Source organism: Megalops cyprinoides, chromosome 7 (genome assembly GCF_013368585.1).
Source record: "Megalops cyprinoides isolate fMegCyp1 chromosome 7, fMegCyp1.pri, whole genome shotgun sequence".
Taxonomy (NCBI): Eukaryota; Metazoa; Chordata; class Actinopteri; order Elopiformes; family Megalopidae; genus Megalops; species Megalops cyprinoides.
The window spans coordinates 23,395,245-23,450,794 of record NC_050589.1 but is presented as its reverse complement, the minus strand read 5'-3'; the positions used below and the strand labels follow the sequence as shown (position 1 = coordinate 23,450,794).

The 55,550-nt window shown below is 43.2% G+C and overlaps 1 protein-coding gene across 1 annotated transcript; it reads left to right on the top strand.

Annotated features, from left to right (window-relative positions):
- The first annotated feature begins 7,507 nt into the window (after window positions 1-7,507).
- plxnd1 (plexin D1) lies at window positions 7,508-54,925 on the top strand. The gene is made up of 36 exons (XM_036533231.1): window positions 7,508-8,843; window positions 14,930-15,106; window positions 17,628-17,759; window positions 18,172-18,272; window positions 21,274-21,403; window positions 22,101-22,278; window positions 22,828-22,936; window positions 24,276-24,375; window positions 25,484-25,582; window positions 26,572-26,661; window positions 27,476-27,569; window positions 28,834-28,991; window positions 31,909-32,054; window positions 33,864-33,969; window positions 35,169-35,308; window positions 35,573-35,752; window positions 36,488-36,584; window positions 37,072-37,338; window positions 38,707-38,856; window positions 40,859-40,973; window positions 41,584-41,691; window positions 42,781-42,893; window positions 43,582-43,686; window positions 44,635-44,765; window positions 45,806-46,004; window positions 46,103-46,249; window positions 46,656-46,812; window positions 47,182-47,285; window positions 47,693-47,756; window positions 48,901-48,935; window positions 49,861-49,965; window positions 50,215-50,378; window positions 50,697-50,844; window positions 52,615-52,755; window positions 53,154-53,228; window positions 53,787-54,925. Exons 1-36 carry the CDS (start codon window positions 7,620-7,622, stop codon window positions 53,901-53,903), a joined length of 5,706 nt encoding a protein of 1,901 aa, XP_036389124.1. The 5' UTR covers window positions 7,508-7,619; the 3' UTR covers window positions 53,904-54,925.
- The last annotated feature ends 625 nt before the right edge of the window (window positions 54,926-55,550 follow it).

Sequence of the window (55,550 nt, the reverse complement as noted above, 5' to 3'; positions counted from 1 at the left end):
CTTGACATCAGTGTATGTGCTACATGTGCCCTGTCGCGCAGGCTGAAATTACGGCTGCCCTTTGTGTGCCGGACTACTTCAAAGCCTGAAATTGACTGCCATATTGTCTGGCCCGAGCGCGGAAAATAAGGATAATTTGGTAGGGAAAGGTGCTAACCGCACAATCTTTCCCCATCTGATCCTCTTTGGTAATCAAAGATCGCGATCTCCCCCATTAGTTTTAACCTCTTTGAGACAAGCTCCAAAATGGACGCCAGACACTGTTTGGTTTCTTTTGTTTTGACCTCCTCACCACAGTGTCGTGCGAGCGGTAGCCGTTGCCCTTTCTGGTGGTTCTGGTGACAGGCTTATTTAGTGACGAGCGGTGACCCTGCTGTGATCTCACTGTGTGGGACAGGTGAGGGCAGGGGATGTGCAGCTCAACAACTCCAGTGCCTTTTGTGTTTTTTATAACTGTGTGAATAATAAAGTGGAGCATTCCTGGTTTACCTGTTGAGACAGTATCTTTTTTTTTGTTTTTTGTTTTTTTTAAGAAACCATTACATCATGTGTAAAAATGGTAGATATTTCATTATTGTTGCACAAGGTCACCTGCCTGCATGTGAGTTCATCACTGTATATACAGCGTTTGCCAAAAAAAATATGTAAGCAGCATCCACGTACATAAAACTTGTTTTTACCTGTTTTTAGTCTGTCAGCAACACATGCACTCGTTTTAAAGGATTGCCTGCGTGGCAGTATGTGTGAAGGGTGTGCATCCAGTTTCAAGTGAAGAGTGGGGGGGGATATCAAACTGCTCTGTGGCTCCCCAATCAACCTTCAAATGTGTAAGAATTTGTATTGGTCTTTAGGGGGAAAAGCAAGTACTCATGAATCCAGGCTTCCGCATTGTTGGTCTCTTACCCCTGTAAAGAGGCCGATATGAGTCCAGTGGAACCACATTTCCTGCATTGTAACAGGGCACCAGGTTCTTCTCCTTTGAAACAGCTGGAATCCAGTTAGGATTGTTCAGAGTTTCCTGGAGATTGGGGATCCATGAGGGGTGTTCATGTGTGTATGTGTGTGAGAGAGAAGAAATTGTGACATCCAGCCATTTGTGCCAAATCAAAAATCACATTCTCGTCAAAAAGGGGAGGGAACGGGTATTTCCATTCAAACAGTGCATAAAATCCATTACACCTGCACACCTATATGTCTTACCCGACACAGTTTTCTTTTTGTTGTGCTTTAGAAGGCGGGAAAACGACTGTCTCATTGCACAGTAATTTTGCTAGAGTGGCCTACCTGCCTGTAATAATGAACCGTAATCAGCTTCTGTTCCTCTTTGGGATGAAACCTTAGAGGAGGAAATTGTGTGAGGCAGCTTGACTATTATGAGCTCCTTGCATAATTAGGGAGTGAATTCTTATTTAAGAGGTGGTTGCATTTTTTGTTCCCGTCTCTGTGACCTGTAGAGGTGCAAACATGAAGTAAATATTACCCATAACTAGTTATTTGGTATTTTTATCATTTTAAAAATGGGATTAAGTATTACCAAATATAGCTCAGAAGGCAAAAAAGATACTGTCTCAAAAACTGCATTTTCTGTTGTATTTTACGCGACAGGTTGTATAACCAAGGAAAGTCAAAACTTGGAGAGCCTCCTAGTGGTGGCGTGTTGATTTCAGTAAGTATTACTTGAGGAAATCAAACTAGTCCTGTACATGTGTGTGTTGTGTGCAAGGTGGTACAGTACCATTAGTAGGTGTCTCTTTTAGCCCTGAGAGTGATCTCGCCTGTTATTTGACTCACAAACACGGGTTGAAAGTATGGTAATAAAATAAAACGCTTGTGGAAGTAACATTAGTTTTAGAGTCAAAGCTGCTAATTGTAAAGGAAGCTTATGAAGATTTATATTGATGTCCTGTTCCAGTCTGTCACAAGATGCGTGGCTGTTTTCATGTACAATAAACCGAAATAAAGACCTCAGCTGTTACTTCACATGGTCTTTTTCATTGTGCCAGTTTTAGATTACACTTGTGAGACACATGTCCTCCTCTGGGGTTTAGTTTTCCTCACTGTGCCATTTAAAAGAGACAGGGTTTAGCCCTCCTGTGCCAGTTAAAAGTGACAGGGGTTTAGTCTTTCCTAATGTCTCAGTTAAATGTGACTGAGATTAGTACTGCACAGGTCTTGTGACTGTTTCAGTTAAAGCTGACAGATTTCGGTCCTCTTCACTGTCTGTATTAAATTTTACAGGGTTTAGTCCTTTCTACTATCTCTGTTAAATTATCAGGGTTTAATATGTTCCTCCCCACTGTTTCAGAGTACATGATATCCCTATATGTATGTGGGTTCGTTGCATTTGAAGGGACATCATAAATGTGAATAATAGTTATATTTTATATGCAATTTCATACATTTTTTCACACCACAATATAAATGATAGCCTTTACTATTTTTCCAAGTCTCAAAATAATATCCTTATTGCTATCACCCTGACAAAATATCTTTTGTTTTTGAAAGCCTAAGTCAAAGAGCTGGCATGAGGTGAAGTTGCCATTTCAGGTATCTATTTGAAAGAGCAGTTTGTCATGCCAGATGGCACTTGTGTATGATGAGCAAACCGTTTTGTGAATGAGTGAATATATTTTATTGTCCACTAGGTGGCATCCTTTCTCTTCTTTTTGCACCACTGTACCCTACCCTCCACTTCAAAATCTTTATATTGAAGCATTTTGGGTCTCACTCGGAAAAATATCACTTTTGTAAACAGTTGTAAACATTGTTTAATTGATTACTTTTAATAATAGCAGCATTTAGTCAGCCTTAGGCTGTTCACTTGACCGGATGCCATACTGCCCACCATGGTATAGCACACAGAAGAGCCATTTTAACTCAAGGCAAAGTCTGTTGCATTCAGTCAGACCCCAACTCCCACAGAGCTCTACGGGGTAGTGCAGTCCACTCATTGAACTCATGCAAATCAAGCGCTGCCTGACCTTAGGTTGTCCTCATGTATATTTATCATTTTCCCTTTTTTCCATTGTACACTACAAAAAAAAACACTCAGCACTTATTACATATTGCTGCATCTCATGTCCTGTATCAATTTTGAGAACCAAGATTTTGTGTTCAAAATTTATGTCGGTCAAGTAAGTTTAACAGTGCCGGGTGAGTGCTTACACTTTAATGTATGCTGAGGTTCCCTGGCGCTGTGAGACTTTCACACTAAATTCACATTTTGCACAGCTTTACGGTGCCTTTAAGCCAGATTCACATCACTACAGGAGCACCACCAAAAACCTAGCCAGCTCCACACCACTTTTAAGAGTCAGCCTACAAGATAGTGGGTTTAAAGATGTCTGCCAGAAATGACGTAAGGTAATTACACGATAATTGACCTCTTTAATATAACTAACCGTAACGCACAATAGTGAAATAATAAAACTACATTCCATAATTGGAGTGTAATGTGCTGCATCAGCTGGTAGCACTTAAAATATTGTGGTTGGAGCAAACTTTTATTTTGGCTGACAGACTACACATGCAGAGACTCTTCCTCTTTTCATGTCTGGTATACTTTTTTTTTTTTTAACTTCCACAAGACACTTTTTTTAGATACATTCACCTTTTTCAATTCATGGATCTTTTTTGGATGCATTTACTTTTTTTGTTAAAACTCTGTTTCCAGTTCACCCCTCAGCTCTTGTAAACAAAGTAAATCGTTTTAGCTGGCGTGCACTAATTTTGGAAATGTTGCAAACGTTTTTAATATCGGTCTACCCTTCGGGGTCAATGTAGTTAAATGGCTTAAGTGGTGCAGATTACAGTGTTCATCGCTAAACTGAAATAACACTGCAGAGCAACAGTGTTTCTCCACTCTGCCTACTGTTTCCTGTGGGTGTCGTTCTGTTGACCTCGAGAGAGATGCCTGCATGCTGTACACAAAGAAAAGGAAGACGTTGTGTTCAGCATCTGCACTCATTTTTAGCCAGCTTAGGCTCAGGAGAAACCGGTGGGAAAGGCAAACAAAAGGCATTGATGTGACGAGGGTCCCTGGGTTTCAGAACTGTACTGAACTGAGCGCCTGTCTGAGGAAAAACACCACCCTGCCCGCGGGTCTGCCTAGACTTTCGCTCAAATAATATTCTTATGACGTAATGTTGAGAATATGTCACCAGAATGTTTTCTCAACATGCTGTCAGTCAGTTTCTCACTCCCACAGCCAAGAGCAAGGCTGAGAGGAGCCTAGCGAACAATCAGATGCCGCTGCACTGGAAAATACCCAGCTTATGAATGCTCAGCTGTCATGCAACAATATGGCCTTAAACTCAGTGAGTGCCTGTTCTGCCTGGGCTGCCATTTGTTTCCGAGTGCTTTTTACCTTGAGCAGAGACACCACAAGTGGAAATAATACAATGCAACTGATGTCAGTTCTCTTTGATTACACACGTTGTGGAAAGGTTGTGGTGTTTGTATGTTCATTTGGGTTCCAATATTGTGTTGAATGCCAATAAAACAATATAGCCACGTAATAAGGCCTACCAAAATTTGTACACGATATCTGAAAGTTGCAAAGAAAAAAAATCCTTCAATGAAAATAACCGAACGTTTATTTTTTTTAGTAACACTATCCGGCTGTGTGAGACCTAAAACTGACTCGTTTCGGCTATAGTCACATGTTTGATATAATCATTTAGATGTGACCCCAATGTCTAAAAAAAGCAAAAAAAAAAAAAAAATGTGATGAAGATAAACAAACTGAAATGAACGAAAGTTAGCCAATGCTGATATTCAGTCTTGTACACAAAACCCCCCAGAAATATACAGACACAAAAAATGACAAGGACTGTAGCAGGTTCAATCGTTTGTTTGAAGGCATCAGCGGCATCCGAACTCCAAAAGAGGCACAACATGATTGGTTCCTTGGCAAAGTAATCCTGAAACGCCTCTGTTTTATCAAGGAGGAAACAGATTGGGAAGGCCCAAATCCTTGCTCCCAGGCCCCTCATCTACCCAGCGGAGTGGATAAACGGACACTGTTTTCAGAGACAACAACGAAAAGCTGCCGTATCAGTCACTTGGGATACAGCAACAGGAAGTGGCCGCTCTCCGTCAATAAAACAACAAACTTAAATCCAGTTGTGACACAAAATTCATCCACTCATAGGGGCCCTGCGTACATGTGCATTGTCTGTGCCTTCTTCTACATTTACCCAATTGGCGGCATGCGACATAACATTTAAAGCGCTGCACTCCAGACAGAACCCTGGAGGATTGTGAGATCTTACGCTGGGCGGGTTCTTTTTGCTCTGTAACTGGTTCAGTACAAATCCAGCTGCTTAAGTGACTTATGTAATGTCATCCTATCAGCTACCCCGAATAAGGAGAAATAACTAAAAGTTACTCATAATATACCGTATAACGGGTATCTACAGAGAGCTTTCAGGATTTATCTATTTATTTTTGTCTTTTTCATATAAAATGTTTTAAAATAACACCTATTTTATTATTAGAGAAAGACGCGTGTTATGAGCTGCATGTACCGTACAATACTGCAGGTTCCAAACCACATCCATTTACTCAGATCAAAAAAAAAATCTCTAAAGAAAATACGAGGAAGGTATAAGGTGCCGCGAATGCGATAGTCGTGACCCCCAAACAGTCAGCGTCTGTCCTGTATATATTAGGCGACTAGCACTAAATGAATTCACATATTTTTGCTGTTCCGTTTGGTGTCAGGTATATCAACAAGCGTGACCAGAGCGAAGCACTCCGTCACACTTCTCTAAGAACGTTGACCCCTGACAGCCATGGCCCGTAACCCCCCGCCCTCCTGTGGTGGCTCGATAGCGAAGTGTGGTGTATGTCGACTCGGGCTCTCAGCGTGTGCGAGTTCTATTTCTGGCAATCAATCAGTTTGAGCTTTATCAGAGCACTTTCCTGTCCCACCACGCTGTCCGATTAGCAGCGAGAGGACGTGGGCCAAGATAAACACCCACAGACTCTGTCTGCGCTTATCAGTACGAATAATAGGCTGAAGTGGTGATGTGGATGCTCCTATGGGACCTGTTGCCGCTGGTTTTGAGAACGAATTCGGTTTAACGGAAAGAGGGCACTGACATGCAAATCATAACTGCTAATGCGTTACTGACTTTTTGAAAGCACTGGTCTTGCTCCACATTTTTGATGGATAGCTAAAACGTACACAAATCCATTCATTAAATTATTGAAACAACGAAATCGTTTGGATCCTTTTGTAACACGGTGGGTGTAGCGCTTAATTGTAACTACGAAATGCATGAGGTCCGTTGAATGTGGTGATTAAAAATCTACTCGCTTAATATTTTTAAAGATAAGCCTAACAATTGGAGAATGACCAAGGTTTACTATGCAGTGGTCGACTAATTGTCTGGCTCACGGGTTGTTCAGCTGAGCTCCGTAACCTGTTCGTAACGTGTATGTGACCTTTTAAATATATGTTTTAGAGTGCCAACTAATCATTAACCAGATTGTGCATTTCGGAGAGCAACACATGTGCTATGTTTAACTATTTATGGGACACAGACCATGCTAAAAGCTGCACTAAACAGACATGAATGTCAGACAGGAAAGGTGTGTCATGTAGCCTACCTCTCGATCCATCTGTTTGCATTTTTAACGGTACTTACTTGCACAGATGGGACACCTCTGTATCGCTCCATATCTAATCTAAGAGATAAAAACAGTGTTCCCAGAAGGCATACATAAGCACCACTACCACCGTGTAGTGGTCTTAAATGTTTTCCAATAGGCTATAGCCCAGACAATTGCGGGATGATATCTTTGTTATCATCAACGTTTTTCCCCTCAGAGGTACCTCTTGATTATTAGCCTATAAATAGCATGGAATTAAAATGTATTCAAATGTTCACATATTAGTTCTTAATAGTTCTATTAGACACATTAGATTATACTGTGTACTGTATTCGTGGGAGTGAAATTAGCAGGGCATTACTGTTCAAATAAATACATATCAATGATATCACAATCCAAGGTATAATATCAAATCTTTCTCTCTCTCTTTCATACATGTAGCTATGCTACATCTACGTGTAGCATAGTGATAAGGAGGAGGGCTTGCCAGTTCGATTCCCCGCTGGCGAACTGCTGTTGTACCCGTTGGCAAGCTAGACAACCCACAACTGCCTCGGTAAATATCAAACTGTATGAATGGATAACATGTAGACTGTGTAAGTCGCTCTGAATCACAGTATCTAGGCTGTTAAATAGCGGTAATGTTATGTTTTATATAAAATGGCAAAGGTAGCACAATTATAACATTTATTTCCATTCTGGCCTCTCATAAGGATACAAAATAACGTAGAGAAAATGCTGTTTTAAAAATAATACAATCGTTAGTACAGTGTAAGGCACTACTGCGAGCGATCCGAACTGTGTGGAGCGGAGAGCGTTCACCGACAGTGGTGCTGCTCTATGAAAAGGAAGCACGACTCTTAATCACGTCATTCTGTGTTAAGGCGTTCGGCAGGAAACAGGGTTTCCTCTTGGATTGTTGTAATGCGAACAACACCATATTTTTCTTTGCTCAATGCAACCCTCGGCACAGAACACACTGAATCTAGCCAGAAGGAAAAATGCCTCCTTCGGAAAGAATAGTTTTGCTTCTTGGAGTCTTGTTTTTGGGCACCCGCTGGACTATCCATCAGCGCTCCGCCAGTGCGCTGCAAATCCAACAGGCGTTCACGTCTCCAAACCAGACCAATAACTTTGTTGTGGATGAAGTTTCCAGAAGAGTGTACCTGGCAACGGTTAACACAATTTACCAGCTAAATGGGACATTACATCTGGAAGTTGAGAAGACAACCGGTCCGGTGAAAGATAACTCGCTGTGCCATGCACCGCAGCTGCCCCAGGCGACATGCGAGCACCCGAAGGCGTACACCGACAACTTCAACAAGCTCCTGCAGCTGGACAGGGCGCAGGGGGTGCTCGTAGCGTGCGGCTCCGTGTACCAGGGATTCTGTGAGTTGAGAAAGATGGAGAACGTTTCTGAAATCGCCGTTGAGTTTCCTCCCCAGGGTGCCAAAACCGTTTTTCCCAGCATGCTGAACATCGCTGCCAATCACCCCAACGCCTCAACGGTAGGGCTCATTTTCAGAAGTCATGGAGGGAATACCCGACTTTTAGTAGGAGCAACCTATACAGGTATGGGAAGCCAGTTTTTCCCCAAAAATCACAGTAAGGAAGACCTACGATTTGAAAATACCCCCGAGCTTGCTATTCGCTCCCTAAACATCAAGGATTTGTCAAGGCTTTTCACTTATGACATCAACCCATCAGAGGACAACGTCTTCAAAATCAAGCAAGAAGTGAAGCCAAAAAACAAGCTAAATTTCGTCCATGCCTTTATACAGAAGTCATATTCTTACATTGCTATTAACAATGACGCCAATATGGGTCACAAGGAGAGTCAACCTAATAGCATACTGGCAAGGATTTGTCTGGATACTGAAAATCCGCGAAAATCGACCACAGAGAGCAGAAAACTTACTGAATCGTATATCCAAATGGGGCTGCAATGTGGTTCCAATGGGAATATTTACAACAGGCTCGTTTCAGTTTATCCTGCGGAGATATTTACCGCAGACGGACAGGGACCAGAGCATTACTTATTCGGAGTCTTTGCGAAATCTAACAAAAACTCTGCTTTGTGTGCCTATAAATTTTCCGATATCGAGGAAGTGATTAGACAAGGGAGAAGGAACTGCTCAAATTCGCCAAGCTCTGGAGATGTACAAGTGCTGGACAGCGTTATCCAAGGCTCGGGTGCCGTGTGCATTCAGAAAGGGAACATAGTGGTAAGTGAACGTCTGAGAAAATTGGATAGGCTATGTACTTTACATTACATGACGTTATATTACTATGTAAAATTGTTTATATTATTAGTTCTTTAAAATTTAATCACACGAGATAAATATTTATTTAAAAAAAAACATTAATCAAAGTAAGGTAGAATCTTTAATTTATACCTGTGCACTATGCAGTTCAGGAAGGTTTCACTTCAGCGCAGTCTGTTGGAATGAGGAATATTTTTAGAATTGGAATAAAAGAATATATGGTGGGTAATTTTGCCACACAGTGAACAGGTTATTTCGACTTTCAGGATATACTCCCATCCACAGAGAATGCGTTTTTGCGCCTATTTAATACAGCTGAGGCAGAGGGATAATGAATCGCACTGTAAGAGCCCGGGAAGTCTCGACCACGAGTCGGCTCTGCTCTGTAATTGCAAAAGGGATCTGCCAAAACATGCGAAGGTTATGGGAACCACACAAGAGCCAGTGAAAATCAGCTGTGCGCCAGTCCCCTGCTTTCTAATAACGAGCGAAGTTCAACTTCTGTGCCCTTAAAATTCAATTTTAAGCATAAATATTCATCCACTGGCCTGACCCCTGTAAACTGACCCAGGATAAAAATGTCTCTTAAATATTCGCAGCAAACCATACCATTCCTCTTTTCACAACGATGTGCAATTCCATTGAAATTAATATATACATGATTCTTGAGTAGTATTTTAACCGTCATTGTCATTATTCATGAAATGTGTTTAAACTGTTATTGTTTCAGAGTGGGTTTAGCCTTTACCCACATTAAAACAACAAGGCCTTTTAATTAATGATTTACCTGCGGTATAAATTCTGTGAAATGTCACATATTTTGTGAGCTCTGGCAGGCGACCCAAATATTTCAGAAAAAATTCTAGGCTACAATTAAAATATTTGCAATACACATACAGAGCCATTGGCTCATTTACCATTGGCTTTCAATGCATTTATCAAAATATTCAAACAGATAGGATATATCCCATGAAGTATCGTGGCGATGGGGCAGCAATTTATGAGTCCATGTATTTTTTTGAAACAAGTTAATAGTTGCACTAGCTAATGCCTCAGAATTATGTATTGTATGTATTGCTTCAGAATTCTGAATTAAGCAGACACTTGAGCTATTAATGACTGATTGAAACAGAAGGTTTATCTTAAGAGTAGCATATACCAGCTAACAGTATTTTATGACATTTCGAGAATCAACACGCATTGATCCTGGCAACCTTGAAATTTAGCAGATTTGAAGACTTAAAACAAGTGAACATGAACGTATATATTTGTGGTTTCGAATACACAAACTCGTTTTTTGAACCTGGGATCCGAAAATTGCGTTTGTTTTTACAAGGGATGTACTGTAATTTGTTTCCACTGAAAATGCAGATTGTCCGCGTTGCATCCGTAGATATCGCTGAGACATGATTCTGGAATCTTGTAACTTTTGATACTTCCGACCATCACGCTATTTTATTTTAAAATATCAAAATGCAAACCAAAATTTCCTGGAGTCACAAAATCAAATCCCAACCAGTGTAAGTGTGAGACCTCCCCCAAAATGCCCTCTCTTCTATCCATGCATGGTGACATTAACCAGGAACTGTTTGTGTCAATCACTGCCCCTCAGCCTGTGCGTTTTGTTGATAATGTTTGAGAGATGAGACTGGTTTAGAGAAGTTATTGAAGCTGAACAGCTCAACGGTTAAGATAAAAGAAGTCAAGATAGGGTTTATCAAGATATAACTTCCTCTAGCTGTTTGGGCACTTTTGTGTTGTTTCTCTATATAAGTTGACAATTAAACGAAGAGGTATCAAGCAAGAGTACCACGTCACATCAATTATTTGATTTTACTGATTTAGTCCTCATTTATTGATGCAATCTGTTTGATGGTTGGCTATGTCTTGCCAACCATGAATACAGTGTGTTGAAATATGGCACTTTTTTTGCTATCCCCAATCTAAACACCCTTGTGATGTAAGCAAAATATTTATTTCAGAGATTTTTGTATCTCTACATACATACACGTGTGTGTGTGTGTGCGCGCACATTTGAATACATTGAAATTTGAATAAATCACTGATAAAGATCCTAAAATGTCATTTTAAGCATCTTTGACTTTGGGGAAAGGAGTGTGGGTGATTTGAATGAGCGTGTGTGCACACATGTGCAAGTTGATGTTTCAGCTTTACAGACAGATCATGTTTTGTACTGTACAGTACCTTGAAGCCACATTATATTGCATTTACTTCATTAACCCTGTAATGTTAGACGGTTAAAAACAGAGAGGGGAAAAATTGTGCTTTTTTACATAGTAAGGTTTTTCTTACATAGATAAACAGGTGAATTGCATTAGATGATATGTGTGTGGACTGCTGTGAGAGAATAGCCCCCCCCCCCCTCTCCCCAGGAGCAGAATTGACAAGTAGTGTTCATGTTTAATAGATTGCCAAGGGTAAGAAGATCTTAAGACTGCTGTCATGTTATCAAAATGGGGGATTTCTCAAGAGGACTGCTGGCACTTTGGGACTACATTAGCGATATGGCTTTTGAAGCATTTCCATGATGGCGGATATCCCAACACACTTCTTGCAACATCTTGCTGCAGATAACCATTCTGATTAAGTGTTTGTGATTGTCATGGGGTAAAACAGGCTCCACCAGAGAAGAAAGGATTCCACTTCCCAGTGCTAGCCTTCTGTGACTGAAAAAAAATCTGATATTTTCAGCACGGCTGAGGGCCGTCCGCTGAGGAGAAGCCAAAGACACAGTTTGTGATAAGTGTGGAGGTCAAAAGCAGAGGGAAGCTCGTGGGAAAAGATTCCCAAGGCCTTCTCCTTAAAGCTGAGAAACTGCCTTCTCCTCTGACTCAACCCAACTGTGCCTCAATGAGGCCTTAAGTCTCTGCTTTAATGTGCTTCACTGTAGAGGATTTGCTTCTGCTTTTTCCCATTACGTAGTGTGGTAGAGGACTACCACATGCCACAAACTTGAATCAATATAGTAAATTTCCCCAATCACCCTATGATATAGTATTACAGATTAGTTATAAAAATATAGACCTGGATCGACATTTGACCTCATTTGTCACTTTCCATTGAATGCAAGCGTAACTGTTTTTCAGCACAAATGGGCTGTTATTTTTCTTTCATTTCAGTGATTGCTGGCCAATGTTAGTGAAGAAAATAGTAACTACTGCTTTTAATTGAGAGTCAAAGTTGAGGAAAAATGTTGATCGAATTCAGGCCTCCCTGTCATGTCAAGAAAGTAAAGTAAAGAAGCTGCACCAGTTTTGCTTTATGCTTCTGTGTTTTATAACATTAAACATTACACTAAAACATGTCATTTTCCTCAGGCTGCTTCTAGGGAAGGAAGAAACATTGTCACACCTTCATATATTTGCTCATCAGAACATCTGTTCACAACCTAATTATTCAAACAATGAACTGCTTTAGTACAACTAATTAAGTACCACATCTACCCATTAGGGCAGTCATATAACCAACATTCTCTAATTCCAGTCACCATATTCCTCTGTATGGGCCACTCCATGTGAAATTCTGGCATGACTGTGGTATTGCTCTCAGATTTTCTCATACAGTTATAATATGCCAGCTCAAGTATATACACATTTTCTGATTCATATCATAAATTATCCTTCAGATATGCCTAATCGAAAATTGAGGGGTGGGTTGCCATTTTGCCTACGAAGATATCGTCATTTGATTGATGTAAGATGCAGTCGTGATACTGCTGTTCTTGGTCTGATGCATTAGTTGCTTTTAATGCTGTTTGTGAATGCATGTGTATGAATTCAGAAAATTTTTGAAATATATGTTTATGAATATTTAAAAAATACCACCTTTGATTTTGTTGGTACGTTATTGTGCAGAGACTCTTGTATCAGTGGGATGTCTTGCAGTTTTGCGATGGGTTAAAAAGATCATTTAATGGATAGAATATGATCGCTATTGCTCACAGGAACTCCTCTTACTTGATCCCTGAGAAATCATGTTGTGGTCTCATTGCGCACCATGTAGGAAGCTTTACCCATGTCACATTTCAACATAGTGTGTGCCACCTGACATTACTAAAGGGTCATTTGTCAAGATTTGCATCCCAGATACAATAGCATCATCAATTCTTGGATGATATTATTGTATTATATTATTGAGGATGATTGAAGTGGTCTACCTGGATGGGCGAAGCTTGCTTCTACCACCGGTGTGTTCTGAAAAACTTCCAGCACGTTCCACTGAGGCAAAACCCTCAATGGCCTCAAAAGTTGGCTTTTCAAGGCAGCAGTGGCCATCCAGGCAAGCCTGTATTTCACTCTTTACACAACAAAGCTTATCAAAGTAACTTATCAAAGTCTCTTGAGAATTTAGATTGTTTACACTGAATTATTGTAGCCAACAGAAAATTTATACCACATAAATGATACTTGCGAATGACAAATGATGTGAATTAAGAAATTTAAACAAACCCTTCTATGTTCTGATACGTGATAGTAAGAGCATGAGGCACAATTCCAATGTGTGAGTTTTGGCACTCAATGTGTGAGGCGTCTGCAGTTATTGATGTGTTTCCAAATCATGTTTGGCACATGTTCCTCATGATAATTAAATTTGAGTATTTTAAACTTTACTAGTCTTTGACTTTTCCAAATATGGTAAACAATGTAAAGATTACATGTGAATCACTTGCTCTTTTGCCTGACAACATTGATAAATTGTGTCTTCACAGTTTGGTCAGGCTGGCAAGGGTTCCTTTGGACAACTGGTGACTGTAGTTGCTGTGTGGTGGTTGTACTGATTACTAAGCAGACAGGTGTGAACTTTTTTTTCACTTTATAGATGAATCTCGGTTTTACATCGTAGTTAAGATTGAAGTGACACTTTCGTCACTGGTGAGGATGATCCATGCGCAGGAAAAATCCACTGACCCAGAGGCAACAGTCTGATAAGGAACAGGACAGAGAAGTCAGCTGTCAACATGGTTAGCAGCAGCGTGGGGTTTTGCCAGTTTTGGCATTTACCAATGTAGACAACAAATGCAATCAAGGCGAAGAATGATATTCACCTAAATCAAATCAGCTGTGGGCACCACATTCATTTCATGTTCTAATCATCATCTGTGGCCGTTTTTAATCATCAGGGTATTGTTTTATGTGAAAGGTGACAGTCTTCTGTGGTGAGTGACTAAAAAATTTCATATTTGAGCCTTGCTGCCCCTACCCATCCGGGCAGACATACATGTCTTAACAAGAAAGTTGGGTGGAAACACAAGCTATGTCCCTAATACAGTTGTTTTTCGAATGGTGATACATTCTCAACTTTCACTTATAACGGCTTCAGTGGACAGTTCTGTGACATTGCTTCTTTGTTTCCAATGGTGACATGCTAAACAAGCTGATGCAGTTGGCAAAGGAAGTGTTCTTTTGTCTGTGACGGAAGTACTGTCATGTGAATTTCGAGAATCCATTTGCAGCCAGAAGAGACGGACTGTTGCGGTGGTCTTAAAAGGTGTGGGCTGGCAAGATACACATGCAAATTACTTTTGCATTCACGCTTACGCCTGTCTGCTAGATCCTAATATATTCTTCCACCTGAAAGCTGCGAGTGTGATAGATCATGCAAGATAATATTATGTTGGAGAACATCATGCTGCCCAAAACTGTGACTTCACTGATCTTCGTGGTTGTATGAATTAGATGATACAGAGTGCACAGTGAATAGGATTGGCCATGTAGTTGATGTACAGATGAATCTGCACAGCATGGTGCTCTGTAACACAGCCTGCCATGTTTCCCTACATGCACTCTGAAGAAGACCCTTCAACCAAAACCTTGATTGCCATGTGTGTGTAATCAAGCTGTCAAATATACCTTTACCTGTGGGTACCTTTTGCTTTCTTTTTTAATTTAAAATACTAGTGTCATTCTTTTTCAACCCAGGTTTTTATTCTGTGTCTTGCAACTTTAAAGTTTTAAATGATGAGAGAATTTTTTTTGGTTGGTTCTTTTTTCTTTTCCACCCACAGTCCTCTTTTATTTCCTGTACAGTTGCAGCCAGAGCAGCTGGACTGCGGGGCTGCCCACCTGCAGCACCCACTGGCCCTGCGTAAGCCTCTACGGGCGGCCCCGCTCTTTGAGGCTGTGGGGCTCAGTTCGGTGGCCGTGGACAGTGTACACCATCACACCGTGGTATTTCTGGGCACCACCAGTGGCCGACTGCGCAAGGTAAGATTTCCAACCCTGACCTGTGCAAGGTGAGAGTTCATTGTTTTCCATGACTCAGTGAGAGCTTGTGTGAGGTAAGAGGTACTGTGCGGGTATAGTTTTATGACAGCTGCCAAAATAACCTTTTTCAGAACAGACCTTTTGGTTATACTTCTCAGTTATCCCGATCTGTAAACATCTGAACACGATCATGCTCCTTGATTCATAACCCGTTTATTGTTTATGACAGAAAGCCTGCAAACACAAAACATACAAGTTTTAGTAGAAACAATATAACTATTAACAATAGTTATAACAATATAACTAATTTATATGGGAGAAACATGAACATTAAATTTTCAGACATCATGGCAAACAAATTTCAGCTGCTTCATTCTCTTTCAGTGAATTCACTGGCTCTTGACAGCCTTGTAAAATAGACTGAACCATTGTCATCACTTTCCTCAGATAAGGCGCGGCTTGCGTCAAGAGAACCCCTTGTGAATAGAGACAATAGCTGCAGATAATACGGGTATTTTGGTAACACAACTGTCATGAAAGGGGACCGGCAAATAGAAACGAGGACTGCTCAAACGTCATGTGATCACGGTTGCAGAGCTGACACTCATAGTCCAGCCGGGCGATCCCCAGCCTCCACATTCCTCTGCGTTTGGGCCTCAGGAGGCCCGCTGGTTGCTGACGGTTGAGTCTCTGCTCAGCGGTGAGGCATCTAGGGCCTGACTCATCAGCATGGGGGCTGCTCCGCTCAAGCTGTGCTGAATCTCAGCTTGGAAACATCTGTGAGAACTCAGGCCACGAAATTCCCCTTAATTAAGAAAATTCCTCATTTCTGTCTCAGTCCCACATCCCCGACCATAACTCACTGGACTACTGTTGCTGTCACGGAGTGCCACAAGTAGGAGCATAGCAATAAACAAGGCAAATGTAAGGAAACTTTGAAAGTTTGATTATTTCACCTTAGACTTTCACCTTTGAAATCCAAAATTTTTACCCAGGGTGGCACCTTTTTAGGCCCCCAAAACATTCTCTGTATCTTGGCAAGTTAAAGAGGCTTCTATTTTTATGTCAGTTTAAAAAATAATAGGCCGTGTGTTTGTGTGTGTGCTTGCCCCCAGGGATAGCAGCAGTACCGTGAAGACATTGTTTCTTTTTTGTTTCGTTGGCTGCTGTGATGTAGACGTGCTTCTTCATACAGCTGGTCACACCTACAGTAAACATGTTCTGCTTTTCTGCTTTTCAGCTTTTCTGAGCTTGTTCGGGTAACACCTTTCCTTCTCTTTGTGTGTCATTCTCTCTCTCTCTCTCTCTCTCTCTCTCTCTCTCTCTCTCTCTCTTACTCACTCCGTCTCTTCACTGCTGGTGCTTTTTGATTGTGTTCTCACCCCCTCTCCACACACATACGCACACCCACCTACCCACACACGCATTCAAAAGTCATTCAAAAGCTTTTTGCAGCCACAAACTTTTGAATAGAAACAGCTCCTTCATATGGAAACTGACTGACCGCTTGTGCAGAGGTGTTTGTTTGTTTTACCTGTCTGGTTTCTCAGCTTGTCACACCATTCTGCTGTATTGCAGGTGTGCCTTTCTGAGGACAGACAGAGCATGGCTGCACTTTCAGCAGGACTACTCTGTTTACCTTTGTCCACCATAGTGGTAGAATTGAGTTGTGTGTGCATGCTGATCTGTAGTGTGTGTGGTCAGACTGTAATGGCATAATGGCTAAGCATTTTCTAGATTCTGAACTGTCTGTTAGTGAGCTGGTGGATGGAAATCTCTCGGATATTTTTTATGGGTGGGTGAGAGGAAAATTCACAGATTATCATCCATTCTTGCGGTTTTTTTAATGTCAGGAAGTCCTTAGAGCAATGATTCTGCACTATTTGTGAAAACAGCCTTCACACTTTGAGAGATATATCTGCAGCCATCAAGATGTATATTTTTTAAGCTTTTTCTGTTTGTATTTATGTGTGTCATTGCTGGACATTTAGCAAAACAGGAAACAATTCAACATCTTAATCCAGATCTCAAAAAAGTCTCATGAAATTCTGAACGACAGAACTGTTTAATGTTCGTTTAATAAGCAAAGGCAGGACTGTGCAAGATGTGTGTGGAAACAGGAAACAAGGCAGCGAAAGTGCTCCGCTACCAAAGCACGCAAAGGTCCCACATCTCATGGAACCAGTCTGCCGCATGTTATGTTGTATTGTTCTCTGGACAATGTTAAAAATATCTAATTACCTGAGATAGCATGGATATGTTATATGAATGGGAAATAGTGAAATGTACCCTAATGTTTGTAGAATAGGGGGAGGGGGAGTAATACAGGATGTTCTAACAAGGGTTTTTCCACTGTTTTTTTTCCATTTACTGTTTTTGTTTTGGTTTTTTCTCGTTTTACTCATTTTGGTCTCATAAGTCTCACCTATGTAGTATATTTATACATTTTCCAAGTGTATAAATATTTTTGACACTTTTCCAAAGTTGCATAAAATATGACAGGTATTTGTTGTTTCTTCAGCTCAACCTTCTTAAGAACCTGACTCTGGCCAACTACAAATCTCTGAAGCTGCGCTCTGGAGAGTCTGTCCACCACATCATGACGTTTGACCCCAATGACAGAAACTACCTTTACCTTATGACTTCAAATCATGTGAGTCTAGCTATGAAGTATATCACTAAATTAATTTACTTAATTGAGACTTGTTAGACATGATGGTGATGATGTTGTAGTCATGTTGCCTTTATCCAAGTAAACATGTGAGACAAAATTAGAATAAGACAGCATTAATTCTTACCTCAAAATACCTAAAAATAAATCAGGTCAAACTGATACATTAGCAAACTTTCCTTTATCCAAAGGTCAATCACTGAGATGGGTTTCACAGATACAGTAAGAGTAATACTGTTCTCTGAATCATTAGTGAAGGAATATCTGTGTCTGGAGGAAATCTAGCCATAGAATGACGAGCTCTGAAGATTCTTTGCAGATAGCTTTCGTGTTTTGCACCGATCACAGGATGTGGGCTCAAGGTGTGAAAAGACATGCTGTGTTTCCCATCCAGCTCCTGCGGGTGAAAGTGTCCAAGTGTGACCAATATACCAGCTGCAACGAGTGCCTGGGCGCCAGCGACGCCTACTGTGGATGGTGCACTCTGGAGAGCAGGTGAACTTTGATGCATCCAGCAACGTTTGAAGGCTTGTCATTATCATTTGCTTGGTAGATGAGACAATCTAGTGTGACTAACATTTTTGCATTTTGATAATGGCTGGAGGGATTAAGTACCTTTCTGAAGTATACAATGACAGGTGCCCTGTCCAGAATCTGGATCGGTCATACAATTTTTGCACTCCTCAGTAATTCAGGAGAAAAAATCAGTAGGTCAGGTACTCTCCTAGCTTAAATATATTTCCCTCCCTCATGGAGCCCATGGAGCCCATAAGCCTTGTGCTGTCTCATGTACTGCAACTCTCAGAGCTTTTGATTTTGATCAATGTTAAGACGGTTATCAAAAGGTCCCACTTGTTTTGAATCTGTCCTTCCTGTGTGTCAGTCGAAGACAAATTCATTTTTAACTTTCGTTTCGTGGGATAAGGCAAATGCAGTTGAATGATTCTGGGGCATCGTACTGTATGTAGAGGTTTAGTCAACGGGCTGATTGTTGTTGCCAGGAGTAGTGAGTGAGTTCCAAGGAGGAGACTATTGACATGGTGAGGTCTGGAGGGCCTCCAAGCCATCTCAGCTGGCACTGCCTCTGGGATGAGCTTTGTCAAGGCTTCCACAAAGACCCGTTCATAACTAAAAAGATCACACCAGGGTCTTCTGTTAAGGAAATGTCAGATTCTCCTCAAAATCCTTTGAGTTGAAGTCATGTTTGTCTGGCATCAAATTGTCTTCTATTGGTCATTGTTCATTAGCGATGTGGGCCAGAGGCCAGGAGATGTGGGCTGTGAAAGGGTTTTAGAAAACATCAGGGGTGAGTGTTCCCCTTCCTCACTTCGAAAATTGCGACTGGAAAACTATTTCACAATACGAGAATCCACCACTTTTCTGTATGTGGGTGGATGTAGGCAAGACATTCTTACTGTTGAAAAACGTTTCTCGCAACTTGAATGTTAAGCATTTTTTACACTTACCTACTTCAGAGCCCTACAGATGTTTTAAAAATAAACTTTCCAATGCATATTTTTACACTTTTTAAAGATTTCAGTCTATTTTGGAAAGCTGTGTCGCTCATGAGAGTGCTGGGTGTGTGAATCTGCTGACAGATCTGAGGTGCCGTGCAGTAAGTGGTGTTTGTGCTGCTCCGCGGAGGGAAGCACAGCAGTCCCCCAGTTTGCCCCAGGCCCACACCATCTCATGGGTTAGCGGGAGGGAGGGGTGTGGTCTAGTCAGTGAGTCACGGCTGCAGAGCAGTTCAGAGTCCACATCCGGACGCTCGCAGTGTTCTCTCTCTCTCTCTCTCTCTCTCTGCAGCCCAGACGAATGACTCTAGCTATTCTTAGTGCCACAGCTGACCCCTGGCCTCACGGTCCCTGATGGTGCTTTCCACTGACTTAGCGGGGTAGGCTGGGCTGGGGGAACTGGCAGGGGCTGCTGGTGGGAGTGCAGGGAAACTGCAGGCTCAAGAGGGCGGGCAGATTGCACATTGCCCCAAACATCAGTGTTTTCTGTCATCCTCAGAAATGCTAAGAAAATATTTCTGGTTGTTCTTCTCAGCTCCATTTTTAAGTACTTAGTCCTCTGTGGTATGGCAGTTATAGCTACCCAGTGATGATTCTGCTCTTGCAGCTGCTACGCTGTGTAAATCACCCTGGCCAAGGCTTACTGTTAAAATAAAGCAACAATAATTAGAATAACAACAGCAACAAAAACAACAATAACAACAGCGGTATTAAAATATATTTTTGGAATATGTAAAAACAAAAATAAAAGTACCAAAGTACACTAAAAAGTAACAGTGTAATGCACTGTAATCTTTTCATGTTTTAACACCCAGTGTCTTAGTTTTTCCATTTAAGGTCGTTGTGTCCTTGATATATTTACTGCAGTGGGGAATGAAGTCCTGTCGGGAGACGGGAGGCCTGTTGCAGGTTTTATGGGAGAACAGAAGTAAAAATAACAGCCCACCCAGCCTGATAGCACTCTAATCCAATTAAATGGTGCTGATCTTCTACGCCGGAGGGGGCTGTTGTTATGGGAACTTGTATGACACTGAATCAAACACACCGCAGTGAAACATATATTGACAGCCAGCTCCCCGTGTGATCTAATAAACAGAGGTTGATATGTAAGTCATCAAAACGAAATGCTAGCAAATGGAATGGCAAGACGCTAAGAGCTGCATCGTGTGAAGACCTTGAGAAGAGGATATCGCGGCTAGAAAACTTATTTTGCTCAAAACAAAGGTCAAAACAGGTCTGTGTAAGACATAACAGCTGTGCAGTTGGAGCCCTTTTGCATACAGGCGTAGCATTCACACGCTTTCACATCGCCTTGAACACGGTCACTGGGACTGCTGTGAAACCTGAGTGAATTGGAGGCATTCAGTTTCTGACCCGGTCCCTGAAGAGGTGGATTTATTCAAAAAAATTATATGGCAAAAGTATTGTTGGCAGGCAGGACTGCGGTCCACACTCCTCATTGTAGGTGGCAAGATCCAAGGAATAGTGAAATTGAGCTTCTGGAGGAGAATACTTCCATCACTCAAGTTTCTTCACTCAGTTTCCCAATACCAGTGCCTTACAATTAAAATCTGAAGTACTGTTTTAGAGAGAAAAGTTCATTGTAAGAATTTTTGTTAACGTCTTTGTGTTTGTACTTTTATGCCGTCTGTGCTGTTATGCTGTTCAATTTCTTTGTTTTGGGGGTTTTGACAGTTCCATAGAGTTTCCACTCAATAGGAAATCTGTTGTCAGTGATACTTGCTCGTGGGAGTTACAGTATGTGCTTCTGACCATTGTTGAGAGCTGTGTTGAGAACATGGAAACTAAACTGTGTATGTCTAGATCATCAAACACATAAGATTTAACCAATGTGGACTCTCCCTGACCAAAAAAAAAAATTTTAAAACCTCAGTGATAAATCAGAAGGTATTAACACCTCTCACAGTTTCCTGGCTGTAGTGAACCCTTGACCCCTTACCTTACCGTGATCCTATCTGTAGGTGCTCCATCCAGAGGGAGTGTTCCCCCCAGCAGCTGTCCCGTTCCTGGATTGGGCTGGGGGAGGGGCTCCATCAGTGCCCCTCAATGACCATCACCCCTCCTGAGATCAGCATCACTGTCGACATGAAGGTACGGCCTACTGGCTTCTCCCTCTTTGTGCCCTGTGAAAAAAAGGATTCAGAGAAAAGTGTTTGGTTGAACGCACAAGGCACACACAAAGCAGATGGCCTTTACATGGCTGATTGATGAGCCCATGCTACACCTGCTCAAAAGTTTCACTTTAACTAATTATTGACTTTTTTATTGAAGTAAGTAAGTTAATGTCATGTTTCTTATGGTTATGTGTTCACCGATAAGCGGGTGAGTTCTGATTGTTTTTCAGAGAGTGACCCCTCGTGCGTTAAACACAGGACCAATTGCCACTAGATTTCCCAGCACTACTTATTTGTCCTTGTTGGCCCTGACCCAGCACTAACTTGACTCACAGCCTGATATAGTTCTGTGGTCTGGGAGGTGGGGGTGTTAGGGGTGGGGGGTGGGAGGGTTGACTGAGTCCGAGTCAGTCTCAGTCCCCGCAGCTGCCTCCGTCTGCCGCCCCTCACGGACACCTCCAAGAGCAACAGGAAGCTGGTGCTGATTCAGTCTCCGCCTTGGCCACGTAGGAAACAGGAAACAGATGCTGCTTTCAGGAAATTAACATTCACATTAGCAATAGTGTCGAGCTCAGTGCAACCTGATTTTCGTGGTTCTTGAGGCTGTCGGAACAAATGAGCATGGCTCAGTTAGCTTGCTCCGTAACGCACCCCTCTTCCTTCATTTTTCTCAGAATGTTGGTATCCTGATAAACGGGAGTGTTCCAGACCTGCACAGCTCCACAGTGGAGTGTGACTATGGCCTGGGGGTGTCTACAACAGCCACATTGCACCTTGACTCCGGGCCATCCCAGATCCAGACCTGCCCCCTCCTGCCCCGAGAGAGATACCCCGGGATTCCCGCTGGCAGGGGTAGGCACTCTGCACTCTAGCTTTTTCAGTTCAGTTATCGTCTCATTGCTTTTCTTTACATACAATGGAAAGTACAGAGTGAACAAAACATACACACCACTAACTGCCAACAACTGTAAAAGCAGTTGAGGGTTGTAGTCTTATCAAAGGATGAATTAGCTGGAAGTTAAATGCAGGACTGTAAAACAAAATAGCAATGCCACAACACGTAAGCAATATACATTGCCAAGCACTTAAGACTGGTAAAGCTAGAGAAGTAAGAAGTAAGAAGTGGTTTTCTATTCCCACTTTCTTTACTCTCTTCCTGTATGACTGCAAAGATGTTCTGCTATCACTTGGCCAAAAGCTATGTGCTGACCCATATTTCATTTATTAAATAAAATTAAAAAATGCACATTAAAACATTAAATCCAAACTATAACGAATATACTTTGATATACTGTACATCAAAATATACAGTATGCATTAGCAAATTTGAGTTACTGATACTTTTTCTTACTGTACTCCTTGTTGATAGATATCAATGTCTACACTGTATCTCATCCACAGACCACATCACTGTTCCCATGGCCATTAAGGTGAATGGCATTCCTGTGGTCTCTGGGAACTTCATTGTCTATGACTGTGAGAAGACAGGTGTGATACACCCCAAGACAGCGTAAGTTATTCAGTCTTTCCTTTTTTTAATGACACAGTTGTGCTAATCACAGGCAAGAAACCTTGCCTGAAACTCGCAGCTACTTGGATTATTTCCTGAATCAGTGTTTCACTTCCATTGCAATTATTTGCATTATTTTTTCACAAGCCTCAATTGAAAATATTCTCAGTTCACACCTCTTGCAAATGGCAAAGATTGAGGTGTGTCTCACAGCAAACACAGTGAATGGATTGTTTTCTGAATAACATATCAAATGTTAAATTGGTGAGACAGAGAGGTGAAGGGAAATAAGTGGATAAGTGAGTTGTGCCATGTTTTGCCTGATGTCTTCCTGTGGAAGCCCTCGCCTGTGTCACCTGGGGCCAGCCGGCTTGCTTTCCCTTTGGAGTTCTCACAAGCGCTGGCCAGGGTGTCATGACCACAAGACCATATCTGCAGGTCTTCGGTGCAGGTCGTCTCTTTGCTCATTGCAGCGGTGTGACCACTGCAACGTGGCAGATCGCATGCCTGCTGTCCTCTGCTCAACAAGCTCGTGCAAAGGTGTGAAAACAGACGGCATATGGTTTGAAGTGATAATGAGACAAGGCAGGACGTGTGCATGTACATTGCTATATTTGAGGTAGAAGGGGTGTAAACAGTCTTTTTTTATCTCCACTTGTATCTCAAGCGCAACTAGGAGTGTCCGATGGTTTCAGCAATACTCGCAACCCGTCCTCTGCTTGAGCCACTTTTTTTTTTTTTTTTTGTTAAGAATCTTGATTTCTCAGTATTGTTTTTATGTTGAGGCAATCCCGCCACAGAGGAAGCTGAACAGTTTCAACTAGGTGAAAAGATAATGACTAACAGACTCCGGAATTCCACAGCGCCTGCGAAGTCAGTGACGCTGTGCTGCGCTTGCGGAAGCTGTCGGACATTTTCGGTGTTGAATCCCATCGATTTGAGAGGCCTGATTAAGGATATCTGCTCAGCCTCTTTGAGTTCTTTGTGAGCCTTGGGATGCACGGTGTACTGGGTGCAGACCAGCAGGGAGGCAATTAGGAGCAGTTGAGAGGACTTCTGTGAAACAAAGGATGCCCCTGATAGAGGCACTGTGAGTGGGACACCTGCTTCCAGTCTGCCATCCTGAGATCCCGGAAGAGCGCTCACATGTGTGGCGTCTCATTGGACGCCTGTCATGTTTCTTGGAATGGGGCTGGGTGGGGTGACACACAGAGGAGCCATTTTCAGTTCTTATATTGTCAGAAAAAGAGAAGACGCTCTCAGACAGTCCCTGTTTGACCTGTTTCAGGTGCAGCAGAGCTCTCTTTAATCTCTTCCCGGTGTGTGTGACCTATTTCAGGTGCAGGAGTTGTCTGAGCACAAGATGGAGGTGTTACTGGAACCAGGAGAAGAACATCTGTGTCTCCAGTAAAAATGACTCCAAGGACCTCCTGCTGGAGGTGAAGAATGTGTTTCATGTGTAATTGCTCCAATTGCAGAGACACAATGTCTCGTGTGTCCTCAGGAAGAAACGGGGGCACTGGCTTTTATTCATGGAACATATTTATGTTTTTTTTTTTTTTATTTAACATATGCTTACATTGCTTTAATGATGGTTTTTTCTAACCAATCATGAAACATAGTACCTGTAAAATGGTGGATTCTACTCTGTCAGAGACTTTTGCTGTGTGACAGTGTAATATTCTGAAGAGTCTGTGAATTATGTATTGTACTTCTCTCCAAAACCACCATAAAGCTCATGAAATGTTTGCAGCAGCACAAAGCGGTGCATATATTAATGCAATACCGTGCTGTCATCATTTTCACAAAGTAGAAGAATTTGAACATCTTTTAATGTTCAGCTGTAATGGTTAGACAGAGAAGCAGGGGCAGGTTTTATTGAGAGATGTCATGGAGCAGAAAGAAAGCAGCATTAGGGCACTTGGTTTAGTGTCGAGTCACAGCAGGGGATAAGTTCCATCTCAGACATCCACACCAATGATGAGCCTTTACACCCTGGGGAAACCATCTTTTTTGCCTGCACTTAGACACATTCAGAGAAATCCTTTCTACTCATATTCTACAGCTCTGATCTGCATATTCTGAGTACATTCATTTTACCATCACACTCCTCCAGTTCCTCCTACTGAAGGATACATTTATTCCCTCCTTAATCCATACCCCATGCAAAGCGGTTAGATGGTTTGTGCTGTGGTGAGGTGTTGTGATTATAACAGTGACTTGATGGTTTGCACTGGGGTGAAGTGGTTAGAGGGATTTGGTGGATGTGTTTCAATTGAAACTGTTCCTAGGCAAGATTAGTCTCGCAATAATGACTGAATTACCATTGTACTGACGTGGGCCCCAGTCCAACGAGGCTACAGTGTCTAAATCCTCAGCCTCTCAGCTGTTTATTGCTCACACTCCCCAAAATAGTACCGCATCAGGGCCACTGCTGATCTTCCTCACCGTAACAGCGAACATTTTTACATGCCTCAGCTCTCATGTTGGGATTGAACAGGGCATAACGCGAGCCGTACTTTATTTGGTGTCTTTTTCACACATCAGAATGCATCATCCTGTCCCAGCCTGGTGGCTTCCAAGGTTGCCCCGTCCCCCTCAGGAAGCCCCCAGGACATCGCTGTCTCACTCGACAACACCGAGGAGGTAAAGATATAGATTCATGCTTTTTGCCTCTCTGAGATTCACACACACACACACACACACACACACACACACACACACACACACACACAATGTTCCTCTGTGGCTAGTTTTAACTGATTGTAACACACACATTCATTTTCCCATATCCTCTCCCAGCATGTTTACAGATATATGCACGATATGCACTGTACACAAAATACACACATGTATTGCATGTACACCCTGCACCAGCAGCCCTGCTCCTGCCTCCGTTTCCTTTCTTGGACCCCCCCTCGCTCTCTCATCACATGCTCTTCCTCTGTCTGAGTGTCTGTGGTGAGACAGTGAGTCAGGCGTGTACAGTGCAGGGACTGAGCCATGGTCACAGCTGCTTCTTCTAAAAGGGCCTCTCATGCCAAGAGCAGAGAGAGTCTCAACACTCAGCAGAGCTGCCGGGCAGGCCCGCACATGAGGGCTATCTGATACGGGCGCGCGGGCAAGGGGTACACCCAGCTGAAATTTATGAAAGGATGAAGCACACGGACAAAAGACTCAAAGATGGAGCCAGTCCCTTTTTTCATATAGCTTGGCTCATCACTTGGTCATGAGTCATATAATTGCTAAATCACAGCTAATTTTTTGAGTCTGCGGTAACTGGTTTTACAGCGTACTGTTTTCTGAGAATTCAGTGGAGAGCATAGCATAGCATAGCACAAAGTCATCATAGAACATGACTTTCACAAAGTCGTCATAGAACACAATAGTAATCAATTAGATAAAGTGGAACTGTGTAGGAATGCCTTGCGGTGGTCATAGCCATTCAAACAGAGAAGGTGGCTCTGAAAACCCTAAACTTCCGTTTCTTTTTGAAGGGATAAACAGGGTTTATTGTGCTTCCTCATGAGTGCCCTGATTTCCTACTGATATGTCTGGAGGTATATCACCACAGCCCATCTCCATTTGTGTGTGTGTGTGTGTGTGTGTGTGTGTGTGTGTTGTTCTGTTTACAGGGTACAGCACTGGAGTGTGATTTTGGCAACGAACAGCTGTACGAGGCAAGATGGCGGGGACGTTCGGAAGTGGTGTGCAGCGGTGTGACAGTAAGTGCAAAAATAGTCCTTGCCCCCCTCCAATCAGACGGCTGTCATTTATCAAAGACTTGCTGGGTTCTTCTCACATTCAGTTAAAGCGTAAGTCTTGAGATGTGTCGGTGTGGTTCTCTCTCACTATCTGAGTAAATCTGAGAGGTGCTGGGGTGCTCTCGCTTTAAGTGTAAGAGTAAATCTTATATACGTCAGGGAACTCTCTCAGTCTCAGTTGGGGCACTTTCTCACTGAGTTTTAGAGTAATCAGAGACAGAAGGGGGGAAGAGTATGAGCAGGGGAAGAGCAGTAGTCCTGAACCCTTACAGCAGGGAACACAACAAGCAGGCAAGATCATTTTGGGATCATCACTCAACAAAGGCTCGTCTGGGTATCCTCATGACAACCTACGAGAAGATACCTTTTGGCATTTTCAAGTTAAATTGTAACATTTATAAAAAGCTGGTTGAATTCTAAGAAGATTACAGCTAAGTCATTGTATTTTCAGCTTCAGGTAGCGAAATCTAAGCTACCTCCTTATGATTACCACGTGTCCTATGCAATGAAAATGAGGTTAAGCCAAAAAAGATGTGGTGAATGTGGGTTATGAGGAATCAGTTATATTCGAAATGCACAGGAAACAGCCTTGAGGTAAGAATGCAACAGCTTATTTAGAGTAGCTATGTATGTGTGTCAGTTGGAAAACAGAGAACTAAATGATACTATAATGATAATGATACTGAAATACTGTAATTCGACCAATTATTATCCAAGTCTAAGCTCACCCACGCAGAGTCAGTGTCTAAGTGCAATCCTGGCCTTGTCTCACTAGCTGACCACCGCAGACAGGAGCCAGGTGTTCCATCTGAACCTGCGACGCAAGGATCACCCAGACAAATACATTGACAGCCCACTGCCAATGACAGGTCAGTGTCCCCAACGTAGACCAACATAGATTGGACTGCACCAGGGATGCATGGCCATCCTGAACCACAGACGTGCACACTTCCCCACTGCACTTCAGCTTCGACGGGCCACAAAGCTCCACATGAGCGTGTCTGTCTGCTATGGTGCACATGTGGGATGGAGTGTGCTCAATCAGCACAAACGCAAAGCTCAACCGCCCTCAGTGTGTGGTCAACCGCCCTCAGCGCACAACCACTGTCAGAAACAGAAGCAGAACCTGTGGTGTCTTGCTTAACTGCAATGCACTCCTTCAAGCTCCCTGCGCTAATTCTTTTGTCGAAGGTGCTATGTGTGGCCACGTTGTGGCATAACATCAAAGCAATTTGACGACTTTCATTAAAGCTATCAGTGGGATTTGATTCCGTGCAGGGCGCTTAACAGACACAGCGCTGGAGTATATACAGTTACGCCATACACAGGGTTAAATTTGACTCAAATTCCTTCGCAGAGAGAGAAACCTCAAAGGTCGCCAAGTAGCAAGTCACGGGCGACAGCAGCAAGTTAAATGCCCCCCTTGTTTGTTTTGCTTTGGAAATGAAGAAACTCTGAGGGAAAGAAAGAAAGAAGCTCTGAGGGAAAGCAGGTTATGTGGGGGACCTGTTCCCTGTGGGACAGCTGGGGAGTAGTGCAGGAAGATGTAGAATGTGGGTTGTGTCTGGGAGAAGCAGAATAAAAGGGGTGAGGATGACCAGGGCTTTGGGGACAATGGGGCTGTTCTATGAAGCATATGTTGGGCACAAGGTTGGGGAACTGGCTGGTCGGTTTTCCAAGCCTCCGCAATGAGGGAGCAGCCGGGATCAGGAACCCTCTGTGCAGTCAGATGTTGGAGGTCGTGTCTCTCAGGCATCTGCTGATGATTCTGCCCCTGGGGGGGGGGGGGGGGTGGCTCTGGATGACGCAGACGTGAAGGGAACTGGAAAGATGAGTGGTACAAATTAGAATAGACCCACGTGCAAGAATCATGCACGTGTTTCTGATTTTAACTGGCTGACATTCATAAATGTTGCATACTTTCATATAAATGAGCATGACACCCAAATTAAAGAACATCATGCCGTGCTTTCATCATCAGGATACATGTATCATGTTAGATATGGAGCTTCCAGCCCCAGTGTAACATGAGATGATGATGGTTATTTTCTCCCTCTCTCTCACACACTCACATCTATCTATCTATCTATCTATCTATCTATCTGTCTGTCTGCCTGTCTGCATTTCCCTTAGTGGAGGTGTATAACTGTGGGACAGGCAGTTCAGACTGTTCACAGTGCTGGGGACGTCAGGACAAGGGACACCTTTGTGCCTGGTGTGACAACTCCTGCAGACTCCAGAATCAGTGCCGCCCCCATGGAAACCAGTGTCCAAACCCTGAAGTCCTCAAGGTAACCCCCATATAATGTACATATAATAGTATATCTACCCATAGAGGAAGGTGGGGTGCCAAGGATACTATTTTCCTCTATGGTCATCATAACTGTCCAACAAAGTGAGTTGTTTTATGTGCCCAGGGGTACACAGTGTCACGCTCACATTGTTCTGTCTCCCCCTGGCCGTGATGGTGGAATTTTACTGCCCTTCTGATACAAACCAGGAAATGGTGTCTCAAGTAGAACAAAAACCACTACCCTGACTGACTGCTTTCTTGTGGCGACAGTTTATTTTTTAAAGAGAAGCCAGTGAACTGGGTGAAACATTCCGCACAAATGAAATAAATACAGTTTGACATGGCAGAAGATGAAAGCCTGTTTTTAGGGCAGTGTATTACCTGCCTTAGTGAAGGGGAGGTGTCTGTAAATTTGATACATGCTTAGTTTCAGCGCAGGGCTTGTTGTCCAGTCTCTTTGATTGTCCAGTCACTGAGCCAAAAGTCTATAGCTTGCATGACCGTATCACGCAAACATCAATGCCATTAGCAGTCGTGCATTTCAAATGGAGCATGTTGCCAACCACCAGGCCGCATGTGGGGTCTGTCAGAGTTTAAATTCAATTACATAATTTATCTGTGCAGCTAACAGCCACTCTATCTAAAGTGGCCTGTAGGCCACACTGTGGACTAGCAGATAGGGAACCAAACTTGTTTCGTTGGGGCCGTTGAGGTTATGGATCTTGATTAAGCGTGAAACAGCAGTGTGGCACCAAGGATAAAAATCCCACAGTCCTCAGTCCAGCGCATCACACCCCTGCTCTGCGTGTTCGCCAGCGAACAATCTCTGACACCTTAATACACACCCCAGGAGAACAGTGGGGAATTTGTCCTGTGGTTTGAGGTTGGATGAGGAGATGGAGTTTTCCCTTGTTTGTGCTGATGGCTTTGCTGACATCTTTATCTATGGCGTTGTCTGAGAAGGGAAATATGGTTCATGTGAAGCCTAATCGGCCCTGCTAAACGCTTCCTGCAGATAAGGCACTGACTTGCAGGGTAAATATGTCCGTCACATGGGCAGCACACATTGTCACAATGGCCAACTTTCCCCCCCCTGTACAGCTCCACACCACAGGCATGCCTTTTTCCCTTTCTGTAAGAATGCAAACGCCTGCATTTGTATCAGGCCCGGTTTGGTACCCAGCAGGAGACTACACTTCGGCATGCTCCGCTTCAGGCATGGTAATTGTTTACCTCTGTCTAGGGAGTTCAAAATGAGGAATTATACAACATCAAGGTTGTGGAATTTATATGTAAATAACGTAATTCCCTGGCAGCCACATTTACAATAAACTGCAAAGGGTCTCAAGGAATGAACAAGCAACCAAAAGCAAATTAGTGCACTTGGCTCAGTCATTAGTTTTGTACAGGAAATGCCATATGCTCCATGTTTTTTATAACCCTTTTCCAGGCATTTACTGCTGAGTGTACAGGGGCTCTGTCAAACAGTTCCTGACAATTTATGAATTTGTAAAATACATTAATTAAAAGGAAGGCAGCCCCTCAAAAATTGTTGTGCTGTCAAAATTATAACGTTGAGCTTGGGTTGACCTGATCTTTTCTTGGGCAAAAATCCTTCGCAAAACATTAACAAGCTTATTTAATCTTCTCTTTCAGAGCTACTGCATTAGTTTGTATAGTCAACATTTTTCTCTCTGGCAATGACATATAAAGGCATGTTTGCTCGTCCATATTTGGTCATTCTACTATTCAGCTTAATGTTAAAATGCTTTCTATTCATGTAAAATACTCTGCCATTTCAATGTGTAAAGTGCCTTCATTGTCAGGTAAACTGGTTTTAGTTGCTAGCAAATATTTGTGGCTCTAGTTGTCAATCATCCACTAAGTCCCCGTAATGAAATTTGATGCTACAGACAATCTACAGATTGTGCAGAGGTTGTCGTCACTCGCAGATGCAGAATACCTTCAAACAGGAGATTACTGGAGCCGAGCTAATAATAAACCAAAGGGTGACCGTGACCGAGAGACCACAGAGCAGTTTGCATCAAAGGTCTGGGAAAGGTTTAGCCTTCCTGGTGTTCATGCTATGCTTGGCGCTGATGGTAGATTGCTTTCACCGGAGTTAGAGCGATGACTATCAGACTCTGTTTTATTGGTGATCTAAAGACCAGTGTTGTGGCATTCCATTCTTTCACCCTTTGAAACCTCTGGGGGGACATGGGGCGAGGATGTAAATGACGAGACTGCCACTCGCTTTAAAGGGCTGCGTCTGTTCGCATGCCAGGAAAAAAGCTAACAGATACACCAGTGGCACATTGCCATCTTTCAGTTTACAGTCAGACGGAAATAGGCAGCTGCAAGGATGTGAACCTATTCCCAGATGCGCAGCTCTCTTCTTGCGCGGAGGTGAGAAACTGTATTTCTGCAGAGCCGCACTTCAGCACGGTTCAGCCTCGTGAGGCTTTGGTGAAGCCGAAACCGGCAGACTGTAGCGGAAATTTAAGCTCGAATGCTGTTTAACAGAATCTGAGTCATGAGTGTTTCCTCTCCAAAAATAAACCCCATCATAGGTGAGAGAGCCAGACATATGGACGTGTCTTTTTGACTAGTAATTAAGGTCTAAACTCACAAGTTATTTTCAGTTCATAGAAAAGCGCTATCCTTAATTGAATGAACAGGTTTATATCAGATGATATGATGATCCTAGTACAGCAGGATAAAAGGGGATGAAACTGGAATGTGAATGGCTCTTGTTGGCAGCAGCAAGAGGAGCAGAAAATCAGGTAGCCTCACTGGCCTGTAGAGCTTCAGCTGGTTCTCAATGGTGACCGTGCAAAGTGAGATTTCCCTCTGACCTAGTTCTACACATTCCAGACTTCCTGTCAGCTAACCCTACCCTCCCCATCCTCCCATAGATCAGCCCACTGAGCGGGCCGTTGGAGGGGGGAACGCTGCTCACAATCCAAGGAAGGAACCTGGGCCGCAGGGCCTCTAACGTGACCGTGGCCATCGGGGGAGTTCCCTGCAGGCTGCTGGAGGACCAATATGTTGTCTCCGTGCGGTGAGTGTTTCAGCTAGCCCCATCCTCCTCATTCCTCTCTCACACCCACATTTCCTTCATACTCCCTCGTCTCCATGGAGAGAACAAGCTGGCGTTCTGTCATCACCCTCACGCTCACTAATCAGCAAGTTTTCTGGAATGAGTTCTTTTACAACCATGCCATCAACCATCATGAAGTGAAGTCTCATTGTAAATTATATACTGTGGATCAAACTCTTAATGTGCCAAAAATCCCTGTGTGGCTCATGCAGATATGATTAGGGGTGAGCAAAGGCCTGAAGTTACCTGAGGGTCAGACTCATCACAACGTGCTTTGACACTTTCTGACAAACATGGGCACGGTGTGCTCAAGCTCACTTGAGTGATGTCACACGAGTAAGTCTTTTCTGATTAGATCCTGATTCCACACCCTCAGTGTTATGACAAGACATATATTCTCATTAGGGTTCTGTCTTTAATAGGAGAGGTCTTTCGCAGATCTCATTTCACAACATGTCATTATTTAGGCTGTAGGCGCACGCAGACTTCACCTGTTTATGCCTCAAAGAGGGCAGTGTTGAAACAGGTGTCTGCTCAGTGCCTTGAAGGTCACGTGTTGACCAGTGGGAAGAAACATTACAGGAGTTTGGTATGCGACATGCTTTTCACATTGACATCTTGAAACCATCTCCAATGGAAATTGGGGTTGTAGTGGTGCCACTCTTGAGTGAATTTAAATTCCTGGAGTACTGGGGTGTCAGCAGGTCTCTTATTAACACGAGTGCCTGCCTTCAGTTGGAGAGCCTCTCCTCTTGTGTTTGATAAACCTCACATGATCCCAGTGGTGCTCAGTGGTAGGTGAAGTCTCATCATTGATTATCCTCTTCTCCTGGTCGATCAAGGGGAGAGGGGGCTAGGTTTACGTAAATAAATAAAGGCATCACTGAAAGTAGCCACAATGGGTTCATCCAAAATGTTGCTGTTATCGGATAGACTTGTAATAAGACTGATGTTAGTTGTGTTGTCTAGTCTTCAAAGAACGAGAAGTTGAACGATTTCCATCCCATGGTAGATCATGTTGCTTCTGTTTTGACCACAAATCCTCTCAATTCATGAAAGTAGAAATTCCAAAAACTGGTGTGTAAACAAACGTTTAATCAAACTGTGTCTTTCAATTTGGCCATGTTTGTCCAGTGACACATTTGCCCAGTTCAGATGATCTCACTTCCTTCTCCGCTCTCATCAGTTCCATTGATACATCACAGCACCCTCCCACAGCTCCAAAGTTCATTCAAGAGAATCATCCAGGCACACACAGGCTCAATGAGCATGAGTCAGAACCACTTCTATGAATGGCCTGTGCCCAATTCAGCCTCATGTTTCCAGTCCACCACATATGCTAAGATTTATGCCTCATCAAAACTCTGACCTGCCTGCAGATCAGCAATTGCCGCCAAATATCTTCTGGCAGGTGTTTTATGAACGGAAAATATAGCCACCTGACAAAACAAATTAGCTGGCAGTGCCCAGCTGGTTTCCTGATGGATGAGCGAGTCCAATTTTTGACTCGATTCTCTCTTCAAGGAGGACATCAGCTCCCTCTGAGATTACTGCTTCAGGATGCCGCATAGCAGAACCGTTGTCTTTACTCAGTTCTGTTATCTTGTGTTACCATGAACATTCCTGCTTCCTTGTTTCTCAAGGAAGGGAAATCACATCTATTCCAAAATGCTTTAAGCTACATAAGAACTGGTGCTAATATGGAGCTGGAGTTGCTGTGAGGTGCTGCAGTGCAGCTGTGTTGATGTCTGATCGGTGTCTTGGTCATAGGGTGGTGTGTGTGACAGGGGAGTCTGAGTCCACAAGGTCAGCGGTGGTGAGCGTCACTGTGGACCAGAATGCCATGGGGCAGTCCCAAGACTACTTCTCCTACTTGGTGAGGCTGCTCTTTTCCTCTCACTGTATTTATGTTGTGGTACAGGACCTACAGTCTGTCTGACTAATCCTAACAGCTGCTTCTCATAATAATCATGTATGCAAGTACATGGGAATCTTCAAATGTTTTTCAAGGTTTTGAAAGTATTATTTCAGTTTTTGAACTTGATGCCAAGAAAAACAACTGTACCCGTTGTTGAAATGGTCCTCCTTTCAACATACAGTATTAGCAGTTAAAACAAGCCTTTCTGTACTAATTGACCCTGACCCCCTTTCATTTCTCATTGGATTCAGTCAGTGGAAATATCGGTGTAAGCCTTTTTGGTTAATTTTTTTTTTTGGAAAATGACAGGTTTCTTTTGTATCTAAATGAGCCACTTTATCAGGTGACAGCTTGAAACATAAAATTGCATATGACACATCCCACAAGACATAAACAAGAGGCGACTCTTGCAGTTTGGGAAATGTTTTGCAATTCCCTGACTGTGGGAGGCAGGCTCCCTGAGACGGGGGCTTTCCCCTCACCGAGGTGCACAGTGACTGCTCCAAGACAGGAAGGAGGTATGCTCTGAGCCCCCTTCCTCAAACCTCGGACTTAGGAAACATCTGCCCCGGTGAATGTAGGCCGTGCAAGGAGAGCGGTCCTCCAGATTCTCTCAGACAATAGGCCCCCAGCCCCCCCATGCCCTTCTCTTCCCTTCCTCCAGGAAGTGAATCCTGACTCAGGCAATCAAACGTCTGCAGGGCTGGCAGGGAGGCGGTCTCTGGAGGGAATTCGGGAACTGTTTCGGAATGCAGATGTCCTGTCCGCTTCCTCAGACCATTCTCCACTTGAGGCCAGGCATTGAGGGTCCAATGTGATCAGAGATGTGTGAAGAATGAGGCCCTGATGTAGGGCACGTAGGCTGTTTAAAAGGCATTGAGACAAAAAACGGTGAAAGGCATTACTTTTGAAAGGGCATTTGAAAACAATGAAAAGAAAGTGTTTTGGATGCAGGGTCTTTGCACACAGAAAGCGAATGTTCTTATTGTCAAATCTCAATAATACATGCATGGGACTTCCAATCAAAATTTTTACAGAACATTTAGATGCCCTTCAAATGTAAAAAAAAAAGCATTGCATAGGATTCCTTTGTGAACACAAAACTACTTGTAATTGTATGGCTTATTAACCCATCCATCCCCATCATCTACCCCTAGATCCCAAAGGTTTTCTCTATGGAGCCCAAGAATGGGTCTCGTGCAGGAGGCACCAGAGTGACCATCAGAGGGGAACACCTGGCAGTGGGGTCTCGGGTTCGAGTGAGGGTTAACGGCACGCAGGACTGCAGGATTATCAAGTAAATCCTTTCATGTATATTGCAAACTTTACAAACAATTGGGTAGTTCCCAAACAATTATATGAGGCTAGCCGGGGTCAGATTTTGATAAAAACATGGTCTTAATTCATGTCATATTGGTCTAGATCTTTGTGAGTATTATGTGCATTGTGTGTATTTAGCTGTGCAGTTTTGCTAATTGTGTTGTTAGTGCTGTGTTATGTCGCAGTGTGCAGCAACATCGGTTGTGATGTGATGTTTGACGTTATGTGGCATTTGTGACAGGCTGAACTCTGACACCATTGAGTGCACGATGCCAGCAGCTGTGCACCCCCGCTCTGAGCCCATCCCCATGTGCGTGGAGTTCGAGGACCTTCCATGCCAGAGCCCAGACCTCATCAGATATTACTCCTATGAGAAGAATCCCAGTATCAGCGATATCCGGCCCAGCAAGAGCTACCTCAGGTGTCCTCCTAATCCAGCCCTTCACAGCACTGCAGTGCATGGGCTTTCATACATTACATTACATATTATATTATTGTTATTTAGCAAACGCTAAATCTACAGCGACTTACATAGGTTACAATTTTTACATGTTATTCATTTATACTGCTCGATATTTGCAGAGGCAATTCTGTAAATACCTTGCCCAAGGGTACAGCAGCAGTGCCCCAGTGGGGAATTGAACCAATAACCTTTTGGTTACAATCCCTGCTCCTAGCCACTATGCTACACTGCTACCCATGTTTTATGCAGAATGTTTCCTGAGCAATGTTTCCACTGTAGAATTATTTATGCTTCCTCATCAGCTTTTTCCATTGTACCCACTTAACAATAGAAGTATACAGAATTGTATTAAATTCTAGATATGTGATACAATTAAACATAATTGTATCCAATATCCATGTAATCAAATACTGAATCTAATGAAATTTTATTGCAGTATATCAACAGAGATTTTACAGCTTTGATGACTGACTCTGACTGAACAGGTACTTTTCTGCCAAAGTGTGTACAGTTGGTCTGACAGCATGAATCGACTGGTAGCAGGAAATGATGGCACTCTGGCAGTACTGTAACTGTAGGCAGTCTAGCTCAGTGCCATGGCCCAGTGGGGGAGCCAGACATGATGCTGAGGGGTGTTTGACTGACAAATGCGCTGACTCGGTCACTAACAGAGTGCGTGTGCTTGTGTTCCAGTGGGGGCCGAAGTATCACAGTGATGGGACAGGGTTTTGACCTGGTGCAGATCGTCACCATGGAGGTCACAGAAATCGGGGACAAGCCAGCTAAAAGTGTATGTTGCTCTAAGGAATTCATAGGCAGAGCATGATGATATCATAGGGTTGTTCCCTATGATAGATAGACCTTGGCTAGGTTTCATGTTGGACATTCCAGGCATTTATCAATTAGGATTTTAAGGACAGTCTACCACTGCAGATATACTGTGCCCTAACACATACCATGAAGCAGTTTCTGTTATTTGCTACATAATGGTTGGAATTAGGTTTAAGGCTGGTTAAGATCACCCTGCATCTATTGTTGGGGCCAGAAAACACTCAGAGCCCAACTACTGTTTTAGACCAACTTTAATATTTCACTGGGTTTTATTTTTATATAATAATGCATGCTTTTTCCAAATTTCAGACTTATATCAGGTTAAAATCAAGTACCTTACCGAGAGCTGGAATCTGATGATCATATGATGTTGATTATTCAAATGAATATAAACGAGAGGAAGGGATATTCACCAGAAATCTGAAATGTGCTTCCTCTGGTTTTAGGACTGCGATGTCCGGTCAACCACAATCATCACATGTCCTTCCCCGCCATCCCCCCAATCCAAACGGGCCGTGGTGAAATTCTACCTGAATGAGGTTCTCTACATGGGGGACAGTCCCATCCTCCATGGGGAACTGGAGGAGGAGGAGGACGAGCCTCAGGGGGGACAATTTTATTTGGACTACCTTGAGAACCCACAGTTTTTCACTGCCACCAAGGAGAAACTCATCAAGCACCACCCAGGGGAGCCTCTCACCCTCATCATCAATGTGAGTAGTCAGCAGACCAATGAGAAAGGAGAGACTGTTGTTCTAGACCAATGAAAGAGGAGTTTGAAGAGCGGGCTGAATCACTCACCTACAGTTCCTGACACCAAACTGTTAGGTTTCTTTGACCCCTTTTTATTGTTATGTGTTGTGGGGTGGACAAAATTATCCCTATTTCATTATTAGAACTGCTGTTTCCATTTTCTGTTTGCCAACACTGTAAGAGGCCAGTATCAATCATAAGATAATATACACACATACTGCAGTTTAGGAAAACACCTTAGTCTGCTTCAGCATACATCTGTCACATACCTAGTGTGGGTTGTGCTTTTCTTAGAAACCAATAAGGTAGAGTCAGAGTCATAACCTTAAACCAAAAGCATATACTTTAAGGTGTGTGGTCTTGCTTTAGCTGACATAGGTTCCTGCCTAAAATGTATTTCTTATGTGAGGACAGAAGTAGTATAAAAAAGATTCCACTGTATTTGCTTACTTCCAGTTTTTGGTTTAATAGAAAAACAAGGAGGTTGCAGAGGCTTGCAGAAATGTGACTTTGAATGTGGCCTGCTTTTCCTCCCTGAGACCTGGGAGGAAGGAGCTCTCACTGAGCCAATGGGCTCTGCCGCTTTGGTCCTGCCTGAGGAAGGCTGAAGGGGCGGGTGGATGTTTTTCTGCAAAAAAATAGACCGGGAGGAAGTTATTTGTTGACAAAGACACAGGGGTTGGCATCCTGAGATGGGAGCTCAATCAGTAAACGGGAAGTGGTCTGAGAATAAATGTGCACTTTTCCACATGCTCGGCCCTGCTATTGTTTTCTGTTTTCTGTTTTCGGTGGCCCAGCTGCTCACTGGCCCTTGCACTGTCCTGATGTGATATCAAGCAGCAGTGCCAGGTGTCTGGTCAGGCCTGGTCAGGCCTTCTGTCTCCACCTCTCCAAGCATTGGCCTGACGCTATAACTCTTTTCCAGCTGCTGGTCTTTAAATGACCCTAAATGTCCCTCCATTGCTCTTCATCTTTGTCTGGATCTACACACCCTTTTTCAGTCATTGTTTTGGCCTGTCCAGGTTTCACTCATGCCATATGTATGTCTGCCAGGCTAGTTTCAAATTTGTTTTTAAAGTGCAAGCAAGAGAGATATTTGATGATTTTACTTAAAAATGTATATGACGTATGTAATGTATGCTGAATGTTATGAAATTGTATGACTTTGGCCTGAATTTTCTGCAGATGTGTACAGCTGAAATGGCAACAGCCTGTATAAGTTCCCATAGTTTAGCTCCATGAATATATGTGTGCTTTGACCCATGAGGGAATGATCTGGAGGGTTTGACTGGGCTGACGGACGGCTGTTATTGTTTGGTCTGCAACAGAAAGGTCCCAGTGAACTGGACCTGGCGCCAGAAGAATACACCGTGATGATTGGCTCCATCCCCTGTGACATCAGCTTTAATAACAACCAGCTATTTCACTGTACTATCAATGGCTCCCTGAGCTCCAGCGAAAGAGAACTACCTGTCACTGTAAGTAGAACAACATTACCCATCATGCTCTAAAGAGAGAGAGCTTCTCGTCAATTTCTGTAGAGTATTACCCAGGGAAAGAGAACATCTTTGCTCTAAGGTGAATATTACCTATAATGCTCTAGAGCAAGAACTGTCTGTATTTATGAGGGGTGAATTACTCATACGCCTCCCTTGAGGGAGGGCATCCACTTGCTGTGAGCAGAAACTACTAGGGCATATGTTGAAAATAGGAGTTCAATGTATAAACAAAAACATCAACAGGTTATTAATGAAGGGAAAATACCTCAAAATGAGTACAGAGGCTTTAGAGTTATCGATCTGTTCATCAGTCATTCACAAAAATTTGTATCTAGTGCGTAAATGAAATTCAAGGTGGTGATTGGAAATCATTGTTATATCAAAATGTCCAAAAAAATTTGAGGCTTCAGTCCAGTCGCAGTAAGCCTCTTTATCACATTGATAATCAGGAATTTCATCAGCAAAGGCCATGCCAGTGTCCCTCTGACAGGAAGCAGTCCCTTTTCCTATTTATCCACATGGCTAAAGCTTGTTTTGAGTGAGCATATTGCAGAAAAATTCGAAGGAACATCTTTACCCTGCTTGCCTTCTGCTTTGATCTGTCAGAAACACAGTCACAGCAGCAGGTTAAATATGGCTCAATCTGTGGAATGAGGGCGGGTGACACGGCGTGAAGGCATTTCACTGGCTCTGTCGCAAAGAAAACACGAGGTGAAAACAATTCTGATATTGGACGTCCATAAATAAACACGTCTAATTAGTGAGAGGAAAAGACTCCATGCGCAAAGGAGGTTGGAGCTGAGCCAGGGTGTCATAACGCAGACGGGAAGGGTGCGTTTGTGGCCCGCTCTTTGCATGTCAGGGATACTAAAACAGTCCGGCTTGTGTGGGAAAACGGTTTGGTTTTTTGCGCTGTAGAAATACCCTTTTTGTATTTCCCTTGGAACCCAGCTGGAGCGTAGAATGGCCATGGGCGAGGCGGTGGAGTGTCATTTTATTATGCGGATTGAAACAGGAACATGGAACAATGCTGCAGTTTTTATCACACAAGTTCTGCAGTTAGGTATTGCTTTTTTTGGGCTGTACAAATAAACGCCCGCAGAGATGTCGAGACGGGGCTTCCGTCATTCCTTGGTTGGGAGGGACTCTGACAGCAAAGTCAGGAGAGATAGGGAAGTGTAGTGCCACTGGCTGCTAAAGAACTGACTGCGCAATGAACGGAAATGAATCATATGCTCACTTTTAAGGAACTGGATAGTTGGATGGAACCGGATCTTATTGAACATGAAAGCAGAACTGAAAACTGTCCCAATACATTAATATGTTAGTGATAAGCATGTGACCCTCGAAGATCACATTCTCGTGTTGAAATCGGAATGTTTTTAGATTTTTTTTTGTGCATTCCAGTTTCCCCTCTGTGACCACTAATATCAATGCCCTGGTGGGAATATTATTGAGACCACAAACATTCAGCATTACTGATTCTGTAACTGTGTGATATAGTTCTCTTTCAGTGGCTGTGTGTATATGTGAGTTTACCGTACGTGTGTATATGTATTTTTGCAAAGGTATGTGTGTGTGGTTGTGTGGTTCTGTGAATGTATGAGTGCATATGTACAGTACCAGTCAAAACCCTGGACATACCTGATTAAGATAATGGGAAACATGCTTTCAAAGACATTTTCATCTAAATACTCATGCTTAAATGCTTGAAAATTCTTTGTTGATGCCTATGTGTGAATTTCTTTTGGCTACTTTGAAGAATCTAAAATAAGATTTGTTTCACACTTTTTTGGTCACTGTATAATTCCATTTGTGTTATTTCATAGTTTTGATGCCCTTACTATTATTCTAAAATGTGGGAAATAGTGAAAATAAAGAAAAGCCCTTCTATGAGTTGGTGTGTTCAAATTTTTGACTGGTATTGTATCTCTTCATATATGCATACACATGCTGAGACTGTTTCAATGAATGCACACAGGTGCAGGTTGGGAACTTCCACAAGACCATTGCCATGGTGCAGCTAGGGGGCAGTGAGCTGGCCATAGTGGTGTCCATCGTGGTGTGCAGCGTACTGCTGCTGCTGTGCACTGTGGGTAAGTTGTATTTGTCTGAGTAGTGTCTTCTGGTGGTGCAGATGTGTGCAGAGATTAAAGGAGGCTGCTTCCAGAGCGGCACTCTCCCCTCTGCAGGGTCCGGCTCCTGGCCATGGCCACACTCTGAAGCTGTGCACAAAAGAGAGACTGTTCTCTTCAGTGCGTGCACATGCCCATGTTGACTGTATGCTACCTGCACTGATGCTGCTTTTCTGTAATGACTTTGTAAATTACTTTGCATGTGTGGGTGTGAGAAAAAGACAGGGGTGTAGTTTTAGGGAGGGGCAGAGGGGTCAAATCCATTTATAATGGACATTTCAGAGACTTGTGCTAGTATGTCTTTGTGTGGACAAATAATTACGCTCTTTCTACCTAGTTTTTAGAATATCTTTATTTTAGCTGGCTGTACAATGGGGTGACTTATTTGTGTTGCAATACCCATACATGTTTGTAAGACTTCTGTTCATATTTCAGTGGTTTGACCAATGCTTTTCTTGGCCTAGAAATTGATGCCCTAGTAAATCCATTGTCTGCTTCTCCTTCCCTCCTTCTCTCTCTCTCCTCTCTTCCCTGTCTTTCATCCTTCACTCATGGTCTCTCTGTCCCTCAGCCCTGGTGGTGTACTGTACAAAGAGCCGACGAGCCGAGCGCTACTGGCAGAAGACCCTGCTACAGATGGAGGAGATGGAGTCTCAGATCAGAGAGGAGATCCGAAAAGGTGACACACATGGGCATGACGCATACGAACACGCACGCACACACACACACGCACACACACACGCACACTTGCACCCACACAGTCAGGGCTTCAAAGGATTGACCAAGTACCAGGCCAAAGGCGTCATTTTGGCCCCTTCCCCACAAAAGCATGGACAGATTCCATAGTGTCTGACTTTAATCTCGTCTCTAATGACACCAGAGGGGCTTACAGTGCTTGGAAATGCCATTAAAGGCGGCCTATTGAAGTTTTCTCCTATTCGCTAATAATGCTGTGAGTAGGCCGCTTGAGAGAAGCCAGAAGTGAGGAGGGAGCTTTATAGATAGCGCCTTTGTGTGTTTGAGTGGTGTGTGTGTGTGCGTATGTTAGCTTTTGAAAGTTTCTGCTTTGTAAGCGTGACTCACAAAACTCTTGCACACACACTCAGCGGTCACGCTGGTTTTGTTATGGCTACCCTGTCAGGGAGTGTGCGGGGGAGGGGGCGGGAATGTGGAGCGGTTCGAGGGAGGGGGCAGAGCGGTCCCGTCTGAAGGCCCGCGAGCCTGTCAGGAGTCGGGGGGATTTATGTGAGGCCCAGAGCCGAGTGGCGCAGTGGCTGAACTCGGCCTCTGTCATCGAGACCTGAGCCCGCATCTCTGGTCACCACAAAGAGGCTCGGGGCTGGGCTATGTGTCCACTGTGTCTGCTGGGGTGATTTACTGTGCGGTGGTCACTTTATAATATTGGGGGCCCAGGCTCTGAATATTGAAAAGCACTGTGTATATATCATAAGAAAGGCAAAAACATATATTTACATTATATTCAAAATACATAGTTAATATTGATTATATACTCATAATATAAATAATTTTACGTAATACTTGATGTACATAATATATCAAGATGCCATATTATATGTTTTATTTTAGTTCTACTTCTTAATTTAATTGTCTTGTATATATTTTTGTTGCACTAGTTTTATATTACAAATTACATCCTGAATATGTTGATGTAAGTTATTGTGCAAGACTGTGGGAAATGGGAGCCAGTGATTGTGTTTAACTGGTGTTGCTCCATGTTGACCAGTGGTCCCTTGTTGTTTCTCCGAAGGCTTTGCCGAACTGCAGACTGACATGACAGATCTCACCAAGGAGTTAAACCGCAGTCAGGGCATCCCGTTTCTGGAGTACAAACAATTTGTCACACGGACCTTCTTCCCAAAGGTAGGCATCGCGTTCCACTGTGGAAACCGCAGGCCTGGGGCCTCCGCCAGGCAAAGAGAACAGTGCTGGGCGCGTACTCAAAAAGAACCCCTGTCTCTCTCTCACACCCACACACACACACACGCAGGCACACACACACACTCACACATGCACATGTCCTAGTGAGACAGAAAACTGGGTCAGAATCTGGGGAAAAGTGGACAGTTCTGTGGTTTTTCGAGAAAAAGAGCAGGACGAGGAGTGTTGAAACCCTAAGCTAATGTAACATAAATAGTTTTATTGTTACCTCAGCACTGTCTGTTTTCCCTCCGCAGGGGCACAAAACACAAAACAATCTACCGTTTCCCCTCTGCTCTAGTTCTGAGGTTCTTTCCCTCTGAATCAATCAGGACTTTACTGTTTTGACTCACACTTCTCACGGACAACTGTATTGTTTGGTGCATTATGCACCGAAGAGGCTTTTCTCATAAAGTACAATTTTAGTTTCCCCCTCATTGCTTCAGACATGTAATTTATGCCTAAACTACATTCTCCCAGAGTGTATAATGACTTTGTATGTTTTTGTCCTGGGATATGGCATCTCTCTCAGGGGCCTGACTGTGTGTGTTTACATCTGGGAAGATGGTTTGAGATTGGGGTAGGGGTGCAGGGGAGACTGTGTCCCTCTGACTGTCTATCTGACCTGCAGATGTGCTCCGACTATGAGAGGAGCCTGGTCCAGCCCATCTACGAGAACGATGCCCTCGGACCGAGAGCTCTGCCTGAGACACACCCTCTGCTGCAAGACTGGCAGGTGGGTGTGGTCGACATTTTCAGTTCTCTCTCAGGAATTTCTCATCTACAGCCCCGATTGAGGATTATTGTAAATAGAACAATAGATCGGCTTACTGTATGACCTTACATTTGAATCCCAAAGCAAATGGAAAGTAACTGCATCAGGCACAGACGAGGGCAGCTGTTTTTAATAGCACAACCAGCTCCAGTTTAGGCTCACATGTTGGCTAATCCTACTTTACTGGCTCTTTGGTAATGATAAGAAGGAAGTGGACGATGGCGGAGGGATTTGGTGTATTTTTCTCATGAGAGGGGTTAGAAGAAATGCTGAGCATTCCCTGTAGTGGAAAACATTCACTGTTGAAACGTTACATAAGAGTTTCTCATCTAAAAAGGGCAGGCTGTAGGCAAGCATTCTATCATATCCCCAAGTCTCCAGACCAAGGACGTTTGTCTTTCAGACGAGGGTTTCCACTGCTGTTATTCAGGTTGTTAGTCAGGGGAATCTGTCTGCATTTGATGAAGTGGGTTATAACAAGATGGTCTGTAGAGACAGTATTTTTAAGGTCAGTACATAAATCCGTGAATTCAATGTGCATTTATCTTCATCTGGAAAGCCAAACTCTTTTTGTCTGTTAAAAAACAACATATGGCTGCTTAGAATAGCAGGCCTGGGGGAAGAGCTTGTTATAACACACTTGTGGTGTAGTTTTAAGAACTCGACTTATTAGTACCATCAATTTTAATGTTACACGTAAAATCCCACGTGACCATGGGATTTGATTTTAATAATAGCAATAAGAATTTCAGAAAAATGCATCATGTTTAGGCTCACCACATACCAAATAGTCACTACCAGAGCTGTGTACTTCATCATGAAGAGCATGTCACACTAATGTTGAAAGGTGGAAGCCAATGATCTACACTTTCAGTTTCAGTTTATCAGTCTGTTCTCTCTTACCTCCAGCCTGCCAACACTTCTAGACCAAACATGGAAGAAGGGATTGCCCTGTTCTCCACGTTACTCAACAACAAGCATTTCCTGATCACGTTTGTCCATGCACTGGAGCAGCAAAAGGACTTCGCTGTTCGAGACAGGTGATCCCACAGTGTCTCTTCTTGGTCTCTGATGCAAGATCCACAGTCTCTGATGTACTGTACTCAGCACAATTCAGGCTGCATCAGAGATACAATTCACTGGCCCAGCTGATAGTGTAAACACTATTCTCAGCAAAATCAATGAAATTTGAGAATTGCACCAATGCACCAGAATTAATTTCTGAAAAGGACCTGGGAAGCCAATAATTAGAAAACAGAGGTGACAAAAGACAGTAATGTTGTAAATGTTAATTTCTCTTAAGCAGAATTGCAGCAAGATCCTTCTGTGCTGGTAAATTAATTTGATTCACACGGGGTCTAGTAAAATCAATCTGCAGTATGATGCATTTATAGACCTGCAAGGACTCACGTGTTCCTTAGTAAGCAACTCGGTGGGTATTATTTTTACACTAAAGACTCCAGGTTTGTGTACCTCTTCAAATTAAACATATATTTAGCGGCCCATAGATCTCACCACAGGGCACTAAATGGTTAAATGCAAGCTCACACAAGTCAAAAACCTCTTTATATCTTAAAAGGTTTGCTCTGTCAGTCTCCTCATTTAGGGCTCCAGAGAAGGCAAATACATCCCCCACAATGCAGGATGACTTACAGTTTCATCTCCCTGGTATGAAAGAGCCTTTGTTGTAGGCCCCCCTGTATCAAGAGCCACAATCTGATCCCTCTTCAATAGAAGCAGTGTGTTTTTGAGGAACTCTGGTCAAGGGGACTGACCCTGCCTCTAGAGTGTATGTATATGTGTGTGCGTGTGCCTGTGTCTGTTTCTGTGTGTCTGTATCTGTGCTTGTGTTTTTGTGTCTATTTTGATGAGCAAGCGAGTGAGTGAGTGAGTGAGTGAGTGATTGTGGGTGTGTGTGTGCGTGTCTATGTGTGTGTGTTTGTTGGTTTGTTTGTGTCTGTATGCCTGCTTGTGTGTGTGTGTGGGTGTGTGTGTATGTGTGTGTGTCTGTGTGTCTGTGTGTGCGTGTGTGTCTAATGTGTGTTTTGTTTACCTCTGTGCACGTCTGATCTCTCCACAGGTGCAGTCTGGCCTCTCTGCTCACTATCGCACTGCATGGCAAGCTGGAGTACTACACCAGCATCATGAAGGACCTGCTAGTCGATCTCATAGACGCGTCTGCCTCTAAAAACCCCAAACTGATGCTGCGGCGCACTGAGTCGGTGGTGGAGAAAATGCTGACCAACTGGATGTCCATCTGCATGTACAGCTACCTCAAGGTACATTCAGGAGGCAGTGGCTGATGTCTTGCTGTTTTTCTGTTATCTCATAAGGAGGCAGTGGTTGATATCTTGCCATTTCTACACTCTTCCTCCAGGAGACGGTGGGCGAACCATTTTTCCTGCTGCTCTGTGCCATTAAACAGCAGATCAACAAGGGCTCCATAGATGCCATCACGGGCAAGGCACGTTACACTCTGAATGAGGAGTGGCTGCTAAGGGAAAACATCGAGGCCAAGCCCCAGGTGAGAGAGAAGCTCCAAGTAGCCCCAGTATCCCTGAAACCTCCACTGACTTCACTTCCTGCTGAGAAACACTACTGTGCTGACTAAGCTGATTTACCCTTGACTCAGATACTAGAATTGCCCTAAGTGTAATCTGATATGAATATGGCATGCACTGATGAAGATAAGGTCACCTGAAAATAGAAATGAGCCTCGCCCTATATCAGACTGATCTTCCAAATAAAGGAATGAGAAGAATGATGATAATGCTGTCTGTTTTAAGAAATGTTATCACACTGAATGTAGATAGCAGAAAGATAATTGTAACATTTAGTAATGCAAATATTTAGTAAGAGACATAGAAATAGGAGAAAGGTGAGTGTGTTACGTTGGCATGTAACTGTGGCTCTTTGTCTGCCCGGACCAGAACATCAATGTGTCATTCCAAGGCTGTGGGATGGACTCCCTGATGGTGCGTGTGATGAACACAGACACCATCTGCCAGGTCAAGGAGAAGATCCTGGAGGCCTTCTACAAGAACCTGCCCTTCTCCCAGTGGCCACGTGCTGAGGATGTGGACCTGGGTGAGGATCCATCTACACACCAGACCAATCACAAAGCCCACAGCCACATTATAACCCAATCACAGCGCCCATGGTGAGATCATTACCCAATCACAATGACGATTGTCATAGTCATCTTTTTCTCAGGCACAGCCCACTCTACACACAACTTACAACTTATTGTTTTATTTCTAGAGAAGGTCAAGTGCTACATGGAAATCAAACCCAGACAGAAGCCAAACAGACTTGAAGTATAAAATTCATTCAAGGCTGACAGATGAAGATTTATACATCCAGACACTCTCCCCAAGTATCAGTTTTCAAGGAACATCTGTAGTTGCCCTTGACACAATGTTTCACTGCATGTTTTCGGCCAACTCTCTCCTTCAGAGTGGTTCTCCTCCGGAGGCCACAGCCAGATTCTTCTGGATTTGGACAACTCGTCGGTCATGGAGGACGGCAGGAAAAAGCTCAACACAGTATTTCACTATAAGGTGAAGGCCCATTTCTACATGCTAATGTACCTGCTGATATGCCGATATATTCCTCTTGTTTTTGTGCTGTTGCTTTCATTAATTCATGGCTGGTTTGCGTAAAGGTGACGGAAGTCATTGTGAGGTCGTACCACTGTGAGTCAGAGGCTGCCGCTCAAGGGTGGTATGCGTAAACAGACAAGGCGTGATCTGTGACCCTGGATCTTAAGCACTCTGTGCAGTTTTAGGAGTGCAGCAGGGAGTAAGTTGTGAAATCAACGGAGCGTGCGCTGCCTCGGTTCAGTGCGAATGCTGTTCAATCCATTTCATCGTGTGTTGACTTTATTGAGTGCCCCCACCTCCCACCCCCTTTCACACATATGATCCCATTGTCTGACCCCCGAACTGCGCCTCCCTCCCCCTTCCAGATTCCTGACGGTGCCTCCCTGGCCATGAGCCTGAAGGACAAGCGTGAAAACACCCTGGGGAGAGGTACGGCAAGTGTACTCAAGCAATAGCTGTTATTTCTTAAATATCTTCCTTAAAATTTGATATTTCCTGTTTAATGGAGTTCATTCTTATTCACTGATTACTCTGCAGTCTACCCGTGATGTTTTATTGTTCATCTAAATGCCTGTAAAGATGAGGTGCTGATATGAAGTTCAGGTTTTTTCTTTGTTGTTCAATTTGGGCCTCATATTTTTATAAATGAAAAAAAAAGTAAGACGAAAAATATCAAGACATTATCTTCACTTACATTCAGAAGATGTCTCATGTTTTGTGTAGATTGATATGCTGTTCTTTCTGGATGAATTTTTGAATCTTGGAACAGTTTTGACTTAATTTCCTTCTGAAAAGCCAGTTCAAGTCTGGAGGTCCCCCTTTCTTTATTACAGTATCTCTTGAGATGTGGCTCAGGGAGCGGCCTTCTGTTCAGCTGAAAGGAACACCAGCAGTGATCTAAGCACACCTACAACCAGCTATTGAATCATTAAATTGATGTCAAAGACATCTTGTTTTTTTGCAGATGAAGATCAGATGTAAAACTGTACATGTATTCTACTCTGGCTCCATAGGGAATGCTGTAGAAAAAGAATTTGCAGATGAAATGGAAAATGATAATTACTGCAAGAGATTACGTCTCCTTTGAGATGTAAACAGAGTGGAAGAGCTGAGGAGGATCCGCATTACTCAACCAAAACAATGTGGAGATTTAAAGGTTCAGCATTTCTGTCAGGGGGCTTTTTTCCTCATTCATACCAGGCCAAATGGGGTGCATTACAAAGGAATCATTAATCCTCACTCTAATATGAAACAGCTTTGGCTCAATCGGCGCCATGATCAAATCTGAACATATAGTCAGAAGATGAACGGCACCTGCCTGCCAAATACACGCGCATTGCAATAAGGGTGCTGTCAACAAGATGTTCCTTTAGACCACCGTGTAAAGGAGCGGGATTGGGTAGCCCAAAGACCCACCCCCAGTAATAATCCAGCAGCATTATAAACCCATTCGCCTGGCTCCAGCTGCAATCACCCGTCTCCGCACCACTGCTTTCCCCGACCCATTGTGACTGATAGACTCTCTGACTGCAGTTGACTGATGGCTTTTGTTTTCTTCTCTTTTGTTCTCCAGCTAAAGATTTGGACACGGAAAAATATGTTCATTTGGTGAGGACCCCCTCGAGCACACACACACACACACTCATATTCACGCACACGTGCACACGCACACACACACACACACACACACACACACACACACAAACACATAGAGACACACACACTTCCAAAGGTTGTATAAAGACAGTTTGTCTGTGATTCATCGGACGGGCATTTATATGTCTGCAACGTGTCTGGCTGCAATCTGTGGGTTATTACTAAATACAAGACGGAGAGTGAAGTAGGTAAAATGATAAGCCTGCCATACGAATGCAGGATAAGATATTGAAAAGTCCAAAGCTTAGACAGTCATTTCCGTTAATGACTCCTTCCACCAAGTGGTACCAGATTAAGTAAATGTTTGTACTTGATTCCTGTCTCCAAACAAAATGTCAAGATTTGTGGTCTGACATTATTCATTCCTGTCCCAGACCATAACAATATAGACATAGCATGGACAACTTAACCTCTCATAATTACAGGCTGGAGTTACTGATGTTCATGAGCATCAAACTGGAGATGCTTCTAATGAGAGTGAAATGAGAGTGACTATGTGGGATCTGTTCCCACCTTGCAGGGCAAAGGATGCGTTTTAAAGTTGCAGCTTGTGTTGGAAACAGTTTGCAGTCACTTTGCAGTTACTGGTTATGCGTGCACTGGTGTTTGTAACTGCTGAAATTAATTATGTAAGCTCACGTGGTTTGTCAGTTAATCGCTATAGGTACTACAACAATTAAAACTTTTAAGTCTCACGTTTTACTCATTTTTTGTTTAATTAGGTCACCAGGAACAGAACTAGGAGACAATGGTTTATTGTGTGTTGAGCTAGTCACAGTGAAGAAATTTGAGGTGTAACAATGATGCATGAGTCAGAGTTCAGTAGCCACATGACCAAGCACCAGTTCACCTCCTGTCTGACATGTAATCTCTCCAGGTGCTTCCTCATGATGAGCTGACGGAGCCCAAGAAGTCCCACCGCCACAGCCACCGCAAGAAAGTCCTGCCAGAAATCTACCTGACTCGACTGCTTTCCACCAAGGTACAGTGGATTTCCACTGTGTGAGCCTGTCACTCCCGCTACTCCCACTGCCCACCTCTTTACTCCAGAGTGACCCCTTTTGCAATGATGCCCTCCTCCGCACAGGACATCCACATGTTAAGCACATTGCTACGCTGATGTGTACAGTGTTGGAAGTGCTGGTTCAGGCTGATGACTTTGCAAATCTCCTGTGAGGCTGAGTTGGTCTTGGACAAACCTGTCCTGATGCAAAATGACCTGCCCCTACAGGGAACGCTGCAGAAGTTTCTGGATGACCTGTTCCAGGCTATCCTCAGCATCCCACCAGAGAAACCACCGTTGGCTGTCAAATACTTCTTTGACTTCTTAGAGGAGCAGGCCGAAAAAAGGGGCATCACGGACCCCGATACCTTGCACATCTGGAAGACTAATAGGTAGGAGGCACAGTATAGCTTATACAGTATGGAAGACTGCCTGTTAAGGGGCAGTGGACCATGGACAGTGTGGAAGACCAAAGGTAGGGGTCACTGCACTGAATGTGCAGTAGGGATAATAACAGGTGGGGGATATGGAAAGAACAGATTGAAATGGTCTGAGGGGGAAAAAAATCTTCAAAAAAAGGCATTACTCAGGGTTGCGTTCAAAAGGAATGGACAGTACTGAACAAGCATGCATTTGAGTGTAGTTGTAAAAGAATGTTGGTTTTTCTTTTATGTGATCACCTGACTCATTGCCCTCTTTTCTCTGTGCAGCCTGCCTCTGCGTTTTTGGGTGAACATTCTGAAGAATCCTCAATTTGTGTTTGACATCGACAAGACTGATCACATGGATGCATGTTTGTCGGTTATTGCTCAGGCCTTCATTGATGCCTGCTCCATCTCAGACCTCCAGCTGGGCAAGGTGAGTCCCTCCCTTCCACCTCCTCTATGCAGTTCTGCATATTTTTCCAGCACAGTCCACTAAACCGAGACCAACAGAGGCAGGAATTTGGTCTTCAAAGCGCTGGGCTCACAAATCAGTCAAACCCAAAGACATCCTGACCTTGAAGACACAACTTCCTGTCTCAGTGCCTCTCTTCCTCCCCCAGGAACTGAACTCCCCAAACAACACTCACCTTCCTTTTTTCAGAGCTGAGTTTTTGATTCATGTTAAAACTGTACAGCACTTGCAGTCTTGTCCAAATTAGCCCCCCTTGAAAAAGGACTGGGTTTAGGATCCGTTTTGTTCTGCTCTCACTCTGAATGCCGATGGCAGTCGCTCTCTTGGAGACGGCAGGGAGATTCAGGATTAGCTGTGACGGGGGGTGAAGTAGGAAATGCTGCTCTGACCATTTCCAAGCAGGAAACATTGTTATCTCAAGGCCTGCAGACGGTCAGGGTGGGGGCAAGGTTACCCAGCAGATGGAGAGAATCTGCAGGAAGTGGCCTTGTGGACAGGAAGGAAGGGCTGGTTATCAGGTGGAGCACCGAGAAGCTGAACCCCCCCCCTCCAACACACAGACATACCAAACACACACACATATCTGTCAACCTGAATTTCAGAACTGTAGTCTGCTTAGGGAAGAACAGTTGGAAAATGCTATTGCTGAGAGGCAATACTGGTCTAAAAAAAAATTTAATTAAAATTGTGAAAATATAATCTATGTCAAAACACACTCTCATTAATTGGAAATTGCTTTTGATAACCCCTGACTGTGGAGGATTGTTTAATTTGGAATGGTTCACTCTTTCCTCTTGACAAAAATGTTTTGTTTTCCCATTGCAGCAAACGGAAACTCTAATGAATTGTGTTTCAGTGTGCTAGGTGTGGTTTTATTAAACGCATGGCATAATATTTCCATGCAGAAAAAGAATCAAGCTCATGGAGGACCGTATGCAGTACCTCTCTAATATTCTTGGCAGTTGTAGTGATAACAGTAATGTGTATGTATGTGTATATATAATAAAACAGAAGATAATATTAATATCATTAATCATATATTATTATTAATAGTAGTATTGTTGCACAACAGTTATAACAGGCACTGTATTTGAAATTAAATCATGAGCAATTTGCATGGAACTTGCAACTGTTCAAGTGAACTGAATATTGGTGATGAGGAAACTTGTTTTTAAAAATGTTAGAACATAAGAAGAGTTACTCTAAGGTTACACTAGGTTACTCTAACAACACAAGAGTCATGTAAATTGAGGGCATCACAAATGGTTTGTGAACAGGGGCACATTCTGTACATCTGTAGTAAATATCTGTAAGCATACTGGATATTTCCATGTAGCTATATCAGAAACTAAGTACCAGTACAAGTGATGACAAATAAAGTTAAAAGGTGACTATGAAATTTGTATTTTATGGACATTGATTAGTGTAGCTTCACTTGTAGAGTGTTAAGCAAGGGCATAGAATAATTATTCTATGCCCAACAGACAAATTATTTCAGTATCATGTTTATGGTTGTCTGTATTGGTCCAAAAGACTTGCATTTGTTTTGTGTTACTATGACTAGATCTCCACAATATTCAACTTTACCAAATAAGGTATATATACACTGTTGAGAATTACAGCATTGGATGCATACATGTTTGCGTACTAATCACCCTCCTTTTAAAAGAGCAGGAAAATGTCCGTGCTAAATGAGCTATTGTCACCATCAGAGCATATGCCTCCTTTCAGGATTCCCCCACCAACAAGCTGCTGTATGCAAAGGAGATCCCAGAATACAAAAAGAGGGTGCAGTGCTATTACCGCCAGATCCAGGAGATGGCACCACTGAGTGAGCAGGAGATGAATGCACACCTGGCAGAGGAGTCCAGGGTGAGAAAGGAACAATGGTGTTTCACAAGTCCCCCAGTCCCACAATACTATGTTTTTCAGTCAGGTGACCTGAAGTGAAGATACTGAATCATGATGCAAGCCTATCAAAACATAGTAAGCACTGCTGTGGAGAAGGTATAAAAGCATGTCCCGCATGTGCATGGGCCGAAGACAATGGCTCAGGAGTCCACTACTGAGTGACTAGGTTCCTAGAAGACATGGTTAATTTCTAACAGTGTCTGTTTTGTTCCTGAGGTTAAGTCCAGATATCCCGCTTGTTATATTGTTATATTGGAACTTCATAATCCATTTCAAGTTTTAGAAATAGGTGTGGAGAAAAAAAAGCTGTCTCAGCTGAAATGATATGAATAATTATTTTTTTTTGTTTTTTTTTACAGAAATACAGAAACGAATTCAACACAAACTTAGCCCTGTCTGAAATCTACCAGTATGCCAAGAGATACCGCAATCAAGTAAGACAGCATCATGTTTTACTGTGTCATCATAAACTGGGCGATATCAGCTGACAAGATCGGTGCTCTTTGTCACACATGGGGTTTTGAGTTTCACGAAAACAAGATTAACATCAGAGGAGGGTGCACACCATCTTATGGGAGCTCACAACCTCCAAGATCCTTTAACCTCATCAGAATCTTGACATTTCTGATAAGAATCCAGTGAATACTTGTCTCTGTTGTGTGGAGGTTTCCATCACAAATACCGGAACGTTGCTTTTAAAAAGAGTATTCTAATGCAGTTTATGACCTTAACCTTTAACAGCATTCCACGAGTTGCACACGCTTGCATATTTTCCAATTGAACCATTGCTGCTGTCTAAATACTGCCAAAAAATATTTCAGCAAAACCAAAAAAAGAACATGAAAACAAAGTCTAATGCGGGCTTTATAAACAACACATGCACGTTGAAAGCACTTGCAGAGTTTAGACTCTGAATGGTTGAGCACTTCTCAAAACCTCTCTCTCTCTCTCTCTCTCTCTCTCTCTCTCTCTCTCTCGCTCTTTCTGTGCAGGTGGTGAGCGCGTTGGATGCCAACCCCACTGCCCGGCGCACACAGCTGCAGCACAAGTTTGAACAGGTTATTGCCCTGGTGGAGGACAATATCTACGAGTGCAGTAGTGAAGCCTGAGCCCCTACCTGGCCCCCACCGTGCCCCACCCACTATACCACCCCCCCTACTTATCCTCTGAGCCAATGACCCCGATACCCCCGCGCCCCCATCCTGTATCCCAGCATTCCCTCTGTACTTTGTGCATATGATGGGGCACGCAGAGACCTTAATCCCGTCCAGGACTGGAATGCATGGGCGCGCAGAGCTGATGAGAGACTGGAACTGCAGGAGAAACCAAACCAAAAACAAGCAGCGGCCCGTCATGCGTTGTGGACAACTACTTTCAAACGGGCGCGCTTCGCTCCTGTCCCGTGTGCATGAGCATGACTGGGGCACAATCAGGGTCCTGTTTTTACGCTATGAATGCAACATGAAAAAGGGTGTTTTTCACAGTTTCGGTCACCTTTTTTTTTGGCTCCTGATTGGATCTCATCAAGGAGGTCCTTTTGACCTCCTGTTGTGGTCAGACCACAAAAAACAGCCCAAGTTTTAAATCACTTTTTTTTTTTCCAAGGCCACCAAGAATAGCCAGGAGGCCAGTTCTCACTGAACGTCCTACCTGGAGGGAGTATCTTCATTCCAATCTCACGCACTGACCCTATCAAAGACGAAGACGAGCCAAGAATGCACTGTACTGTAAAATATGTGTTCATAGCAATATTTATAGATCTGTTCTATGTTTGTTATTGTCTGTCCATAACATGAATATGAATATATGAATATAAGTGAACCTGAGTGAGATTCCCTCACTGCCCCCAGACTACTGCTGGTCTGAGTTATGGAGAATGTAGGGACAATCCTCCTCTGGAGCTTTTGGCCAAAATCTCATCCTTTGTTTTGGTAAATTAGTATAAGAAATGCGCAAACTGCAGACAAAAAGGAGGCAGGTGCTGTTTAAGACTGAACCAGGCAGGTCAGGACACTGAACTACTGAGAGCATGGAAATGTAAGCAAAATGCCAGGTGTTGAGTACCATGGTATGTTTCATTACAGGACTTGCATTGTCTGTTTTCTTCTCTTGCCTGGAGAGTGAAAGTATTAAGAAGGACATTTAATTAAATGAATGAGCTTTGTTTAAGAACTGTGTACGTTTTCTGTCTTTCACTATGTGTTCATTTGTACAAAGCTTCATTGTGGCAGCATTGGCCAAGCCACAAGGTATCAAGATGTCAACACACTACTAGTTAGCTACTGTCAAGAGCGAACTAGGTGGCTAATAGAGAGGGTACCAGACAAACATAGTTTTGAATACAAACAAGTCTACAAATTCAGCCAATATCACTGAAGCCTGGACTGAACACTACATCATCACAGACCGCAGCAAAAAAACACAAATTCATGCAAACAAAGCTGTGAATATACATTAGCTAGCTGATCAAATACATTATTCACAATTAACTGTGCCACAAATGTATGCAGGTCATTCAGTCATCAGAGGGTGATAGAGGTTTTCTGGATGAACTCACTTCTCCATGCACCACAGTAATGGACCTGAGTGAGTGCAGGCGGCTCAGAAGACTTACTTTAATCCTGGACTGCAGTGGACTTCCATTTGTCATGGGAAGGAAATGACACCACCTGGTCTAGAAGTATAAGAAGAATATCTAGCACTAGAAGTATGTTTGTTTTCAACTTTTCAATTAAATTCCCCAGGAAACTGCAAGG

Coding starts and splice junctions, on each gene's coding strand:
- plxnd1 (XM_036533231.1), top strand. CDS start 7,620: ATGCCTCCTTCGGAAAGAATAGTTTTGCTTCTTGGAGTCTTGTTTTTG. Junction 24,376..25,483: donor CCAAGGACCTCCTGCTGGAG/GTGAAGAATGTG, acceptor TTCACACATCAG/AATGCATCATCCTGTCCCAG. Junction 35,753..36,487: donor CCCAGCAAGAGCTACCTCAG/GTGTCCTCCTAA, acceptor CTTGTGTTCCAG/TGGGGGCCGAAGTATCACAG.